The sequence below is a fragment of the Tenrec ecaudatus genome, chromosome 2 (assembly GCF_050624435.1).
Source record: "Tenrec ecaudatus isolate mTenEca1 chromosome 2, mTenEca1.hap1, whole genome shotgun sequence".
In the NCBI taxonomy this organism is placed as follows: Eukaryota; Metazoa; Chordata; class Mammalia; order Afrosoricida; family Tenrecidae; genus Tenrec; species Tenrec ecaudatus.
In genome coordinates, this window is record NC_134531.1 from 100067957 (window position 1) to 100140045 (window position 72089).

Consider the following 72089-nt stretch of genomic DNA (forward strand, 5'->3'; position numbering starts at 1 on the left):
CAGCCTCATGTTGATGTATTAAAGAAGCTTATTGAATTATTTTCAGCGAAAGTTCACTTAGATATATATTAATTACGTTATTCTATAATTTCCACATTTTGTTGGGTCACCTTTGAAATGGGCACACATACAAATCTTTTCTAATTGGCTGACCAGTTAACCATTTCTCAGTTTCTTGAAAAGTCTGAGAGAAGTTTCTTCCAGTGTTTCATCAGGTTATTGAAACACTTCAGTTGGTTTTGTATCAATTTTTGAATCTTTGTTCTTCATGAAGAACTTCAGCGTGGATGTTTTTCGTTTGTTGTCATTGGTTCTTTTATTACATGTGACCTCTTGAATTGGTTAAACAGGCTTGATCTCGTTGATACAATGATTCTATACTACTTCCATAGTCTTTTGATGCTTCTGAAAAATGTAGATATATTTTTCCTATGGAATCCTTCAATATATCAACTTGAAGTTTGACGTTTTCTTAGTTCTTCCAGCTTGAGATATGTTTATCTTGTTCTTCCATTTTGCTTTTTTTTAGTCCGGGCCTTTTCATATTTTTTTGTAATGCTTTATATTTTATGTTTGTTCTTATACTTCATTTCTTCCATTTACTCTAGCCACTTTATGTTCAAGAAAAAATTCCACATTCTTTTCTGACATTCTCTTTGGTCCTTTACTTGTATCTTGTTTCTTAATAACTTTTTACTCTCTTTAGAAATAATGTTCTTTACGGTATCTAATAAATCATCAAGTCTTCTGTAACTGGTGTCCATTGAGTCAAATATATTCTTTAAATTCAAATAGGATATATTCAAAGTCTTATTTTGAGTATTGTAGAATTATTTTAATTTTCTTCAACTTGACCCTGGATTCGTCCTCATTTTAGTTCTGCACTGTCTCTTCCTGCTGATGCTGTAAAGGTGATTGCTATGTATTCGATATGGTGCGGTAAAGGTGTAGAGTTGACATTTATGTTGCCGATGAAAGATATTTGCAAGCAATGAAGAATTTTAATTGGAACGTTCTGTCAAGCGGTTTCCACTTTCTTTCTCTCATCCAGGCCTATTTTCACACCACTGTCCCTTCTTCTCTTTCATGGCGAACAATTATCAATACATATTGACTGAAAGTTTGAACATTTTCAGACTAACAAAGTTGGTAGAAATCTTCAATTTCTTTATCACTAACCTCATTTTTTGTAGTATAAGTTCAAATCCAAGTGGTGTTTATTGGACTTTCTTGCAGGTGTATAGATATTATCCTATCACACATAGCATTGTACAGTAAGATAGATCTTGAAATGTTCTTTTGACAATGAATGTAGTACCATTCCTCATGGATTTGTCATTCCTGGCAGAGCAATCACGTGATTATCTGATTCAAAATGGCCACCAAAGGTAACATCAGCTCACTAGTGCCCAGGATTTCAATCTTTATGTGTTTCATTTCATTTTTAATAACTTCAAATTTTCCTAGATTCGTACTTGATACCTTCCGAATAATAATTAAGAGTGGCTGTTCGCAGCTCTCCTTATTTTTGTCTTGCTTGTTATCAAATGAAAATCTTGGAAGCATATTCCATCCACATAACAGTTTTGTTTAACTGTATTTTATTAAGATGATCTTCCTCCGTCATTCTTTTAGGGACTCATTTTTCATTTTTCATCTCTTTATCTGACAGTGTTCCACTCTTATTCATAAAGCTTTCCAAGGCTCATTCTTTAGAAGTGGATTTATTCCTCCTAGTCTGTCCTTAGTTTGGGGGTCTGCTGAAACCTACTATCCTGGGGTGACCCCGCTGGTATTTAAAATACTGGTGACTTAGCTTCCAGCATTACCGCAACATACAAGTCACCAAGTGGTAGGAATGGTAGCTATCCATATGATGTATAAATCAATATAAAATTTTAATACATAGGCCCCAAATGTCTGAATATACTAACGTTATTATTAATATAATTACTTTATATATTCTCCTGATATAAATTCTGGTATCACACAGATAATGGACCCTGTAGCTAAGAAACAAAAGCAAAGTGTACTCTCCAATAACTAGCTATTTAATTTTACTTTTGTGCCTCTATGCTTGAGATACCTTATATATAAAGAAGGATCATTATGAAATTAGTCACCATCCATAAAACTTATATAAAATAATAGTGGATGGGAGAGATAAAATATCAGTTAGTTGTTTTTAGGTGCCATTGTGCTGGTTCTGACCCATGATGACCCGAAAACCAGAAGAAAACATCTGGTCCTGCAGTATCCTCTCCGCTGTTCTTAGGTTGGAGCCAATTGTGGCAGCCACAGCGCCAGTGGGTCTCTGTGAGGGTTTGTGTCTTTCCCTGCTGCTCTAGTTCACCACGCATGACCTCCTTCTCCAGGAAGTAGGCTCTCTACATAGCTTGACCGAAGTCTGTGAGACAAAGTCTGGCCATCCTTGCTTCCAAGAAGCATTGGGGTGACTTCTACCTAGGGAGGTTTTTTGTTTTTTGGTTATTGTTAATTTGTTTACTTTTTGGTAGCCCATGATAATTTCAATAGTCTTCACTAGGACCCCAGTGCAAATGCACAGATTCTGCTTCAGCTTTCATGATTGAAAATCCAACTTGGCATACACGTGAGGTGATTGGAAATGTCATGTTTTGAAGTAACATTCTTATTTTTCACCACTTGCACGTGGCACTGCACAGCATATGTACCAAGTGGCGGGATTCAGTCAGTTCGCACTGGTTCAACAGACCTGATGACTAATCTTTTGTTGCGTTCCGCCATCTGGTTGTGAAAACAGCTCTAGTAATCAGGTATTTCCCTAAAGTGGGCAGATGGGCAGCTGCCAGTGTGGAAATCACATATTTACACTCCTTACTCTTTTTTAATGTTCATCTGCACAATAGTACCCATAACGACGTTCAATCCGTCCAAGCTCTTGTTGTTGAGTGCCATCAAGCCAGTTCCTACACAGAGCCACTGTATGCACAACAGGACCAAACTCTGCACATTTACATGTCAATCCATCTCCTTGAGCACCTTGTTATCTGAATCCTACCACTTGATCTTTCCAATATAATGTGTCATGTCTTGAGGATTGACTGTGAATACAAGCAAGACAAAATCCTTGACAACTTCAACCTTTTCCCTGTTTATCATGATACAATTTATTGGTTCAGCTGTATTTTGCTCTTGACATTGATTGCAATCCATAGCCAAGTTGCAATTCTTGATCTTTATCAGCAAGTGCTTCAAGTTGTGCTTGTTTTAGCAAGTAAGCTTATGTCACCTGTATGCTGCAAGCTATTGATAAATTTCCTTCAATATCAGGCCTAATGAACCCTTCTTCATATAATCCAGCTTCCCTGATTCTTTTCTGAACGCACAGGCTGAACAAGTATGGTCAAACTATGCAAAACTGACACACGGTCTGATTGATTTCCAAAGATGCAGGCTGTATTCTATCATTTTATACACCCAACTGTCTCTTGATCCCTATAGAATTTCCATATGAGGACAATTAAGTGTTTTGGAATACCTGTTCCTATCAAGGATATCCATAGTTTGTTATGAACAATTCATATACATGTGCATACTTTAACAATAGATCATAATAAGTAATTTGAATTTCTTCAATTTTTAATTTGTCTTCTGATAACACATTTCTGAGGAAGCTAGATTTCTATCTTCTTCAACCACTTTGTATTATGAAAACTTTTAGTTTTGACTCAATACAATGTAATTACAAGCAAAGAAAAAAAGACAAGAAACTCTTTTGGAAGGGACTTCAAAAATGTTCCTAGGAACATGGAATGAAAATGTTCATGGGAATATGGAATAAAAGTTAATAAAGTTTTCCTGCAAACTTTTTGAAGCTACTGTGGATGGGTCATTAGATTGCATATTTGAGAAATACTAACATCCTCTCATGAATATTGTTTGGGTCAATCCATACACTCATTGTAGGAGAAAGAATACCACGCATGCTCACCTTTCAAAGCATATATACCGTATTAAGGAGTGCACCCGACTTTGTAAGTTGCTGTACCAATCATGCAATAGGTCATTGCATGATTTTGTTAGACTAACTCTTTATAGGATTGTCAGTATCTATTAGTCTAATGCCTATGAATCATTTTTGGTACTTATTTTACAAGTTTGTAAAGAAACAGGCCCAATCCAATGAACCAGATACAAAGAATTGTGTCTGTCTACATTAGATATAGCCAGATAATGGGGCTACTTAGTATCACTTTCTGCTATTATTAAATTGAGTAATAATAGCTTGGCAAGTGTAAAAAATTCCGGAATTTTGATCCCCGACATAAGCTACATCTCAGTAACAACAGCCATTTTAATCCTCTACTCAATGGTCAGAAAACTGCCAACTGGGCTGCTAGTCCAGGTGCCGATTCAGAGCCCTTTGGCAATGGGTTCCCATGAAAAAGACCTCTTTCACGGCTCACTCAGTTATACAATCAAAAGTGCTGTTAGTGTCTAAATTTTTCCATATTAAAAATGTTGCATATTTATATGAACTCCAGAGAAAATACTGCTTCCATTTAATTAATCCAGTGTCAAAAATATAGACGTGCCCATTCATTTACATATTATCAAAAATTCCTTCTGGATAGAAGAGTCAAATTATATTGAGGTATTCCCTTTTTCAAAAGCTCATTTTTGTCACATTGGTTTTACAGAATCACCTGTTTTCACTAACTCAAAGAAATTAAGTATACTTCGTACAAAACAGGGTAAAATTTGAAGCTATCATTCATTATTTGTTTGGTTGTTGTTGTTCTGTTCCTGTTTTTGCTGCATAATCGTCTCTCGCACTATAGGTTATCTGTTTATTCATTGATGGGCATTTAGGTTATTTTCATCTATTTTTTTCAAAACCATCTTATTAGGAATTAATATAGATATCATATCATTCCATAGTTCACTCACCTCAAGCAGGATTGTACAATTGCTACCATAATCAGATTCAAAATATCCTCAATCTCTGTAGGAAGGTTTCTTGTATTTTCAGTCAAGGAGTTGATTATTTGCACAGGCAGCTGAGTAAGTTCCAAAGCCAAACATGACTGAGACTCAGGGGAAAATGGAGAAGTATCTGACGCTTCCCTTTAGTTATTCTGTTAGATCAGAATTAAGTTCTAAATATTATGTGTAATCATACATACATTTCTGTCTTAAATGGCAGCCTGAGAAGCAGCATTGCTTCATTAGTGAGCCTCCTTTCATTACAGTTTGAGAGTATATACCCATTTCCTCAATTTCCAGCAATATTTGTAGCTGTGCCAGTCACAATGATGGTGTTGGTAGTGGGGTGTGCATTGGGGGACATCCTTCGTGTCTGCCTCAGGGGCAGCTGGCTTCCAAAAGCAAACATTTTTGTTGGTGGTGGTTTGGCTTTTGTAACGGGACAGGTATCAAATACCTATAGATTTACAGGTGGCTCAAGCTGTTGCAGTGAAAGGTTTTCTTTCTTTCAGAAAGTATAATGTTCCATTTGTAGACTAACATGGAATTTAAAAGCAATTACCATTCATTTTTATGAAAAAAATTAAGCATCCCTAGATCCAATCTCCTGAGGAAGTTTTCTTCTTGTTTTTTTTAACTAAGGAGTTTTTTATGTATTTCATATATTATATATATATATATATATATATATATATATATATATATATATACTCTCAAACTCCTGAGGAAGTTTTCTTTTTGTTCTATAAAAGAATGTATTATATCTACAATAACTGTATGTATATATAATAAACTATATGTTTATGTATATATCTGTACATAAATATATGTGTATGTGTGTGTGTGTGTGTGTATATATATATATAGACATACAGTAAAGGAACACTCAAATACATGAAAGACAATAACAGGCTAGGTAGACCTCAGACATCAATGGAAGCCAGACATTTTATCAAGATGTCTGCTCAGTGATGCTTCAATTTAATGTTATATAGCTATAATCCTGTCATAGCAGTGTACTGCAAGACATTGTTATTGTTGTCTTTGTTGTTAGGTGCCTTTGAGTTGTTTCCAACTTATAGCAAGCATATGCACAATACAGTGAAAGCCTTCTGGCCCTGTGCCAACCTCACAATGGTCCCCCCGCTGAGCACATTGCCACAGCCACTGCTTCAATACATTTTCCTGAAGGCCTTCTTTTTCACTCCCCCTCTACTTTATCAGTCACTCTCCCCTTCTCCAGTGACTAGTCTCCCCTGACATATCCAAAGCATTTGAGTCAAAGTCTGGTCACACTTGCCTCTAACGAACATCTTGGTTGGACTTTTTCCAACACAGATGCATTTTTTCTTGTGGCTGTCCATTGTACTTTCAATATGCCTCAACAGTTCCATATTTCAGACACTTTAATTCTTCTTCAGTCTTCCTTAATCAATGTGCCATGTTCACATGCACATGGGTTATTGACAGTGCCATGGCTTAAGGCAGGTACAGCTTAGTCCTCAAAGTAACCTTCCTGATTTTCATCCCTCAAAAGAGATCTTTCGCAGCCACAGTTTGCCAGTCACTTTGTTGTACCGTGTCGGTTTGTGTGCTACTGGGATGCTGGCAATTCTGATGTTGGTATTTCTAGTGCCAATAGGCCACCCAAAGTGAGCATGTTTCTACAAGGTGTTCCGACGGAGAGCAGATTATGAAAAAGTAGTTAGCTGTCCACTTCAAAGACAGTAACTACTGAAAACCTTATGCAACTCAAAAGAACACTTTTTGATAATGATAAAATGCCATCCCTCTTGATTGTATCATTACCAACAAAATAAAATATATGATTTTGTGATCCAAAAGGGAAAATTCCAGGCCATTTCAACTCATTAATACCTAAGATATCAATCATTTTTGTTCCATTTCATTTTTGACAACTTTCAATTTCCCTAGACTCACATGTTATACATTCCAAACCCTATTAGTGGGTTTTTGCAGCTATTTCTTTGTATTGTTATTTTTGCCCCATCAGCAAATGGAGATGTTGAAAGCTTCACCCTCAGGGGCTTGCTTTCATGCATGTCTCAATGGATAACTGTACTCTGAGAAAGAAGTTCTTGCTCAAACACATATGGGGTGCCTTCTGACCTCCGGGTCCCATCTTCTGGAATATGTCTGACAGTGCCCTCGTTCTGTGCGTTAGGCCTTCAGTATCCAATAATGCTTCCATTCCACACAGTGGGTTCTTCTTCCCCATTGGGAAGCTGATTCTTTCTTCATGGTCTGTCCTCTACGGCAATTTTTGATATAATTATCTGTAGCAAATGTCATAATAAATAAAATTATTCAATATGAAAATTTCATTGATGGTTGGAATTTCTGATAACTTTCTGACATTCATAATATTTATATTATAGATGACTTCATGTTGCTTGTGCTATCACTTGTCAATCAATATGTCGTCATGTAGTGGCTTTTATGTTACTGTGATGCTGGAAGCTGTGCTGCTGATATTTCAAATAACATCACAGTAACACACGGTATACAGGTTTAAGGGGGAAGCTTCCAGATTAAGACTCGGAATAGGAGGTCAATTTATTAAAAATTCATCCTGACGACCTTATGGAAACCGCAGAACATGATTTGATATACTACCAGAACAGCTCAATTTGAAAGGCAATAAAAGTATTATTGGGGAAGGTAAATCCTCAAAGTAGAGTCACTCTCAATAACATGGATGGAGGAAGTGTTTGAGGCCTTAACGTGCTGAGGTGATACAATTCAAAATGAGAACAAGCCGTTACAAACATTCTTTAACAAGTGGAATTTAAAGTGTGACCCTAGGAAAACTGGAAATCATAAACATGAAATGGAACACATATAGACCAATATCTTAGGCATTCATGATCTGAAATGGACTAATATTGGTCTATTTAAATCAAATAATCATATTGCTGTTTTAATCACACAATCATATGAGGGGGTACCGCCCCCCCCAAAAAAAAACCCGGAAATAAAAGCTCTTCTGGACAGAGCTTTAGTAGTACACATATTCTCACTAGGGGAGCATCAAGCAACTTGCTCTGTGTTAGTGCACCCAGTGGCGTTGCATGGGAAAGTTCTCTCTGGTGACAGTGAATGTTTTAATACAGGTAATTTCACTCGATCCTAATTTTTTGTGATGCCTGATTTAAGAGAATAGCATGCAGCTGTGAAATTTTGTTTACTGCTAGGGGAAAATGCTGCAAAGACTGTTGTGATGTTGAACTTGCTTACCAGGACAATGTTACAAGAAAAACTCAAGTTCACAAGTGTTTTTCAAAAAAGGTGAAAGGTCCACTGATGACAAACCTTGTTCTGAATGTCTGTCAACTTCCCTAATGGTTGAAAATGTTGAATCATATTACATTTGCAGTTTGTTCCACAAGGTCAGGCTATTAATCTAGCTTTCTATTTAGAGGTTCTGAAAATATTGCATTACAGTGTGTGACAAAAAAGGCCTGATTTGTGGCAGACAGGGCACTTGTTTTGCCACCATGCTGATGCATCTGCTCACGCAGCCATCTCAGCGTGCCAATTTAAGCAAAAACAGCATGCCTCTCTTGCTCTACCCATCTTACTCACCTGACTCCACTTCATGTGGCTTCTTTTTAATTCCATGAATGAAGAAAGACATGAAAGCAGAGTATTTGATGACAAAGAAGAGGTTAAGAAAAAAATGAGGGAGGTGATGTCAGCCATTCAAACAAATGAATTTGAAAAATATTTTCAAGCATGGAATCACAGATTTGACAAATGTGTTAAGTATAATGGAGAGTACTTTGTAGGCTATAGGGTTGTTTTATAAAATAGAAAAAAAATACATAGCTTTGAAAATTTCCCCCTTCTTTTGGGTAGGGTACCCCTTGTATGCCAGGTATTACCAATTAAAGAGTCACATTCTTAATTCCAAAATAACAGTTCACGATCTACCCTGAATGCATTTCTGTCAATGACAGGATGTTATTCATATGCCTATCCAAATCCTGATGCTTTCATGGATTTCATTTTACTTAGATTCACAATCAGTGCCCTGGAAGCAGTAGTCAAGAAGTTAAACCACATATTGTATTGCATTGGGAAAATATGTTACAAATAACTCTTTTAGGCTTAAAAAAAAGAGCCATGGCATTTTCAACCATCTTCAATGAATGTGAAGTCTGAATAATGATTAAGGAAGACTGGAGACAAATGGAAATATTTTAATTATGATTTGGGAAGGATATTGAATAGACCAAGTATTTCCAGAAGAAAGAAAAACATATTTTGTAAGTACACCTCAAATACTCCTCAGTAGCAAGGGTGATGAGACTTTGGTTCATTTACTTTGGACCTGTTATCATGAGAGACCAACTTCTGGTTAAGGATAACATGTTTTTGGAATAGAGCACAAAAAAATCAAATCATTGTGAATGAGGGGGAGTGCAGATTGTGGACCCAAGACCCATCTGTAGGCAACTGGACATCCCCTTACAGAAGGGTCATGGGGAGGAGACTAGGCAGTCAGGGTGCAGTGTAGCAACAATGAAACATACAACTTTTCTCTAATTCCTAATTGCTTCCTCCCCACGCTCACGCCCCACTATCATGATCCCAATTCTACCGCACAAATCTGGCTAGACTAGAGGATGTACATTGGGACAGATATGAACTGGAAACACAGGGAATCCAGGACAGATGATCCCTTCAGGAGCAGGGCTGAGAGTAGCGATACCTGGAGGGTGGAGGGACAGTGGAATGGAAAGGGGGAACCAATTACAAGGATCTACATATAACCTCCTCCTTGGGGGATGGACAACAGAAAAGTGGGTGAAGGGAGATGTTGGACAGTTTAAGATATGAAAAAATAATAATAATTTATAAATTATTAAGGGCTCATGAGGGAGGGGTAAGTGGGGATGGAACAAAAAATTTAGGAGCTGATACCAAAGACTTAAGCAGAAAGCATATGTTTTCAGAATGATGATGGTAACAAATGTACAAATGTGCTTGACAGAATGGATGTATGTATGGATTGTGATAAAAGTTATACAAGCCCCAATAAAATGATTTTTAAAAGGAGGTTAAAAACAAAAAAAAGAAGAGACTCTCAGTAAGATGGATTGACACAGTTGCTGTAACAATGAACTCTAACATAACAATTGTCAGGATGAGGCAAGACGGTTTTCTTCTCTTATATAGGGTCTTTGAGTCAGAACTGGTGAGATGTTACACTTATAGCAATGTTTTTTTCAATTGGCATTAAATGAATATTCATTTTCTTGTAAAATGAGTGTTGAATAATAGAAATATTACAGTGCTGAATATGTAGTAGATCTTGCCTTAACAAAATCTAATACAGACTTATCTTTCCCAGCTGCTCTTTTGTGATAGGTAGGTTTATTGTACCAACCTAACCAATAGGAACATGTGGGATTAATAAGGTCACAGTTTGATTGGAGGGCAAAGAGATAAATGGCTTGGCAAGCCCTGCCCCTCTCTCTCTTGCTGTCTGGTGATTGGACCAGTGTGCAGTAGCTTTTGCTAGTTCTCTGCCTTAACTTGTAAGCAACAATACCTGTGGGACATGGATCTTATCACCAGAGCTTGAAGTTCCTACAAGATCTGCTTCACCACACTGCTGGTGTACACATTGCTTAAGCTTGGGGCTGTCGGAACCTGTCATGCATTGCTTCAGTTTGATATGCCAACTGGGCTGCTTCGCTAAGTTCTCAAGCTGATGACTGTTGGTGATCCATCCTGCTCTTTGCTGCCTGTGGCCATATTGCTGCATTGCCCTGGGGAAGAGTCAGATGTCTGCCCCTTTGACCTTGGACCCAGCATCCCTCATGAGTTGAAGGACTTTTAGTATATTAACTGTTTGAAAGAAGTGAGTTGAACTGAGCCCTCTGTACTGCTATGTGGATTAATTAGCTGTTATATTCCTTCGTGTTATATATGTCTTCTAAATATATACAAAATCATAAGTGTCTTGGTTTTGTTTCTCTAGAGAACCATGTCTAACACATCTTTCAACCACACTAGTCCATGTATTTATTGCTGAATATGAATGTTGGCCTTCATTTGATTTTGCTTCAATTTTTACCTGATTTCTTAACTATCCCATCATAAAATGTTGATATATTGCAAGTAATGAATCTTTTTATTTCTCCGCTTACTATGATTTCCAGTGAATGATAAGATGTAGCATAAGACAAAACAAATAAAAAATGTACGCTTCAACCAAAAAATAGTATACATCTACACATTCAAAATAAGGTGCCATCTAAGATCTTAAAAAGTGTATGTAAAAACTATTTTTCAAAAACATTTCAATGTAAAATTCTGAAGATTTAAAAAGTTGGCATTGAAGATTTTGGATGGATTATTTGAAGATACTTGTGGAAGTGTTTCATATTCTCCCTCTTCTCTAAGGCAGAAGAAGAAATGATATGTCTATTTTACCTATGTCAAGTGGAACATTTGGTGTCATTGAGACTTTGAATGGTGATTCTCAAAGTTAGTGAAGACTCAAAGTATAAAGCCAGACAAATACTTGGACATGTCTAAGAGATAAAGAGCAGTGGTTGGCTAGCTCATTCTAGACCATTGTGGAGAAGCTTTATTGAAAAGTATTTGTATATTTACTACTGTTCAACATTGCATTTTCCTATGGACCACGTAGTACATAAATAGAGCTGCTAGGGCTTGGATGATTTTATCTGAAAAGATATGGGAGTTTTTCATCATGCTTGAAGTGTATAACTACATAAGCCGTTAGCTAAATGCATTTAAAAATTGTAGTCTGTCTTTCAAAGGTTTTCTTTGAATGTGCCCTAAAGAGTTACTTTTCCATCTGTCAAACCCAAAGTAAATGACTATATCAAAACAACCATGGGATGCCATCTAACACACATAACAAGAGCCCAATTACCAAAAAAAGATTGAAAGCAGCAAAAGCTGGAGTGGGGATAGTGAGACTGGAACTCTTTCTTATTCACTGCTGCTAGGCTTGTACATACAACAGCCACTGTGGAAAACAATAAGGCAATTCTTAAAACAGACGACAACGGAAATACCTAGCAATACCATTACTGGGCATACCCCCAAAAACAAGAAACAGATCATGGACAGAGGTATGCTCCACATGGCCAAGCAAAATGTTGGAAATAGCCTACATTACCAGCAGGAGAAGATTGGATTAAAAAAAAAAAAACAACCTCTGGTATATGCACACAAAGGAATACTACACACCCCTAAAACGGAGCAATAAAACTATGAAACACCTCAAGATATGGAGGGATCTGGAAGACATTCTGCTGAGTGAAGTTAGTCAATCACAAAAGGGCAAGGACTGTATTATTCCACCGCTGCAGAACAAGGAGCAGGATGGGCACAAGCTCAGGCTTGTAGGGCATCCAGTCTGCTGGTCAGCTGGGCAGACAGCCTGGTAGAGAGCCTGACTGATGCCAATGAATCATAAGCTTTAGGTGAGTATTTTGAATCTTGGTGAGAAAAACAAGTCAGGGAAGGGGAAAAGAGAAAATATGTCCAAGGGAACACAAATGCATGAGTGTTGGAAGGAAAAGTGGGGGAGGACTGGCCTACAGTTGTAGAGCAGAACGACTGAAATGCTTTGGGGACTATAGGGAGTGAGTGTACCTGGTGGTATGCACCGAATGGCCGCATTGACCTGCTTTCTGTCTGTGTCCTGGGGTCCGAGGCCGGGAGCAAGGAACAATGGGACATTGAATCTTGAGTCTGCAGCAAGCATGGCATTTCCTTGAGGCTGCGTCAGTGAGAGCTGATGCAGAAACTCCACTGGGTGAACGGGACTCTACCTCAGACACCCTTGTAACCTGAGGACTTAAGTCAGAAAATGCAAGTGTCTGAGAAAGCAAAAGGTCTTGCTACATAAATGCCCTATATGCTGTATTCAGATATGTGTCATTCTGACAAGCCTGTGATGGACATGCTTCAACTAGAATCCTCCAAGATTCAGAGAAGAGCTGACACCAATTCTGTACAGACTCCTCCAGCACATAGACAAGTATGATAAACTCCCAAACACATTAGATGAAGCTAGTATAACATGATACCAAAACTGGGCAAGGATCCAACAAAAGGAGAGAGCTACAGACCCATATTTCTAATGAACATAGATGCAAAAATCCTAAACAAACCCTTTGGCAATAGAATACAACAGTATATAAAAAGAATAATTCATCATGAGCAAATGGGATTCATACCAGAGATACAGAGAGGGCTTAACATCTCAAAATCCATTAACATCATCTAACACATTGAAAGGAAAAAGGACAAGAACCACACAATAATATCAATGGATCTAGAAAAAGCGTTTCACAACATTCAAAATCCATTCCTGATTAAGACAGTCAAGAAAACAGCATTAGAAGGCAATTAACTTAATATAATTCAAGCTATATATTAAAAACCAATGGACAGCATTACAATCAAAGGAGGAAAGGCGGAAATATTCCCATTGAAAAAGGGACCAGAAAATGATGCCCCTTGTCCCCACTTTTATTCAACATCGTCCTGGAGGTCCTAGCTAATAATTAAAGGCACTGAAATGATCTCAAAGATGGGGGTGGGTGGGTGATGTGAAATTATCATTATTTTCCCCAAAGGCTCCACGATAGGAGTACTGGAAGTCATAAAGGAATATGGCAGAGAGCAGGATATAAGATCAACAAGCAGAAGTCATTTGGATTGCCATGTAGAACTCATGAGATAAAAAGAGATCCAGAGTGTAGAACCCTTCACAATAGTTAACTATAAAGTGAAATATAGAGGCATAAACCTAACCCCAAACCAAAAGACCTGTACAAGGAAAACTACAGATCATGGTTATAAGAAACCAAGAGGGACCTTCATAAGTGGAAAACTATCCCATGCTTGTGGATCAGAAGGCTGTAAAGATGTCAATCCTACCTAAGGCACTATCCAAGTTCAATGCAATCCCAACACCAATACTAGCATCTTTTTTCAAAGAAATGGAAAAACTGATTATCAACGTCATATGGAAAGGGAAGAAGCCCAGTTTTGGCAGAGAACTCCTCAAGAATAAAACACAAAGTGTGTGTGTTGGGGGCTGGGAGGCTTGTATTACCAGATTTAAAATTTATAATATAGCCACAGGTATCAAACCATCATTGCATTGGTATCATGAGAGATATGTAGACTAATGGTTAAGAACAGAGAATCTTGAAATAAAATCAGCAGCACGCAGGTAGCTGTTCTTTAATAAGGGCCCCCAAAATATCAAATGGGAGGTGAATTCACTGTTTAAAAAATGGTGCTGGAAAAACTGGATATCAAGCTGAAGAATAAAGAAGGAAGGTCCTTACCTCACTCTATACACAAGAGCAAATTCAAGGTGGTTCACTGACCTCAAGGTCCACCCCCAAACTATCAGGATTATCAATGAAATAATTGGGACAAAGCTAATAATATGGAATACATGGGCTATCAGAATTAATTAAAGATACATTCTCAGGGGAAGATATAATAGATGTGTAAGACATACTAAAGATAAAATGCATGTACATCAAAAGACTTCAGCAAGAGAGTAATAAGAGAGTCCACAGACTCAGAAAATATATTTAGTAATCACATATCAGATAAAGGGCTTATTACTAAATTCTACAGAATTCCCTAAACCTACAACAAAAAAATGAATGGCCCACTGAGAGGGTGGGCAAAAGACTTGAACAGAACATGCACAAAGGAGGAAACACAAATGGCCAATAAACATATGAGAAAATGTTCCTGGTCATTAGCCATCTGGGAAATGCAAATGAAACAACTATAAGATATCACCTAAAACCCATGAAGATAGCCCAATTTAAAAAAAAAAGAAAGAAAGAAAGCAACAAATGTTGGAGGGATGTGATGAGATAGGGACTCTCATTCGCTATTGGTAGTCTTGTAGATGTGATGAGATAGGGACTCTCATTCGCTGTTGGTAGTCTTGTAGATGTGATGAGATAGGGACTCTCATTCGCTGTTGGTAGTCTTGTAGATGTGATGAGATAGGGACTCTCATTCACTGTTGGTAGTCTTGTAGATGTGATGAGATAGGAACTCTCATTCGCTGTTGGTAGTCTTGTAGATGTGATGAGATAGGGACTCTCATTCGCTGTTGGTAGTCTTGTAGATGTGATGAGATAGGGACTCTCATTCGCTGTTGGTAGTCTTGTAGATGTGATGAGATAGGGACTCTCATTCGCTGTTGGTAGTCTTGTAGATGTGATGAGATAGGGACTCTCATTCGCTGTTGGTAGTCTTGTGGATATGTACAGCCACTGTGGAAAGCGATCTGGTGATACCTAAAAGAGTTGTAAGTTGAGCTACCTTATCTCAGCAATTCCACTACTGAGCATATAGCCAGAAGAATTAAGACATAGACCATGACCAGTCATGTATTCTCCAATGTTCAGCACTGTTCAGTTCACTATCACACAATAACTGGAAACAGCCTAAATTTCCATCAATAGAAAAATGGATTTAAACACTGGTTTGAAAATCCACACAATGGAATACGACACATCCCTAAAAACATGATAAAATAATGAAATACCTCATCTCATGGAAATAGTTGGGGCATATTATATTGCGTGAATTTAGCCATGCACAAATGACCAAGTACAACAGGAACCCACTGAGGTAAGTCTAAACAGCAGAACGGGCCTAAGGGAAATTTCCTATAACAAGCAAACCCTGGGCTGAGGACCATATACTCTGGTATGAGCCAGACCAATCCTAATGAGCCATACAACATTAAACAAACCAAAAATAATGAATAAAATAAATATATGTATATATAAAAATGCACATAGCACCTATGCTGAAAGGCGCCTTTCTACCCCTCTCCTATGCCTTTAAGGCACACAGAGGGTGGGGGAAGAAAATATATGGCAATAGGGAACCAGGGCACTAATCCACCCAAGGGGAGGATTGTTTATGTCTCCACTCCACAGGAAAGGGAGACCAAGAGTAAACCTCATTCAGGAGTGCCAATCCTATGGGTAGTGTTCCTGCCTGGAGCAGCTCATTACTAGAAATGACTGCAGGGTGACCTCAACTTGAGAAGGGACCTGCTCTCCCTAGAAGACAGTGCTATAGAGGCCCCCCCTGAAGACCCAGTTCTGGGAGAGCAGCCCGTCTGCTGTGAACACATGTGGGCAACGAATGAAGAGAGTGCAACAGATCAGAGATGGGAGCACAGCCTTGAAATCTCCAACAAGCCCTGATGTTAGAATTCTGACTCTGGAGTAGCACTTGGCACTTCTCCTGAACTAGTTGGGGGTGACTCACCAGGGGGCTACATTGAAAATCTAAAGGCGTAATGGGTTAGTGGGGAGCAGCACTAGACTGCACCATCCCTGAGTGCAGAAAGAACAACGGGGACCTGTAGGGTATGGGTTTATCAAACATGAAAGCTGAGGACTAGAGGGGTATAAATGAGGTAGGTAAATGGGTTACGGGCTATGGATCCCTGAAAGAAAATGGGAATGGGCTGAGGAACAATAACAGGTCCTGGCTGCTATTTAGCAGAGATATTCATCGACTAGGTCAGGATGTCAGTTAGATTTGAAACTGTTTATGTTCTCTCTCTCTCTCTCTCTCTCTCTCTCTCTCTCTCTCTCTCTCTCTCTCTCTCTCTCTCTCTCTCTCTCTCTCTCTGTAGGTGCATGGTGAGCAGGGACAGGGGAATAATAAAGGTGAAAAAGTTGACAGTGAGGAGGGTGTAGTGTTCCTGGTTGGGCTAGACAGTCAAAAAATGTCTGAAAGGAATTACTGATTGGTGAATGAGGGGTAAGAATAATAGTGGGGCCAAATGAAAGAAAAAAGAAGAAAGGAAAAATTATACATATAAATATAAATATACATAGGTAAATATATAACTATAGGTGTGTTTTTCTATACATGTACATACATGTAAATTCAACAAGGAAGCAGGTGGACTTTGGGCCTCCACTAAATCCCACCTCAGTGCAAGAATGGTTTGTTCTAATAAAATGGCACTGTATGATATTCACCTTCCCAACATGAGCATTGAAGACAAAATGTTTGCATAAGAAAATGTGGTGAAGAAATCTGATGGTGCCCAGCTATTAAAAAATACAGCGTCTTGGGTCTTAAGGGGTTGTTAGTCAAACAAGCAGCCATTGAGCAGGGAAGCAACAAAACGTCCATGGATAAAGCACACCAGCCTGTGTGATCATGAGGTGTCCATGAGAATAGGTCTCAGAAGTACAAGCATGAGCAATCAAATGGATGTAAAGGAGCATGGACAAAATGAGACCAAACCCCACCTGTGAGACAATTGGACAGGCCCTCACAGAGGAGTCACGTGGCAGGGATGAGGAATTCAGGCTGTGGTAGAGCACTGATGAACCTCATGACGACCCTCTGGTCCTTCACCCTTTCCTTCCCTTCTTATTAAGGTTTTTGTTTCACCTCATTAGTACTGTTAGACCTATTGCAGTTACAGGCATATAAGTGGAGCAAATGACAGAATTGTAGGTGGAATATATATATATATATATATATATATATATATATATATATATATATATATATATATATATAAATAATAGAATAATATTAATAATATATAACAATAGCATCAAGGGTTTCTTGGGGGAAGGGGAAAGAGTGGAGCTCACATCACAGAGTTCAAGAAGAAATAAATGTTTTGAAACTGATTGTAGTAGCAATTGTACAATTATACTTCAACTATTTGAATTATGGAATGTTATTGCATCTGTAAGAGCTCCCAATAAAATGATGAATTATAATAATAAAATAATCATAAGGACTATACTAAAAAAAGAGAGCAATATAAGGTCATTCCATTAAATACAAATAAAATTTTAAAATAACTATTTTCCTTATCTCCCAGTCACCTTTCTCTGCTATAATATACATTAGCAGACATATTGGAGCAAAATATCAACCTAGAGTAGAACTATCTGGGAGAGATATAAGACCTATCATTAAATGAAGTTTGGAGTGATCTAAGAGAGACTAAAATAACAGACTATATATACACACACACACATATATATACATACATATATATGTACATACATATAATATGAAAGGGATAGAGGAAAGTCATTTAATAATTTTATCTGATATAATTAAATCTCATTTTCCATGTTACATCTTGTGGTGGTTTACATTTAGGGAAAATTTCTCACCCTTCAAATATTTAGCAATTGTTGGAGACACTAATGATTGTTACAACTGATGTGTCTCTACTTGTGTGTTTTTGTATTTATATTTGTGTTGGGGTGGGGCAGGAAAGCTTAGTTTTACTCAAAACTAAAGGTTTTATAACCAAAGATTCTGCCTGTGTTCATCTGGGTGCATTAGAGAAACAAATCCACAGGAAACCATATGTATAAGAGAGAGTTTTATATAAAGGGTAAGTGCACATCAAGGAAACATCCCAACCCAATGCTGTCCAAGACCACAAGTCCAACATTAGCTCATATGTCCAACACCAGTCCACAAAGTCCACCTCTGTCTCACAAAACACACACTATGAGGCCAACTGCAGGAGGAAAGCCAAGTCAGTGAACATGTAAGCATCTCAGCGCTGGCAGGGGTCTCCACACTTCTGTCTACTCCAGCATCCAGGGCTGCATCAGGGTAGGTCCATGTGGCTTCTCCTCAGGGATGTCTTGCAGGAAGTGAGCCTTACCAGCTGAAACAGGGAACTGGTTAATGCAGCTGCACCCTCATCTGACCATCACAAAGCAAGAGACCTGAGAGAGAACTCAAAAGGCAAAGCTCACCAAGCCATTTATCTCTCTGCCCTTCAATTAACCCCATATGTGTTTATTGGCCAGGTTGGCACAGTAAACTTACTAACTCACTGCCTAACAGTTTATTATGGACTGGATAGTTTCTCACTGCAGTCATCTGACTCAAAACATAAATACTAAAAACACGTATCTAAATGAAACACTATTCAGACACTGACTAGGGTTTTTCTTATTATATCATTTTTCCATCATGAATCGTCTTATGTTTGGACATCAATGATGCCTATACATTTTTACTCTCCATTTAACTATGACATAGTCTTTAAGAAAAAAATGTTTTTAGTATTTAATATTGTCACTTTCATATGCATATATTGTTTGTTATTTAAAACACATAGTTATAACCTGCATATTTTGAATATTCCTTTTTTTTAAATCACTATCAAAAAGTACCAAGTAGACAGGTGTAGCAGATGCTGCTGTTCCCTACCATTGCTCCCTGAGCATTCATCTCTCTATATTGATGATTGCCTACTTCACCTGCTTTCCTGACCCTGCCCTCACTGCTGATTAGAGAAGCATACTTAAATTTTAGTCAAAATAAGCAAAAAAATTCAAGAGGTATTGTTCTTAGAACCAGCACTCGTCTAATGACTACTGTGGGTTTGTGGATGAATGTCCCAGGCTCCTTTACCTTGACTGAAATAACTCCAAGCCATATTCATTGTCTCCAGTCCACATCCAGTGGATCACTCTCTAATTGTGATCCTACATGGACGTCTTCCTCTTCCATGTTATTCTTATTCTTCACTAAGCTAATCTGTTTATTGGAGTCATGTCACTCTCATCTACAAAATAATGACAACTAAGAAAGCTAATTAAACTAATCTGTATTTATTAAAAGATTGTATCAAACATTTAAAGCTGAGTGAATAAATAATTAAATGAAAATGATTTACTGTAGAGGCTTTTGAGTACTGGGCATGTGGTAGTCCTGGGGAGTCCCATTGTATTTAGGATGAAACTAACTAGAAAATGTAATATAAAAGTGCTATGGCACCCATCAATAATGGATATTAAATTTCATTTTTTCTCAAGCAATTTAGAAAATATTAGTTTTGAAGGGGTATAGATTAATGTAGAAAGTCAGATTATATTACTTGTGAAAAAGATATCACTATAGATTTACAAACGATGGCAAATAAATGTATAAATTATCAAATTATTATCTTGTGATAAAAAAATTATGTATAATTTCAGATTCACTATTAAGTAATCTTACCATTCATTGGAGCACTATTGGCTATATGGAGAAGGAAAGCTATCTCTAATCTCTAGTAATTATGCCCTGTTTTGTTGCTTGTCAAGTGTCTCAGTGTTAACAAACATACTTGGCAGTTTCTGGGGCAAGAGAGCATGGGATGTGTGTCTCCATTGTCTTCCCTTATAGGAAAAGTAGTAGGATTAGCTACATCTCCTCTATGGTTCCTTAAAATGTTTAAGATTTTAGGAATTGTTGTGCTGTTGATGACTTAAAATAGGACTATAACTCAAGCTGTTACTATTAAGGAATGAAATCATCCTACAAAGCATGAGATAAAGAAATTATTTTGTTCAGAGCAGTAAGTACAAGAAAAAAGGCCTTTATACTTAGCAGAGAATATCCCACAAAGTATTAAGATAATGCAGTCACTTAACTTAATGTTTAAGAATTTATTATTTTAATTCAGTATTTATTTTTGGTGTGCAATATTTAAGAAAAAATATATACAAATAAAAAAGTAATTGTTACCTTAAAATTTTAATTACATTTTTAAAAACATGCTATTATGACCTCTAAATTCATTGCTCGGCATTTCGAGGTAAATTCAAGATTCCTTGTGAGGAAAATTATCCTGAAAGCAGAATTTACAATTTAAGTGATGAGTACAGACATACTAGGTCAATTATCAAGTATATATAAGGCAACACAATAAAAAATCACGAGTAAACTAACTGTAACATAGGGTTGGTGGGAAAATGAGTTGGAATTTTTGCACAAAATTTGGAAAGTATAAAAAAGTATTAATTTTAACTGAAAATTATTCCATTTAAATTATAGGCCATAATACATGAATATTCATAATTCAATTAAACTTGAAGTAAATGTTATTGTCTCAATTTGATTCTAAAGAAACTGAAGGTGCTTTACCAAGATCTTTTCTTTTTCAAAGTTAAGTCTACAAGCTTTAAAATCAGAATTTTAAATCAGAATTACATTTTTTTGCTGCCCAAGAACTTCCATTAATTTATAGAGTCATACTAAAAAAATAGTCTTTAGGAATTGATCCCTATAACTATTCTATCATATGACATAGGAAAGCCATAGTACATGCCATCAAAGATCTTATGCTTAACTTGACAAATAATCAAGACTTGCAAAATGCTTAATATTTTTATTTTATTCATAACAGGAATTTTCTCTCGCCGAGGAATTAGCAATCCAGAAACTGCCATCTTTGCTCTGTGCTGAAATAGTTTATTTATATGGCACTCTAGCATTCTTTTTCTACAGTTTGATTTGTTAGCTTCTAAAATCTGCATGAGAAAAGCAGTTTAAGGAAATAAAAAAATTACAGAAAAAAAACTCACAAGAATACATTATGAAAACAATTCTCATAACACATAAAAAAATTAAAGTGGAAATCTGTTGAAATTTGGTACTTGCCATTTAAAACTGGATTATATTGCTCAATAAATAATTGTAACAGGTGTTGGTAATACTCTGTAATAGACCTGCAGGCCTGTTCATTTGCTTCATCTTATTCTGTTTAACTACTCTCGATTTCCGTGAAATTGACTCCAACTGCAGCACAGAAACACTATGAACTTAATTACTAAAGAAAAAGGAAGGTTATAGTGAATAAGTAAAACTATATGCTCTTATGAAATTAGAAAATGTTGTTGAGTTGGTTCTCACCCACAGTTACAGGACAAAACATGGCATCGTCCTGCACCATCCTCACAATTGTTCCTATGACTGAGCCCATTGTTGTTGTTGCCAATGCATCTCGTTGAGGGACTTCCTCATTTTTATTGCCCGTCCCCTTTACCAAGCGCAATCTTCTTCTCCATGGACTGGACCCTCTTGACCACATGTTCAAAGAATGTAAGACAAAGGATTGCCATCCTTGCCTCTAAGGAACTCTGTCCTAACTTTTACCAAGAGAGATTGGGCTTTCCTTTGAGCTGTCCATGCTACTTTCAATATTCTCCAAAACCCTATTTCAAGTGCATCGATTCTTTTTGGTCTTCTTTATTAATTGTCCAATAATAATAATTCTGGAGATTTTAAAATATAATAGAGTACAAGAACAAATAATAACCATTATTACTCTATTCAAGGTTTTATTTTGACTCTCATGGATTTAATTCTCTTTAGTTTAGACCTAAATTTGCATATGAGCAACTTATTCTTCTGAAATCAACACTTGCCTTGTTTTGACTGATGACACTGAACTTTTCCATAATCTCATTCCACTTAGGTAGCCAAATTTATTCATGTGCATTCCATATAGCAAAGTCCAAGTATATAGTTTCTGTTAAAATATTTGCAATAAATCATTGGCCTTGGAGAAGTCTATCATTCAATATCCAGCTTAATTTCTATCACTAAGGCCATATATTTCCATTAATGTTCCTTCTTTGTTTCCAACATTTACATTCCAATCACTAATAGTTATCCATTCAAATTGATTGTATGTTTGATCAGTCTCAGGTTGAAGATGTTTGTGGACTTCTGTAATTTCTTCATCACTTACTCTCTTTATAACTAGAAAGCCTGTAAGTATATTGATATCACAGACAGTGTTGTACAGTTGAATCCTGGACCTTTCTGCTAATCTATTCTATAAGGAGCATTGAAATGCTATGAAGTCCCATAAGAAATAACTGAAAACAGATTAATTCATTCACAACCACCACGTTTTTACTTTAACCTTGCCTTGTTATTCAAAACATTACAAAGAAATATCAAAGTGAATAAGTTCAGAGTTAAATAATATGATTAAAAAAGAAACACAGCATTAAAAAAGTTTTTAACAAGCTACATTATGGCCCATCACTTGAGATGGATGGGGATCTGTATCTGTGGACACAGACATGGAGAGCAGGGATGGAGAGAGAGTCGTTGTTTGCAAGGGGAAACCCCTTCCATCAAATCAACTGGTAGCTGCTTTTTAGTAGTTTTTTTTTCCTCCTTCTTTGCCTTTTTTCACTAGGACCTGACTGCTCTTCTCTTAATAAAAAGTCCAATGTGGCCTGCTGTAGGCGCTTCTACACTGGTTTTAAGTTATCAGCCGCAATGTTGACAACACGGTTAACCAGTTCCTTTTCATGATGCATCTTTCCAAAAGCTCTGTCTTAGGACCCGTCTGGTGTTTTCAATCTAAAAACAAGCCAAAAAGCCACAAACGCTAAGAAAATTATAGCAAAATGCTTGGAATACAGCCACAAAAGTTTTAAACAGCATATACTAACACCAACTAACTCCAAGTGACTGGGACAGGAACTACTTTTGTTTACAAAAAAAACACATGTGTAGGGTTGAACTGTGATGTTTATTTCCATTTCCAATGCAAAATTTCCTCAACATTTCACATCGACATTCCATTATGTTGAGTATGTAGGCGGGTGAGTATGGATAAATCTTGAAATACTCTTTCTGACAATGAAGACAAAAACATTTCTACTGAATTTTTCATTACTGACATAGTAAACTATAAGCTTATCGAATTGAAAATGACCCACATCAGTCCATTGCAGCTCACTAATACCTATCATATTAATCTATATGTATTCCATTTTATTTTTAATGACTTCTTAATTTCTTAGACTCATACATTTTATATTCCATGCTCCAATAAATGATGAATATTTGTGGCTGATCCTTCTTATTTTGAGTCATGCCACATTATCAAATGAAGATTCATCTGGAACAATAAACAAAAAACAACAACAGCATGATAAGCAAAGAAAAAATTGAAGGATTACTTCTTGATCAATCCACCATTATATTCATGATAGCAGCAGTGGTCATCTCCAGGGAAGTAAACCATTGGGAAATTCTGTACAAGATCTCTTGAAAGTTTTGAAGAGCAAGGATGCCATTTTGAAAACAAAAGTGTGCCTGACCCATATTTCCCATGTGGTAGTTACAAAATTGAGAGGTCAGAGAAGGAAGCGCAGAAGGACATAAGGCTTAGTCAGGAATGAGAAAGATAGTGAGGCTTTGTTAAGGCAAGGACAAACTCCCGGACGAGTTCCACGAGGCAGTGAGAATATATATATATATATATATATATATATATATATATATATATATATACACACACACACACACACATACATACATACACACATACACACATACATACATACACATACATGCATACATATACATATGCACGCACACACATGCATATACATATACACACATATATATACATACATATACATACATATATATATCTTGAACTAAGGAAGTATGCGTTGGCAGAAGGAAGGGGGAATTTGTACTGCTTGCAGCTGCAGGGCCTTGAGTCAGGATGGGACCCATGGGAAGTCATCTTGTTGCTTGCAAACCTGCTCTCTGCAGTGCTGGAAAAGGGGTTATACAAACTGTCCTGGGAAGATAAATGGCTTCTTGTGTGCTGGGGAAGCGACTACACAAACCTGGCCTGAAGAAATAAGCTCTTTGGGGTGTTGGGGCAGGAGTGGCATAGTTGAATAGGTCATCCATTTTCCTGAGAAGCTGGGTGGGGGCTGTGAAGTTTCATTTTCCTGAAGAACCGGAGAGGGGGGGTGCTGCCCAGTCCTGATGTGGCCCAAACAATAATCTGTTGTCAATTTAAGAAGATGAAGAGTGAAGGTGTGGTGTCTGGTCATAGCTTGATGATCTCCTTTGGAGGCGCTAGAAAGATAAATAGTTCTCTTGAGACGGGACACATGCTGACTCCCTGGGACACTGTGGCTGACAAGACACATAGAGCTATGCTAGTGTCCTGGGAGCTGGAGGAGCTACATGGAGATCCCAGCCAGTTCTGAGAGGCTTACACCACCCCTGGATCCACAAGACTTCCCGTCCTTTGGCCTGTGATCTTCCTGCATTCACTGTCATCACATGTGTTTCATGAGTCTGAAGGGACTTTATAAATTGGTATTGGACCTATGGGATAATGTCAGACTTACGGACTTGATCTGGACCAGTTGGGAGATTTTCTCAATATTTAATTGCTCTTGTATATAAAGTTCTCTTTTATACACATATGAGTGTTTATATGATTTTGTTTGTCTATTCTACCCAGACTAACACACCTCATATTCATGTGAGAGTTGGACAGTAAGTAAGGAAGCCTGAAGAATTAATCATTTTAATTGTGGTGTTAGTGAAGCATATTAAACTGGGGCTGCCAAAGCAAACACATTTGTCTTGTAAGAAAGACAGCCACAATGATCCTTAGAAGTGAGGCTGGCAAGACTTCATCATATGTACTTTGGACATGTATTAGGAGAGACTATTCTCTGGAGAAGATCGTCATGTTGGATATAGTTGATGATCAATGTAAAGCAGAACAGTTCACGAGAGGGACTGACACAGTGGCTGCAACAAGGGACTCAAACATAACAACACACGTGAGGAGGGCCCCATGAGTGGTCAGTGTTTTTGTTTGATTGTAAATAGGATAATTTTGAATCAGAACTAAAAACAATAGATAACTTACTTATCTCTAAAGAAGAACACTGACTCTTTCCTTCGGAAGCAGCGATTGTGCTTTCTCTTTCATTTAATGATAGTTTTGCAGTTCCTTTTTAAGAGAGCAAAAACAGAAACCTCTGGTTTCGGTTGATAGATAGAGAAAGATGTAAAAATGCAAATGATCGACTTCGTGTTAACCCATTCGATTCCTGGGCTACAGGGGAGAAAGGAACCTGCAGAGAGAAACCAAAGAGAAGATTCAGGTTCGCTGGTCCAGATGCTTCTAGAAGCCATGCAGACTGATTAAGTAATACAGATAGGATACGTTTTGCCTCTCGAAATAACCAAAAATCCGGCAAAACACATGAAGAAACAGAAAATATACTGCACATATGGGGAACACACACACACACACACACACACACACAAAGACAATCATCTCTGAAGGAGAGGTTCAAGTAAAATAAGCAGTAAACTGATCCAGTTCACTGACTTTCTAGGATGTAGCAGAGTGAGAAGGAGCCAGTTGACGTCCAGAGGTTTCTTGAGTTGGGACTACAGCACTGAGCCTCTTCAGATCACGGTTTGTGATCTAGGTCAGAATGTCAGAGAGGATAAACATGCAGAGAGGTAAATCTAGAAATCTGCAAACTATCCCGATTTTCATTACTATTGGTTAATTAATCAGTGAGTTAATTAGCATATCATTATTGTTAATTGTATATCATTAGCATGGTATACAATTCAACAATAGTCATATCAAAACAATTGAAAAAATACTGAGGGGTAGGGAAAATAAATCTACAAAAGAATTGGAGGTGATAGTTCGAGTGTTTGAAAAGGATTTTTCATAGACTTCCATAAATCAGATGAGAACATCTCAAAACTTATGAATCATTGACTAAAGTCCCCCAAATGGTTTGCATAGTAAAATATTGGGATAATTGTTATTTACAGAATGGTCCCAGGTTGACAATTTTGCAAACAGGACTCGAAATGTTTCATAATTTAAAGTAAATTGCATTTTAGGGACAAAACCAATCCTGTTATATATGTAAAGGGATGCAACCATTTCCAGTGACAAACAAGGCAAGGTTAAGAAGAACCAAAACCCTAAACTGCTGAGTGCATTGTGACATATGACCACATCATAAGACAGAACAGAATTTCTGAACGTTTCCAAGGTGGTACAGCTTTGTGGGAACAGATAGATCCATCTTTCTCCCATGCAAGGCTGGTTGGCTTGAACTGTGGTTAGTAGCACATTCTTAATACATTGTTCCACAAGGCAAGGTGATATGACCTTTGTGGAAACATCTTCTGTGTTATTTTACCTTACAAATAACATGCTGAGGTTACTGGTCTCTGGTTATATTATATCTTAGAAAAACTTGGAGAACCAATGGTATTTTCCTCACATACCTTCTTTTCTTAGTTACCACTGCTCTCTGCTTTCTAGATCATAAGCTCTTAAAAAGGGGTTATTTTGTATATATTATCCAGTTTTATAATAATTAACCTAATACGGTTAAATCTGGGCCTTGTTACTTCACTATGTCCAGAGTAGAAACTATTTTGTATATTTTAATATATGTAAAATCAATATGATGCAAAAATAGTTAAAAATTATATAATTGAATAGAAGCAGAGAAAGTCGAGGTTTATTTCAAATAATTTACATAACCATATTGAAAAGAGGAAAGAAACTAGTCCAATAACCATTGAATAGAAAATATTTTTAAATATGCTTAGTAAGAAGACAAGAAAAATGAAGTTGAAAATAAACATTAAATTACATTAGTAAGGACTTTGTTGTGGTAACTTTGCATGGGAAAACAGGATATTAATAAATTGACTTTAAGAGGATCCAGGTTTTCACTCTCAGAGAAGGAAGTTACAGTCACATTTGCAAACGAGCTATAATAAAATTAAATGTGTAGTGTCAAATTGTATTTGAAAGTATTATTTTGAATTTATAGTTTATTAGGTAGATAGAAGGACATATGTAAAAAATTACAGTTCTGTGTGTATGTGTGTGAGTGTACTCCAGTTCTGTCTGATGAGAAAGTTTACAAACCAGGAAAACTTAGCAGCCATAAATACAACTCTCGCCAATATCTTCCTTTCTTAGTAGCATTCTTGGTTAAAAAGAAACCATATTCCTAAAGGAAACAGCTGATTCCCAGTATTGGGTTAAGGAACATAAAAATAATAAAATATGGTTAAGATATTAATAGAAATTAATATCATATTCTAAAATTTAAGAAATGCTCAATTATGAATGTGATGGGTCTGTATCTTCCCAATCTACTTGATGATTACACTCTCCAGTTCTGTGGTCCTTTTAGCATTAAAAGGTCATTCGATGCATGCAATCCAAGATAGATAACATTTCAGAGACAGTAATGGGGGTAATGACTCCCTGAGAAGATAGGAAGCATGTGTATGTGCGGTGGGGTGGGGAAAAGGAAGGGGGGGACAGAGAGGAGGAGTTGATAGCAAGGTTGATTGTGCAACCCAGCTCGAGGGGAGCGAATAACAGAATTGTAAGTGAATGGATTTATTGGATGGTGTAAGACAGGCTAAATAAATAAATAATATGTAAATATAACAATAAGGACTCATGGGTGGTAGGGTTGGGGAGGGAGGGCATAAAGGGGAGCTAATATCAAGGAGTTCAAGAAGAAAGACAGTATTTAGAAACTTATAGTTGTATAAAATGTACAATTATGCTTGACCTAATTGAATTATGGATTGTTATGATATCTGTACAAGTTCTCTATTAAAAAAATAAAATTTAAATTCAAGAAATTACTGAGTAAAACAAGAATCCTTGATTATATAATAACATGAATTAATTAACAAGAGGATAAAAATCTCTTCCTTACAGCAGAAGCTCAATTAATTAACATCTAATATGTTGTCAAAGTTTCTAATTGTGTGAGACATCTTGAAAAAATTGCCATTCTACACTCTTAATTGTAATAGTTGACTCAAGGCAGTATCATCAGTGGATGACAAATTGAAGAGGTTAAAATTTTATAATGAACAATGTATTTGTCTAGTCTCAGAAATAGGAAGCTATCACATAACAACCGGCCGATTCTACATTCAGCAAGTGATCAAAATCAACATTACCAATGATAGAACTGTGGCCAAACTGTGTGCTTCCTGTTCTGGCACACACTGAGAAAAACTTCCGGGATTTACTGCCCCACCCACCCTCAAACATATTATGAGAAACAACTCATAATGAAACATCAGAGAAACCCTCATTGACAGACATCATAAAGTAGTTTGGGGACCCTAGTGGCACAGTGGTCATGTGTTGGGCTGCTAACTGTAGGTCAGTAGTTCAAAACCACCATTGCGCCGAAGAGAAAGGTGGGGCTTCCTCCTCTTATAAAGATGCACAGCCTCCGAAGCCCCCCGGGGGCAGCTCGACCCTGGTTTATGGCGTCAACATGAGTTGGCATTCACTCGATGTCAGTGAGTTTGCTTTTAGGGTAAAATAATTGCCCTGTTTTATAAATCCACAGGAAAAAAAGTTTATGAAAGATAACAACTGAAGGACTACTGTATCATAATAAAATTAAACTTGATAGAGATAACTATCTCTAGCACAGGCCTATATGAGCCTACACCAGAGGTATTAATCTTATGATGAATTTGGAACAATAGGTGCGATTTTACTAAAGCTAGATAATAGTACTTATTAGTTTGAAAATCTTGTGATTTTGATCATTGTATTGCATTTGTACACAGATTATCCGTTTATTGAAACAGACGCTAAACTATTCAAGAGTAAAGGTGCTTCTATCTGCCGTTCACTCTCAAGGGACTCTCTGACTCCTCTGCTGCCCAGTGACAGCAAGTCAGTTCTGACTAAAAGCGGTACCGTGTACACTGTTCTTACATGTGAGCCCAGTGCTACAGGCAACGTGGAACTCGGTGCTGTGGAGTGCTTCCCTCTCTTTTCCTGCCCCTCTATTTTACCAAAAAATATTGTCCTTTCCCAAGGATCGGCCTCGATAACCTGTCTAAAATCCTCGAGATGAAATCTTTGCATCCTGCGTCTAGGAGTGTTCCGGCTGCACTCCATTCAAGACAGAGGTTGGTTCTTTGAGACGCCGGTGGTACTTTCAATGTTCCTTGTCAGCATGAGCATTCACATGAGTCTAATTCAATTTCCCTTACTCGGTATTCAATTTACACATGTAAGGTGGATGAAGATACTTTGGTCTTAGTTCTCCAAATAGCATGTTTGTTCTCAGCACTTCAAAGAGGATTGTCCAACAGATTGACTCAGTGAAAGCTATTGTTCGAGGAAGTTTCAAAAAGCTGGTGTACAAATGCCATCATTGTTCAATTTTGTTTTCCATGAATTTTTCAAGTTCCTTTACAATTAAAAATGAAAATAAATAGTCAAAATTTAATTAGAATTATTCTAATAATATTTTCCCTTCAACAATGCTACCAATGGCACAGATTTTATCAGTATCACATGAAATCTTACAGATATATTTTATACTCTAAGAATTTATGAAATGTATATTAAACTCAAATCTTGTGAACAATAATTCATTAAAGAATGGCCCAAAGATTTTGATATGTAATTTACCTCAGAAATTACATTAAGATACAAGAAGAATAAAAGGACAGTTTTAGGGAGATAAACTATGTGAAATGAAGACGAAAAATCACCTCTACATCTCTAAAATGTCAGTTGTGTATATTGAATTCAGGAGATAAATGTGACTATTAATATAAGAAACTATATGCTGGCATTTGGAGTTACATTTTCCACTTCTATTTTTCTTTTTGTTTTCACTAGATTTCAATACATTCAGAACTCTTTAATTACATTAAAGCTACTAGGAATCCATAATTATAAGAACAGACATTATTTATTATATACAATTGTGCAACCTAACTTCATTCAAATCTTGAACTACTATTCCACTCATGTGCCCCTCTCCAACTATATTCTTTGCTTGTCTTATATTCATTACAAGTCAATGTCCTTGAACTTGTTTTCTTTTTACTAGAATTGTTTTCCCCAGCCATTGACCAGGCTTTCTCTTTGATTCATGTGTATTTAGTTCTTTGCCCAAAGGCCACATTCTTTAGGAGACATCCCTTAACCAGTCTCTAAACTCTTCTCTTTTTGTTATCTATCCGAATTAGTCAGCATTGCTTTCCTTTGTCCAATATAAACACTTTATGTGTTAACATACAACATAGCAAAGACACCTAGTAAGCTAGAACTATGAACAAAGTAATGTTCAAATTGATTGAAAATGCTAATGACTTTACTAATGAATTCATCAAGATACTATCCTTTTTCATTTCCTTGAACGTTGTCTCAGCAATTATTCAAGCTCTGATTTGATGTGTCATTATTTCCATGAGTGACAATACTGAGAGATACTCATGCCACTGGTGGGATGTTTGTCCTGTTTTTATGAAGGTGCTCTGAATCCTGTGGCAAACGTCTAAAGAGTTTGGCTACGTACCATGACTAATGGAGGGAAATCGAACAGATTTCTAAGCCACTAACAAGGACTGGCGCTAAGGATTCTAGACAGGACAGAGTTAGGTTGCCAGTGCCTGATGTGAAGAGGATGCGGAGCATTTCAGAAACGGCTTGAGCCCTGCGTGGGTCTAGTTCTCTCAAGCAATTGCTGTCAAAATAGAAGGAAGGTTACTTTTAAATCTTCTTATATTGCAGTGAAATGAAGTTTGTAATTAGGTTACATTTAGGGCATCTTTGAAGGCAGAGGTGAGCTAACGTTGTACGGACTCTAGTGTAATGGGTTACATACTGGCCTGCTAACCCAATAAATGCTCCCTAACAACTTACAGCCTCTGAGCCCAAAGGGGCATTTGAACTCTTTCCTACAGTGTTTCCAGGGGTCAAATGAACTCAATGACAGTGAGTTTACTTTTTCGAAATTTTAATGTTAAATTTGGAAACAAATATTGAAAAGCTTATGGGTGCTGAAAGTCAGAAACTCCTAGAACAGTTACAAAATACACAGAGATTTGGAAGTATATTTTCCCATGGAAAGTTTTAGTTAAATATAAGGTGTTTTCAAAAATATTTTTTGACACACAGCTTAGGATGCTATACAATGTATTAGAAATTGAAATTTAGACAACCTAATTATTTTCCATGGCTGGATTAAGTTTGGGATTCTTTCTTGCATGTTTCTGCCAAATTTTAAATTGATCTTAGAATGTCTAATTTGTTTCTCATGGATACTTGGAATTATATTTTCATCTAATGAGAAATTAAAATGAAACGAAATGTAAAATGCTTTGGCTCTCTTACTTTTTATTTCTCTCTTTCTCAAACATGTCGCTTGCTTGTTCTGTTGTATTTTACCTGCATAAAATCCATTTCATTCAGCTCTACCTAATTTGCTGACAGAATTAGAATCTGCTTTGTTCTGCTTCTATCAAATGAAAATGGAAAATAATGGACTTTCCTCACAAGTTCTGGGTTTTTCTTAAAATAGGACCACCTCAGTGGGAGCTCTGTCATACCTGGGCTGCTTTGTCTCAGTTCTGCTTGACTGTGAATTGGCTCTGCAATGTACTTATGTGTATCCTGCTTGTTTTGCTTGGCTGTTTTATGAATAAGCACCTGATTCCCTCTGCATTTGCTTTGTTGAAAATTCCAGCAACAGTTTCGCCAGGTAAAAGGAAGGACATATTCAGAGCCAAGTCTGGGAGGCTATTTGAATGGTTTAGTGAATAAAAAATGAGGTTTTGTTTTAAATAACTCATGCATGCTTTGGAAGAAAACACTAAGCATCTAATTAAGAATAAAATTACCATTGCATGTTTAGCCTTTCAATATGCTTTCTGGTTTTTTAATATATAGAAATATGGAGGGAATGGGAAAATTGTTTAATCCTATTACTAGTAGTCTGATAATATTACAGTATTTTATACTGTATAGCCACTAACTAGGGTAACAATAGTCTAGGGTAACAGCTTACCATCTGAGGGACATGGTGTCACTTGGTGATATGACTGCTGGGGAATTTTGTTTACAAAACTTTGTGGTGCTTTTGCCCACGACCTTCCTTTATTGACAGCTGTAAGAACATGTAGAGTATTTTCTTAATTTCTTCATGTGAGAGAAGGTCAACCAAAACTTGAGGACTGAATGTACAAAAAATACAAAATTTCCTTAACATTTCTGTTGTTTTCTTTGATTATGCTCTTTTGGATTCTCTTTCTATATGTTCTGAATTCCTTTGCTTTTATCCCTGTTTTTTTTTTTAAGTCTATTACAAATAAGCCCAGGTGTGGGGGACCAGCCTCCCCACAACTGAATGGGTCCAAGGAACATTTGTGTAATTTAAGGGTAAATTAAAGGAACGGCAGACAAGGTATGCACGGCCTGCCTTCTTCCTTGGTGACCTGAAGGGAAGGAGGGAATAATGTATTCTAGGGCATGGACATGTAGGTAAGCACATACGTAACAGGAAGGGGTTGTATTACAGGCACATATGTAACATTAGGAGGACAAGATAGCGTCTACAAAAAATAGGAAGGGGAGCTACTGGAGGCATACATGTGACAGGAAGGTATGTGTATAACAAGATGGGCAGGTTCTAGACTTAAGTTAGCAGTCGAACCTTGGTCATTTCTGAGCTGGCTTGGCCTTTGGTGTCACCAAGCTCTTCTCTAGGGGAACAACCTATGATCTTTATCAGAGGGAAAGGGCCCTACTCAGGGTGGGACAAACAATTGGGTCTGGTTGCTCTTCCTGGCAGACAACCTTCAGGCAAATTGCTTTTGAGAGGTTAACCTTCCTGCGCTTAGTAGCGACCTTGAGCTGGCAAGCAGCACTTTAAAATTGGCATTAGTGTGAGGGGCATTGTGGGAAATAACTTTTACTTAGGAGAATATGATTGGGATGCAGCTCAACCCCTCGGACGGGAGGCCTCCCTCCATGGGAATCCTGGCCTCTCAGGCTTCTTAAATACGAGCTCCGAGAGCTTGTGCTCATCTGTTACTCTCTTCCCGGTTCCCATTTCTCCACAAAGCATTTTCCAAGGCCCTCGTGTCTTAAAGCAATAAAAACATATATTTTAATAACTAATAAGCCATTACACTATTTTATTTCATAAGGTTACAGCTACTTATTTTTCAACAACATATTTTCACGGATATGTGTGAACTTCTGACATCCTCTGGTATCGATTTATTGAGCCTGGGGCTGCTGTGCATCAGAAACGACTTGAGGGATGGGAACAAGAGAATCTACCAGAAAGAAAAATACAAGCCAACTTTGTAGCCACTTGAGAAGTTTTACACATTTTGTGCACTTGTTTTATCAAAAGGCGATAGAAAATACACCACCACAAGCTTTTTTCAAAGATATAAATGGTTTATTCTTGGCTTATTTGTCTTTTGGGATTACCTTAACTTTACACAGTTCTTAAAATTTTGGTTTAGTTTTGACCTCATCCTAGAGGAAGTCAATCACGAACGATTTAACAAGGAGTTTGAAAACAAACATTGTCCTGGGATGTCCTTTTGTAATCTTTCTTTAGACGAGCCTTCCGTAAACACCCAGGAGTTTGTGTGACCCTGATGTCGACATGATCACACTAAGCACTTAAAGTCTACAATAAACCCAGAGGGAAGTGTGAGAAGCATGATAGCTTACGAGGAACAGAAAGATCATCACATGGTCATCCTGTTTAAATTGATAAGAAATTTAAAAGCTATGATTATACTTAATGACAAAACATTAAAGAAGCTGGGATGAACAGAATGTTTAATGATAAAAAATACCCTCACTCTTATTTACGTGTAGTGTTTTACCTAAGTGTAGTGTAGGTGTGATATGGCCTTCTAGTTATATGAGTCTCTTACTGCCCAAAAGTAATTGGGAAGGACTATGCAAATGCGAGATATTTGTGGATCACCAAAGGAGTGGTTAGCTTGCCCAAAAGGTAACCAATAGAAAGCCCCTCATCCCCCACCCCCACACTCCATCTCTTAAGGACTCGACATAATCAGATTTTGATGTGAAATGTAGAGAAAATTTTGCATCAGAGCTTGAACAGAACATCAGATTATGACCCAACACACGTGATTATTATAAACAAGAGCAGTTCATGTCTGGTTACTCAGCGTTAGTTGGTCTTATTAGTACGTGTTGTTTACACCTTTAGTGGCTCCAAACATCTTGCTATAATTTTTTTAGTTTTTGTTTTTTAGTTTTTGTATTGCTTTCAGATAAAAAACATGGATCCTAAGAAAGATTTTTTAATAGATGCATCATGATTAGGAACTCATTATCCGTGCTATCGATATTTTTGTGATAATTTAGTACTCTCTTTTAGACAATGTTTAAGGAAATGCCAACAGCAGACCACATTACACAATTTTTAAATTAAAAAAAATTTAATGAAAGCTTGTCAGGTCTTACTGAAAAAAGGGCAAAGAAGGGGAGAAAACCCCTGAAAAATAGCTACAAGTTGATTTTATGGAAGGGGATTTCTCTTACAATAAATGGCTCCCTCTCCATCCCTCCTCTCCACATCCATGTCCACAGATCCAGATCCTCAACAATCTCTAGGTATTGGTCACAGTGTAGTTGTTAAAAACTTTTTAAATGTTGTGTTTCTTATTTGAATTATATTATTTAACTCTGAATTTATTTACTTTGAAATTTCTGTGTTATGTTTTGTATAAAAAGGCAAGGTAAAAACTTGGTGGTTGAGAACTGATGAATCCTTTTCAATTATTTTTATTTCTTTTTTGAATCATTTTATTGGGGACTCATACAACTCTTATCACACATACATCCATTGTGTCAAGCACATTTGTTCATTTGTTGCCATCATCATTGATTCAGAACTTGACTGTATCATATCACATCTTGACAGCTCCTTCTAGAACAGATCAGCGTCAAGGTCTGGGATTCTACGCTCTATGAAATGAACCTTGGAGGTTGTGGTCCCTATTGTCAGTTCAGACTCATAATGACCCAATGTACCACAGAAGGAAATATTTCCTAGCCATGCACCATCATCAGAATTGTTCTTATACTTGAGCCCATTGTTGAAGCTACTGAGACAAGATATCTCAGTGAAGACCTCCTTCTGTTTCCCTGCCCCGCCGCTTCACCAAGCATGTTGTGCTTTTCCAGGAACCGGTGTTTCCTGTCAACATGCCCAAAGCACACGAGATGAATGATCACCAATTTGGCCTTTAAGAAACATCTGGACTTCTTCCAAGACAACGCTGCTGTTCTTATAGTCCTTAGTACTTTTAATATTTTTCACCACCACCATCTTTAAATGCATGGGTTTTTCTTTGGTCTTCCTTATTCAATGAGGCTTTTTACTCCCATAAAAAGTTAAAGTTTCTAAAACTCAAGCGGGCAGATTTTATCATGTCCTGTAGAGTCACTATAGGAAAAAATAACTTGATGGCTGTGTAGGAGATGCGTGGTTGGTGAAGCGTGGTTGGTGAAGCATACAAATTAGATGTATGAAATTCTGATGTGGAGATTTTTTAAATTTTACTATGTCTGAAGGCTTATATGTAGAACAGGGACCTGACTGTTCCTCTACATTTTATTTACATAACCCCAACCAATAACTGGTAGGAGTTACAAAGACTATGTGTTAAAGAGCTTTAAGTTAATCATTTTAGTCCTTCATGAAGGTGATATCAAAACTAAAGGGATTTAAGGCAGAGAAAATTATAATTATTATCAACTTTGGAAGTCCCTTCTCTATTCCCTCTTCTTCTGCCTCCTTCAGAACAGCGCAGGGAGTTGTTAAACTGCAAATACTACTCTGAATGCCGTGCTTCCTATCACAGCATGGATTTAAATGGGTATTCACTGATTTAAAATGACTCACATTCTACTTAGCTTTCTCCCCATCTTTGAGATTATCCTAAATGGGGAGCCATAAATAAAATAAGCAGTAGACCTGTTAGGTAGCCAGAATAGGGACTAAGGGGGTGGAGGGTTGTCTCCACAGATGCCTGCAGAGGGTCGCAACAAAGGGGTTGGAAAGAAATTAGGCACCCATTAGACACTTTTGGAAACATCCAAACTGAGCATGCTCAGACACAAGCCTCCTGGGTGCGGGTGGGAGGTCCACCTGGGTATACAGACTAGGTTCAGTCACATGATATCACCCAGGTATGCTTAAACTCAGCTAATGAGGTTGGTCAATGCCTTCAACCATGCCTCCCTAGCCGGAGAAGATGAGAGCCACAGGAAGACCAAATCTCTGACTCCCCTTAAACTCCTCTTGTTTGGGTGCACTCTTGCTGGTTGGAGAACAGGGGTGCACACTTGCCTCAGCTGGGTCCTGAGATTCCTCTCAGGCCTCTCTCTCGGGGTGCTCCTTTGGGATCTCCTGAGTTCCTGTGAATACCTGAAACTTCGCTTTTCCTCATAAAAGTCACTTGGATTAAAAATGTGCTTCTGCTGCATGAATTCTTTCGGCGTTGTGAAGCCAGAACCTAGGTATACCACTCCAGGGGCCTAACAGACTTATTACATATCTTTTAACATGTTATATGTAACCTCATTCATTGAAGTCTTTATTTAAAAACCTGAACAGAAACCTTAAAATTTTATGAATGTGTTATATAAGTGGTTAGGCGGCTTACAAACTGTAGATGGTAGTTTGGATAGTTTTATCTATCAATAATATATGGAAAACATCTATTTCTGTGGATTTCAGTAAATCTAACTGCAAGAGGGCAGTGCATATTCTTTTATCAGGGAGGAACAAGATGGTGAATGTGATTGCTAAAATTAAAAAAAAAATGAACCTGGCCTTCTCACAAAATATTGAAACATAGACTCCAATGTTATTGTTGTTGTTTGTCTTTCTTTCTGTAGTTTAGCTGTTTGGGGTCACCTTTCCTTATTGTGAGTTAAAGAAAAGTATAGTGAAAATGAGAATTTATTTTTTAACTATGTCCTAACCTTAATAGCATTTGCAAATATTTTTAGAATTTCCCCAAAACTTTATGATACTGCATATACACAAGTAGAAATGGATAGTTAGAATTCTGATTTTAATAAGCATACTGCATATACATTTATCACAAGTTTATGACTTCCTTTTAAAGTTTTTATTTCATAATTTTAGTAGGATGATTGTTTGAAAGCAGATTGCACAAAATCTGGAACTTATGTATTCTGATTACATTGTCTATAAAGAAAGTTTATGTCTAGCCTACAGCTCAAGGATCATATGTAGCAGAATAAAATGTTAAAATGAGGACAATTTAAAACATAATTTTAAAATAGCTAAAGTAATCCAACTTCAAATAAAGATGAAATTCTTTGTAGACCATCCAGAAACATAATGTAGTAAAAGATAGTGATGCATATTTTGGTATTTCATAATTTTTTGCTATATAAATGTTTGAGCATGGTATCAAATGGCTTAGACAGAATTTTTTCTAGAAGAGTAAAACCTGTGAAACTTATATGTATACATTCAGATAAATTTCTATCAAAGAAATGGCTCACTTAGAGAGGGAGGCTAATTCCAAGTTCATGGGTCAGATGTAAGATGGGAGATTTCTCCTGATTGACATAACCATAAAAGCTGGAGAATTCAAGATTTTCAGGGAAGATGCCAGGCTTCTGGTTGCAAAAGTTAACCAAGATAAACATATAAGGAGGAAGGCTGCTGATGACGCTCAACAGCAGTAAAGCAATAGACCATATCACAGGCTCAAGTTCAAACAACAAAAGACTAGATTGATGCGCTCGATCCAGACAAAGAAAAATGTAAGCAAGCTGTTTGCTCACTGCTCCTTTCCCCTGCCTGCTCCTCCCCCCAAGTCCCTCTGGAATAGTCGTTGCCCCCCATGCCGTTCCTATATAGCTAGGCAAACCAACAATTACTTTCTTATATAGGAGACAACACCAAAAACAGAAAACAAAAGATTGAATTAAAAGAAAAAAATAACTAGCAAATAAACCAAAAAAGCATACATAATTCTCCACATGTCCTGGGGATTCTGGGAATTGCCCCTCCTAGTGAGAAGTCTACTTTAGGGGCTACTTCATGGTTTTCCTTTGATCCTGTTGCTGATCTGTTATGTTCCCTTCTTGGTTCACCCCTCTGTGGGGTGATTCTGTCCAGACGAACTCTCCACCATTGTCCCCTATATTGTCCTCTGCCATGGTATGCTCCAGCAAGGGGACGTCATGCCTCAAGCTGTTCTTGGCCCTACAGTCCTCTTTGTGCCATATAAATATAAGTGTGTACGTAAATTCATAAAATTCACTAATTCATAAAAATAGAGGTATTGGCATATGCACATATATTTATATATGTTGAGGAAATGGATGGACTTTGGGCCTCTGCTCATGCCCTCCCTCAATGCAAGAACACTTTGTTCTAACAACCTATCTTTCTGTGATGCTCACTTTCCTGGCATAATCGCTGAAGACAAAATGGGTGTACAGCAAATGTGGTGAAGAAAGCTGATGGTGTCCGCCTATCAAAAGATATAGCATATAGGGTCTTAAATGCTTGAAGTTAAACAAATAACCATCTATCAGAATAGCAACAAGCCCACCTGGAAGAAGCACACCAGCCTATGAGATTATGAGGTGCCAACAGGAAGAGGTAACAGGCATCAAAAGACCCAAAACAAACAAACAAACAAGCAAGCAAACAAACATATTGGTTAGAACCAAGGGGGTTGGAGCAGAGACCCCAGACTTATCTGTAGACAGTGACACACCCCCTTACAGAAGGTTCAAATTGAAATGATGAGTCTATCAGGGTGCAATATAGCACCAATGAAACATACTATATTCCAATGCTCTGCTGGTTCTTTGAGGCTTGCTCACACCCACCCCCCACTACCATAACCTCGGTTGTGCCTTTCACTGTGGGCTAGACCAGAGCACATACACAAGTAGAGAGAAGCAGAGAGAATCCAGGTCAGATAAACCTCTCCTCAGGAACAGAAATGGGAGTAATGATCCCTGGATGGTAGAGGGAAGGTGGGGACAGAAGGGGAGGTAGAGGGGACCAATAGCAATGATTGACACATAACATCTCCAAGGGGAGGGACATGAAAACAGAAACTGTGGGGAAAGGGAGACAGTGGTTGGTCTAAGATATGAAAATAATAATATTTTGTCATTTACTAAGGGGTCACAAGGGTAAGAAGGGAAGAAGGAGGGGAAAAGAGGAACTGATAGCAAGGGCTTAAATAGAAAGTAAATGTGTAGAAAATAATGATGGCAATGTATGCATAAATATGCTTGATACAATTGACGTATGGATTATTACAAGAGATGTGAGAGCCCTAAATAAAATGATCTTTAAATTAATTAATTAATTGGTTAATTGATTAATTAATTAATGGAAAAATAATGCAAGCAAGCTTTCAACACAGTGGTCACACGTAGATTGATGCAGGAAGCAATGAGAGAAGATGGAGAGAATGCAAAAAGTCACCATGCCAAAATGAATAGTTGGTATTTTACCATTTCAGGAGGTAGCATATGATCAAGAACCAGTGTTTCTGAAGGAAGAAGTTCAAACTGCACTGAACGCATCAGCCGAAAATGAGGTTCCAGGAATTGATGGAATGCCCATTGAAATGCTTTGGCAACCTCAATAAGTACTTGAAGCACTCACTCCTGTACACCAGGAAGTTTGGAAGACAGATACTTGATAAAATGAATGGAAGATATTCGTATTTGTGACAACTCCAAAGGAAAATGACCTAACGGAAGGTTCAAACTATAGAATGATATCATTGATGTCACCTGAAAGTAAAATGTTTATGGAGATCACCCAACAATGGTCGCAGCAGTACTTTGACAGGGAACTGCCAGAAGTTCAGGCCACAGTCAGACAGGGAACAAGGCATATCACTGCTGATATCAGATGGCTCTTGACTCAAAGTGGAGAATATCAGAAAGATGTTTACTTGCATGGCATTGGCTATGCAAAGGCAATTGAGTGTGTGGCCATTAATAAACTATGGATAACCCTGAGAACAAGAATTCCAGAGCAATTCATGGTGCTCATTAGGAGCTTGTGCATGAATCAAGAGGTGGTTGTGCGAGCGGAACAATATAATATTGCATCGTTTAAAATTGGAAGAGGTTTGTGTCAGGGTTGCATCCTCTAACCATACTTGTTTAATCGATATGCCGAGCTAATCGTCAGAGAAGCTGGATTATATGAAGAAGTGTATGAATCAAGATTGGAAGAAGGTGTACTGACACACTTGGATATTCAGACAACCTTGCCTACTGAACATGAGGAGATCTTGAAGTACTTGCTGATGAAGATCAAGAAATGCAGCCTTCGGTATGGTTCATAGCTCAGTGTAAAAAAAATTAAACTGACAACTGGACCAATAAGTTACATGATGGTAAATGGAGGAAAGGTTGTAGTTGTCAATGTTTTTTTCTTACTTGGATCCACCAACAATGCTCATGGAAGCAGTTCATGGAAGAAATACAAGGACGTATTGCATTAGGCAAATCTACCGGACAAGAACTCTTCAAAATATTGAAGGGCAAGGATGCTGCTTTGACCCCAGCCATAGGTCATACTCATCATTTGAATAGGAAATTTGGACATTGAATAAAGAAGACCAAAGACAAATCGATGCATGTAGTATTTTATTCTGTTGTGCACATGGTCACTATGGCTCTGACCCAACTTGATGGCACCTAACAACAACAATAACAACAGAGGAAAACAAAACACAATTTTACTTCTAACAGAGAGAAACATAAACATCCACTTGAGAAAAGGGACCAGACACCACTCCTATTCAATATTAGGCTGGAATCCAGATATATCAGGCAACAAAGATAAATTAAAGCCATTCAAACTGGTCAAGAAAAATAAAAACTATATGCAGATTATATGATGATAAACAAAAAATTTCAAAGACTTGGCAAGAACACTATGAGAAATAATATCAACATACAAAATCCAATTTGATTCTTTCACACTAACTAAAACGTCTCTGAAAACATGCCCAGGACTAGAATACCACTGACTATGGCCTCCCAAAAACCAATACTTGGGAATAAATCTACCCATAAAAACAAAAGACTTGTACAGATACACACACATGAAATAACCCCACCTACAAACTACTACTACAAGAAACAAAAAGTGGGATGGGAAACACAGACATCTTAGGGAACAGAGTTAATTATTTCTGTTAATAGGGAACCAGGGGGAAGAAACCTCCCATTAGTGGGGTGGTGGTGGGGAGAGAGAGGAACAAAAAGCTTAACAATACTTATATCAAACCAGAGGGGAAAAATGGAAATTTTTTACTTAGTTTCTGTCTAGACCTTAATGAACTAAGCCATGTGTTATAGACTACTGGGACTTTCAACTTGATTTTTGAGGCACAAAATACTTTATAGGTCACACCAGAAAAACTCAATTTGAAAACCCCACTAAGTGAACGGGACTTTATCTCAAAATCACCTGTTGCCCCTGGACATAAATCTGAAACTCTCTAGTGTGAGGAAAAGTAGATTACCACTATCCCAAGTATATAGAATTGGCTTTTTTTTTTTTTTTTTTTTGCTGTAGTTTGTATTTCTTGCCTTACGGGTGCCCAGTGAACGATAGCCTGGGACTACCACTTACTTACAAGTTTAATTTGTGCCCTGCTTTATCATGACACTGTTAATCTGGTAGATGTAATTCTGCCAAGTTCAATGAAGGTTATTGAAGGTTTTGCTGTATTACCAATGCCATTGTTTGTGTAATTAGTGTCCAGTCACTTAAGAATTTAATCTGTATAAGTAAGTAACTCATGCATCTCTGTTCCTAACTCACCTATACTTGTATAATTTCCTTTTCTGAACTGTGTTTTAAATTTTATACCATTGGCTAAATTAATGATACTATCAATGGAATTACTTTATGCCTCAGTGGGATGATTGATACAATTTTCTTACATAAAATGGCAATGATCTCTCTAATGTGAACTCAAAAAATATATAAACCCTAGATAAATTAATGGATTTTTTGCTTGCACTTAATTCTAGCTACAACCTAAGAACATTTCGTTCTTAGGGCATAGTAGGCATGATGCTTAATCCCATAAAGAAATCACTGAACACATGGGTGCTATAGTAAAGTATGGCAATGAAACTAGTTGGTGTTGAGCTATCAGAAGTAATAGCACCTGGGTTCTTAAAATGTGTGTTCAAACAAGTAGTTGTCTAAGTGATGAATCCTCTAAATCCACATGGAAGAAGCATATCAGCCTCTGTGATCCAGGATTATACAGTCTATAATTCAAATCTGAAGGAGCAATGATTGCAGAGCTTAGATATGACAATCTGTTTTGCAGGTTATGAATGGCAGTGGACATTTAAAATCCATTCGCAAGGTTCACAATTAGATTAACTTTCAATGAATCCCCCTTGACCGTAGGGTAGGGAGGTGAAGAGTCTTGTTATCAGACAGAGTATTGTAAAGTTGATTGCGGCAGATATAGTTAGGTTAAAGCATATCATTTGACCTCCTTTTCGAACCAGTTTAAAGTTATTTCAGTTCTTTTTTGGGTGCTTTTTTTTTTTTTTTAATGAAGAGACTGTGGAGAGAATGGAACCCTCATGCACTGCTCATGGCACGGTAAAATGCAGACAGTAAGGAAAGGCATGATGCTGTCTCAAAAAATTCAAAATCGAAAACACTATGGCTTGAGTCATGCACACCTTAGTCCTCAAATTGACACATTTTCTGCATGCAGTCAAGCAGTAGATTTGCCTAAGAAATATGTAATTTGATTTCTTGACTTCTCTTTCCATAAGCATAGATTGCGGGCCTATGGTAGCTACATAATCTGGTGTCAATTTGAGGATTAAGAGTGTTGGGTTGGAGTCTAGCCTGTTAATCTTGATATAGCCAATGGGTCCTCTCTGTGGGCGTGGCCTTCTGATGATTCTGGGAACTCCAGTACTTCCTCCTTGGAGGTGGGAGTCTCTCTCTCTCTCTCTCTCTCTCTCTCTCTCCCTCTCTCCCTCGCTCTTGCTCTCGTTCTCTCTCTTGTCACTCCCTTGGAGACTCTCCACTGACAAGGCTGACTCCTTGTGAGACATTAAGGACAATGAGCCTGATGGAGGCTGAGGAACCATGTGGAAACCCTTGCCAACACTGAGATGCTTACACTGCCACTAGATTCACAAGACCTTCCACCCACTGACCTGTGATCTTCCTGCATTAGGTGTCATTTCATGGATTTAATGAATCTGAAGAGGAATTAGTAGATTGATAACAGACATATGGGGTAATATCAGACTTAGGGAACTGATCTGGTCGGGGCTAGGAAGTTTTCTCAATATTCAATTGTTCTTGTATATAAAGCTCTTTCTTATGCACATATACGTGTTTATGAATTTGTTTCTCTAGTCTTTCTGGACTAACACAGATTCCAAATAAAATTAAATAATTCACAGCTTCACACTTTTCTCCATTTATTATGTTAGTCTCTATTGGTCCAGTAGTAAGGATTTTGATTTTCTTTACACTGAGTTGGAATCCCTGTAGAAGAATCAGTCTTTGATCAACAGCAGAAAGTGCTTCAAATCCTCATGACTTTCTATAAACAAGATTGTCTCATTTGCATTCAACAAAGTTTTAATAAGCCTTTTTCCAAACCTAAAGCAGTGGACTTTTTTTATGCAGTGGAGTTTTTCATATAACCTAGATTATTTGCTGAGCTTACAGATTGGAGAAGTATGGTGAAATTAAACAATTCTGATGCATTCCTTTCCTGATTTTAAACCTTGCATTATGAGGGGTTACTTCCCCTCCCCTTCCCCCCTTTCTCTATATTTTTTAAAGCACCCCGCTCAATAAGTTAGTGTCCCCAGTGGTGTCTCCTGGGAAGGTTCTTTCTGGTCACAGTGAACTTTTTCATAAAAACAATTTTGCTGGAACCTCATTTTTTGTGATGGCAAATTTAAGAGAACAGCATGAAGCTGTGTCATGTGGTTTCCTGTTTGGGAATACGGCCACAGAAACTGTTGTGATGTTAAACACAGCCCACATGGAAAGCACAATGAGAAAAACTCAAGTGTACGAGTGGTTTTCTCATTTCAAAAAAGGTGAAATGTCAGTTGATGACAAATCTCATTGTGGATATCTGTCAACTGCCCAAACGGATGAAAATGTCAACAAAATGTGTGCACTTTGCTCAAAGGGCTGTGTCAGACCATTGAAGAGATTGTGGGGGGGGGATCCTATGGACGATCTTGGAGCTGGGTTCAGTGGAAGATTTGGGAATGAGAGCGGTTGCTGTGAAATGTGTGTCTCGGGTTCTGAAGGAACAGGGAAAAGAGCTTCACGTAGAAACATGCCATGCTTTGAAAGAACAGCCCCGACGTAAGCCACACTTTATGTTCCAAGGTCATTACTGGTAAGAAGACATGCTGATCTTCTTACGATCCTGAAAGCAAACACCAATCAAGCCAGTGGAAGGTGCCATCATCATCTCACCCCAAAAGAGCTTGTCAAGGGAAATCAAAGTTCAAGATGATGATCATTTGTTTTGGGGGTTGTTGTTCTTGTTTTGTTATTTTGCTGTGATGGGGTTAGTGTATTTTGAGTTCATTTCACCAGGTCTAACTGTTAATCAACATTTCCATTTAGCGGTCCTGAAAAGATTGTGTACCAGTGTGTGACAAAAAAAGGACTGATTTTTAACAGGGAACCGGTTTTGCCACCACAGCAATGGACCTGCTCATGCAACTATCTTAGTGTGCCAAAACTTGGGGCAAAACTCAGCATGCCTCTCTGGGCACACACACCTCACTCACATGAAAGGACTGTGATTTGGCGACATAGAAAAGGTGAAGAAAAATGAGGGAGGTGTGTTAGTCAAGGTAGACTAGAAAAATCAAACCAGGGAGCCTCATATGTTTATAAGAAAGGGCTCTTTATATAAAAGAGCAATGGTATATTGAGATAATATCGCACCCCAGTTCAGATCAAATGCATAAATTTGATATTAACCCTTATGTCTGATAAGCATCTATAAATACCTCTTCAGACTCACACAACACAGGCAATGACACTGAATGCAGGAAGATCACAGACCAGTGGGTGGAAAGTCTTGTGGATCCAGTGGCAGTGGTAGCATCTAGGCACTCGTGTGGGTCTCCATGTGGCTCCTCCAGCATCAGACCTCTGACTCCACCAGTTTAGCTCCATGTGGCTTGTCAACAGGAAAGTGTCACAGAGTTCATCTGGCCTCCAGTGAGCTATTTGTCTCTTCCACGCCTCCAAGGGAGCTCCTCAAGCTGTGACTCTACCCTTTGCAAGTTGACAGGAGATTATGCAACTGCCACAGGAGGTGTGCTGTCAGCAATCCAAACAGATGAGTTTGAAAAATGTTTCCAATAATGGAATCACAGATTTGACAACTGTATCAATTGTAATGGAGAGTCCTTTGCAGTTGATAAGGCTATTTTATTAAAAATATTTACATAGCTTTGTATTTAATACACATCTGTACGGGGGCGTGTCTTGGAGTTTTGTTTTGAGGTAGTACCCCCCTCGTATTCCCTTGTCCTTTTGGTCTCTGTGTAAGTTCTACATGAGCAAAATTAAGTATTCTGGAAGCATCATTTATCCTATAACCTATGGTTTGAATATTTTAAATAGTTATTTCCCAATTAAACCTCAATGAGCTCTTAAAGTTTTGATGTATGATTTTTGCTGTGAGTGTCCTACCCCAAACAAATGCACAGAGTAGATGTAAAATCTAAAAGTACAGATTAAACCCTTTACATTCTCTAAGGAAATTTTGTTTCTTTTTCCAAAATAGCACACTTCAATAAATTTACTCTCTCTGTTTAAACCTTTAAAAAAAAGTACAGCTGAGTCTTAGCAATGTCATTTTACACAAAGGTTATTTGAATACAAAACGAATTAGCTGCATGCAAGATTGCCAGTGAATGTCTATTTGAGTAGAAGATAGGATGCTATGACTGAGGAGAAAAGAGCAAACGGGTTTGATGGTGTTGTTGTCTTAGGTTTCAGTTCCAACCTATAGCAACACAATGCGTAAATGAGACACTGCCCGGCCCATGCCATCCTTCCAGTTATTCCTCTGCCGCACCCATGTGGAGTCACCATCTCTCCGAAAACCTTCTTCCTTTTCTCCAATCACGACATCTTTCTCCAGACACTTGCCTCCCCTGACAATACGTCCAGAGTATTTAGCCGAGGTCTTGCCATCCTTATTTCTAAGGAGCATTCTGACAGTATTTCTTCTAAGACAAACCTGCTTGTCCTTTAAACAGTCTATGGTACTTGGAATATTTTTCTCCAGCACCACAACGCAACCGCACTCTTTCCTCATTCTTCCTTATTCAATGTCGATTTTGATGCGCATATAAGGAAATTGAAAACCCCATATCTTAGGTAAAGGGCACCTTACTTTTTAAAGTAACATCCTTGATTTACAATACTCTGAATAAATCTTATGCAGCAGAGTTGCCTGATGCAACACACATTTCGATCTCTTGACTGCTGTTTCCATGAGCACTGGTTGTGGATCCAAGCAAGACAATTTCAATCTTTTTTCGATTTATCACGCTGTTACTTATGGTCCAGTTGTGAGGTTTGTATCATTTTTACATTTAATTAATAATCCAAACTGAGGGGAAAAAATCTTTGATCTTCATCAGTAAGTGCTTCAATTCTTTCTCACTTTCAGCAAGCAAGAGTCTGCCAGCCGTGTATTTCAGGTTGTTAATAAGCCTTTCTCCAATCCTCATGTCACATTCTTCACATAATCCAGTTTCTCTGGCAGCATACAGACTGAACGAGTATGGGGAGAAGATGCATTCCTGATGCACAACTTTTCTGATTTTAAACCGTGCATTATTCCCCTATACTGTTCCTATAAAGAATTCTTATTCAATAGACAACCCTTATTTTAGCTGTTGTATTTATAGGTTCACCTATCTAGGTTTTTATATACAAATAAACAGAGAGAAACATATAACAAAGATCTAGGAAGGCTATCCACAATGACAAAATATGTAACAGAGATAAACCACAATTGGGAAGGGGGCACAGAAAATATTAAAAACCAGATTGTATAAGAAAAAGCTTTATATACAAGAGCAGTTGAATTTTGAGAAAACACCCCAGCCCAGTCCAGATCAAGTCCAGAATTCCGATATTGGCCCGTATGTCCGATGCCAATCTATGAAGTCCTCCTCAGACAGGTGTTTGAAGTGGCCAGACTCAACCTGTTTCTCTATTGCTGCTTTTCTCCCACTTGCACTCAACAAGTGGGTCCCAGCGGTCACCTAGCAAGCTGCTACAGGTTTCCTTTAGCGTTCAGTCCTACAGAGAAGTTTTCTTCAAGGTTCCACATTTTTTCCATTTTTAACAAAACCAATAGTGCAAGCTTTAAAGGTTCCTTTTTTCTTCAGTCTGTCAACAATGCTCTTTTAGACAAGACTCTTCATAGGCAAACATCCTGAGTACTCCAAATCTCTGAGTGGGTTTTCAGAGCCTTCTTTGCAGGTGTGTCCTAACCTATTTAAAGATCCATATATTTTTAAAACATTTTATTAGGGGTTCATACAACTCTTATCACAATCCATGCATATACATGCATCAATTGTGTAAAGCACATCTGTACATTCTTTGCCCTGATCATTTTCTTTTCTTTTTTTTTTTTTAACATTTTATTAGGGGCTCATACAACTCTTATCACAATCCACACATATACATACATCAATTGTATAAAGCACATCCGTACATTCTTTGCCCTAATCACTCTCAAAGATTTGCTCTCCACTTAAGCCCTCTGCATCAGGTCCTCTTTTTATGCCCCCTCACTCCCTGGAGCGGGGAAAGATCCATATTTTAATGACTCAAGGCAAGCGAGTTTACAAGCCCTCTGTTTTCATACTTCACAATAATCTTTTCTCTCAATCATTATATCAACACTAATAGGCAGAAGAAATCCATAAAAAGTAGAAACAGATACTAAACTCAATTCTTAAAACAGTCAAGTTCAATCCTTAGTCAGCTTATTGAAATCCTTATCTAAGCTATTCTATTGATACAAAAATATGGGATTAGGCCTCTGTCAGCATCCCTTTAAGCCAGGGCCAGGCCTTCTGTCTGTAATGTTGACTTCACTCAGCCATTTTCTCTAACCAGCATAGTCTCTGAGAAATTCAAAGTCGCTGTCTTTCAAATTTCCTAGCATGGACTAATAAGTAATTCCAAGGCTTAGGCAGCATGTTGAACTCATTCTAGTGGTAATTGCTTCAATTCCTGGAGCCTTGATTTTGGCTAAGGTTGTCAGTGAAGCTTGAGCTTCGCCCTACAGCACCTTTGGTTTTTGCTCATCTGCTAACTTCTGAAATGATGGAATGTCCACTAGTTCTGATTGAGATAGTGATTCTGTACGCTTCCCACTTTCTTCAGATGCTTCCTGAGTCTTTTAGTATTTTGCCCATAGAATCTTTCAACGTTGCAAATTGAGGCTCAGTTGTGTGTGTGTGTGTGTGTGTTCTTTCAGTTGAAGATATGATTAGCTTGTTCTTTCTTTTCAGTTTTCTAATTCTGTCTCTGCATGTTTGTCTTCGTCTTCTTGAACTGCCTGTTGACATTTTCTATTCAAATAAATTCTAATATATGATTAAAAGCAAGTTTCAGAGATTCTTCTGTTGTCCACACTAATCTTACAGTCTTTTGTCCCCTATCTTCTTAGTGATCTTTTTACTTTCTTCATAAATTATGGTCTCAATGCCTTTCCACAGATCTTCCGGTCTTCTGCCATTAGGTGAATTCATCAATTCTGTTCATGAGATAGTCTCAAATTCAGGTGGGATAGACGCAAGGTAATATTTTGGCTCCCATGAAGTTGTTTTAATTTTCTTACGCTGTAAATAGAACTTATATATGAGCAAGTAATATTGTTGGTATTGTTAGGGCCCATCAGTCGGTTCTAATCCATAGCAACCCTGTGCCCAATAAAATGAAACACTGCATGATCCTTTGCCACCATTAAAAATGTTCTTCTGTTTAAGACAATTATTGCAGCCACAGTATCAATCCAACTAATTGAGGATCATTTTCTTTTTCATTACCCCTCCACTAAGCTGAACCTCATAACATGATATTGCTGACTGAACTGGTAATAGTAGTTTGAAGTTCAGTTAAATATGAAATTTAATCATTAGTACATATTTTAATATATAAAATATTATTTGTCCCTTTTTATTCTCTAATGTAATTGCCTTTTCCTCTATGATATATAGTAGTATTCAGTCTGTTTTTAAATTTTAATTAAAATGGACTATACTTTTTATAGAGTATTTCCTAACAGCATTCAAATCAATTTGTTTTCTCTCTCTCTAGCAAATTTTGTATTATGTAAGAAGAAAATTGTGATTTAGTTTGTTTTTTTTTCCACATGAAACATTATAGTGTCTATTTAGCAAATACTTATTTTATTAATAAATCTTTTTATTGGGGCTCATACAACTCTTATCACAATCCATATATACATCAATTGAGCAAAGCACCCTTATACATTCGTTGCATTCATCATTCTCAAAATTCGCCTTCCACTTGGGTTCCTGGAGTCAGCTCGGTTTCCTTTCAGGGTTCAGTGTAGCAACAATGAAACTCAAAACCTTCCTCTAGTTCCTGAACGCTTCCTCCCCTCCCAATTATCATGACCCCAATTCTACCTTGCGCACCTGGTTATACCAGAGGATGCACAGCGGTGCAGTAGGGATCTGGAAACACAGGGAAATTAGGACAGACGAACCCCTCAGGACCAGCGGTGGGAGTGGCGACACAGGGAGGGAAGGGGGTGTAGAAAGGGAGAACCGATCTTGGGGATCTATGTGTAACCTCCTCTCTGGGAGATGGGCAATGGGAAGGTTGGTGAGGGGAGACGCGGGGCAGTGTAAGATAAGATAAAGTAATTATTTATAAACTATTAAGGGACCAGAGGGAAGGGGGGAGTGGGGAGGGAGGAGGAGGGGGGAAAAAAGGAAACCGAGTGAGTTAGTTTTTAAATAATTGATTTTCAGATGCCAGCTTCTCTCAGATCACCACTCCATTATGCAATTTTAAAATAAGTCAACTTTATAGGTACTCCAAGTTAAGAAAATGTTTCCCCTTTAGTATAAAATTATTCAAATTCTGGTTGCAATTTTATTAATAAACAGTTTAGTATATCTTATTTTTTAATCACTGCATTCCAAACTATTTTGGAAAATACTGAAACACTTTATATCTGTTGAATTGACTTTATGTATTGATAATATTTAAATTCATTTAACTGCAAAAAAATGTACCAGAAAAGAATGTTACATTTGGATTATCTAAAACTCTATTTATGTCACTGTGGTTTTAATTTGTAGTTTAAGCAATAATATATGATAGAAATCTACAGCGAACATAGATAGGACATTTACTGAATTAGATTATTTATCAAAAACAAATTGCATTTCCTTATCTGTTCACAGAACTTAAATGTTAATGAAATCCTCTCTTTCAAATTATATCCACAAGGCAACTATTAGATAAGAGTGGGTGATCAGGATAAAAAAATTATTAAATTGCTGGTTTTATAGTTAATAATCTGGAACAGAGATGGAGGTCAATAGAGAAAAAAGGGTATTTAAGACGTTGCTGTTGCTTGCATAAAATGATAGTTCATTCAAAGGCATAATCAACCTTGTGTGCATTTGTAAGAAGTGGTTTCTTTTCATCCCAAATGTCAACATAACTGTAAAGGCTGACATTTTGAATAATGGAAAGTTAGAATGAAAATGGATAAGAAGGTGAAAAAAAGAAAATTTATCAAGTTGCACTGTTTCAGGGCTTAGAATAAGGTCTTGGGAATCTGACCTTTGCATTATATTCTCAAGTATTCAAATTTAGTTTCAATAAAATTGTCTAAGTTGTTTTCAGTAAAATGAAATAATATTACATGGAGGTTCTTTGCGAAGGTTTGGCAAAATGGAAGGCTCTGCAAACCACGACTGTCATCCCCTGTGATCCCAACCCGCGTGACAAATGTCTGAGAGCAGTGAGAGAGACAGCTGTACACACTCGAGTGCAAGCCGACTCGAAGAGCAGCCGAGGCACCTGCTTTTCCCTCAAACACTGCATAAAAAACTCCGCTGAAAAACTCAGCTTCTACTTGAGTATGCACAGCAGTCTAAAATTTTTGTTTCCTGGGCATAGGGAAAGCATAAACAGCGGTGTTGAATAATGATATAATTGAGCATTTCAGATATGTTTTACCTTGTATGATTCATATAAGTGGAGGTGAATAAATGACTGATATTGAGATCATCACAAATATATGTAAATAACAACATACAATCACTAGAAAACATCTTTCTGGTGTTCATTTTTCAGTCAAGATATACCTGATATCAGCAGTGATATATCTGGTTAACAGGATTGCTTTAAATCTGGTTTGAATTTCGGGCAGCTCCTTGTCATTATACTTCTGCAGGCTTTTTTAATCATCTTCAGCAAACTTCATTTTCAGGTGATATTAATGACATTGTTCAGTAATTTCCATGTTCTGTTAAATCACCTTTTTATTGGAATGGGTACAAATATGGATCCCTTTCAGGGAGTTAGCTAGGTACTATCTTCCAAATTAAAAAAAAAATAGACTAAGTACTTTCTGAGCTGCATCAATTTATTGAATATTTCAATTGGTGTTCTATCAGTTCCTGAAGACTGGTTTGCCACTGCTACCTTCAGGGAAGTTTAGAATTCTGCCTTCAATAATATTGCCTCTTGATCGTATGCTAACTCTTGGAATAATTTAACACTGATTGAGATACACTGATCAGGGTCAAGTGCACCTTTGCCCTCCTATGATGCTTCTGATAGCTGTCGACACTTTTCTCACAGAATCCTACAATATTAGAACTGGCTCCTTGATTTTTTTCTATACTGCTTTCAGCTTCAGATATGTTTAATATATTTTCCCTTTTCTAACCAAACCTTTGCACATTTTATAAGCAATTCTGTACTTATATTCAGAATTTATATTCCGCTCTTTAAAGTGATAAATTCTTCAACTGCTTTTTCTCTATTTTAAAGTTAAGAGCAACTTCAGAGTTCCTTCTAACATCCATTTAGATCTTCTGATTATTTCTTGTTTTCCCAATTACTGTTTGCTACCCTCATATATGACATTCTCAATCTCCTCTGACAGTTCATATATTTGATAAATATTTATATGAGTAATCTTTCCCTGAGCTAGTGCCTAAATTCAGGTGGAATGTACTAAATGTCATATTTTGGCTATCATGGATTGTTTTAATTTTCTCCAGCCTCAAGTTGAATCTATATATGAATAACTCATAATTCTATTTCATAGGTCATCCTATGGCTTTGTTTTGGTTGATGACTGTGTTAGTCTGGGTAAAGTAGAGTAACAAATTCACAGAAATTCATGTATAACAGAGAGTTTTAAATAAAGGGTAAGTGCACATCAAGAAAACATCCCAACCCAGTGCTGCCCAAGCCCACAAATCCAACACTAACTCATATGTCCAAAACCAAACCACAAAGTCCTCCTCCATCTCACAAAACAGACACAATGATACAGACTGCAGGAGGAAAGCTGAGTCAGTGAATGTGTAAACATCTCAGTGCTGGCAGTGATCTCCATAAAGCTGCTCCAGCACCCAGGACCACATCAGAGTAGGTCCATGTGGCTTCTCCTCAGGGACGTCTTGCAGGAAGTGAGTCTTGCCAGCTGAAGCAGGGAACTGGCTAAGGCAGCTGCACCCTGGTCCGACCATCAGAAAGCAAGACACACGAGAACTAGAAAGGCAAGGTTAACTGAGCCATGTACCTCTCCACCCTCCAAGTAACCTCATATGTATTTATTGGCCAGGTTGGCACAATAAACTTTATCTCAATCCACCCCTGTCAACTTGCCATGTGGACATAATTCTTTAGCCTCATAATTGCAATTAAGTAACACTGACACCTTAATCCTATAATCCTGTGAATATGTTCCCCAACCTATGAAAGTTTGTAAGCCAACCACTTCCTGCCTCTATCCCCCAATTTTGGTTATCCAATTTCTATACTGCCCACTTAAATCAACCCAGTGCTGAGGAGACAATAATATTTTTTAACATGAATAGTCTTCATTCCAGTTAGAACCTTGTGAAGTTGCATCCATAAGCAAAGTCAAATTTGGACAGGCCATCCATAAAGGCAGCAACAATATGCACCAGTTCACAGACTCAAAAATCTCCATTTGGTTGGGTTCTGGTCAACTCAGTGTAGGCTGCTTCACTCGGCCTCCACAGGGTGCCAATTGATCACCTTGACTTTAGACCAAGGGCTCTTACCAATACTCAACAAGTCTTGCCCCCTCATGCTAGGTCATGAACTTTAAACCAGTCAATCTACTCTCATATTCTCCTCCTTTTTCTGACACCAAGTTCACAGGTGTCATTGGCCAAACTCAACCCATCTCTTTATTGCTGCATTTCTCCTACTTCCACTCAACAAGCAGATCCCGGTGGTCACCTAGCAAGCAATTTAGCCTGCTCTCAGGCTCCCTTTAACATTCAGTTCCAGAGAGAGTTTTTTTCATGTTTCCAGATATTTTCCAGCTTTTGCTAAAGACCATTGGTTCTTGAATATTCCAAAGCACTGTGTGAGGCATACATATTCAATGTTTTCTTTACAGGCATGGCCTAAACCCATCTGAAAACCAAACTTAAATGGCTGAAATCAAGTGGACTTACAAGCTATCTATTTTCATATTTCCCTTTTTTTCCTCCAGAAAACAGCTAGACAACGAAGGAAAACTACCTTGAGGGAGAGGTCAAACAAGCATCTACTTTGCATCTTATGATTTGCTCTCCAGTACCCCACTCCTGAGGTACTATAATGTGTTAGTCTGGGTACAATAGAAAAACAAATCCAGAGGCACTCATGTGTAAGGGAGAGTTTTATATAAACGTTAAGTGCAGTTCAAGGAAACATCCCAAACCAGTGCTGCCCAAGCCCACAAGTCCAACATTAACCCATATGTCCAACAACAATCCACAAAGTCCTCTTCCATCTCACCAAAAAACAAAACAAAACAAAATTGAGATAGTTAAAGTTTATTGTACCAACCTGGCCAATAAACACATGTGGGGTTAATTTGGTGAAGTAAATGGCTTGGTAAACCTCGCCTTTCTATGTCTCTGGTGTCTTGTTTTCTGATGGTTGGATCAGGGTGCAGCTGCCCTAGCCAGTTCCTTGCTTCAGCTGGCAAGGCTCACTTCCTGCAAGATATCTCTGAGAAGACGTCACATGGACCTACTCTGATGCAGCCCTGGGTGCTAGAGCAACTGTATGGAGACCCCTGTCAGAGCTGAGATGCTTATACGCTCACTGATTCAGCTTTCCTCCTGCAGTTGGAGTCATAGTGTGTTTTGTGAGATGGACAAGGACTTTGTGGTTTGGTGTTGGACATGTGGGTTGATGTTGGACTTGTAGGCTTCGACAGCATTGGGTTGGGATGTTTTCTTGATGTGCACTTACCCTTTATATTACACCCTCTCTTATACATTAGTTTCTGTGGATTTGTTCCTCTAATGTAATGACCAAGCTTCTCCATTGAGTTTTCCCACATATGTAGTCAATTTGAGTCCCATGCATTCCACCTGCTCAGGTTCATGTGTATGTTCTTGTTAGGTGCCATCTGGTTGGTTATAACCCATAGCGACCATACACACAACAGAACAAAACACTGCCTGGTCTGTGCCATCCTCACAATTATCCCTATACTTGTTTCATTGTTGGATGCACTGTGTCAATATATCTCATGAAGGACTTTTCTCTTCTCTGACCCTCGCTTTACCAAGAATGACGGTGTTTTCTGGGGACTGGAACCTTGTAACAATGTGTCCAAAGTACATGAAAGTAAATCTAGAAATTCTTGTCTCTAAGGGATGCTTTGGCCTAACTTTTTCCAAGATAGATTTGTTTGATTGGCAGTCCATGATACTTTCAATAGTCTTTTCCTGCAACATAATTCTAATATACCTAATCTTCTTTGGACTTCATTATTCAATATGTAACATTCAGATGCATATGAGGCAATTGAAAACACTGAGGCATACCTCAGTGGTCAGAGTAGCATCCTTGCTTTTCAGGACTCAAATGAGGTCTTTCTCAAAAGAATTGTCCAATGGAATGTGTCCTGTGATGTCTTACTTGTTGCTTCCATGGACATTGACTATGGAGCCAAGAAAACAAAATCTTGGGCAACTTCAAACTTTTGTCGATCTTTCAGAATGTTTGTTATTGGCAAAGTTTTGAGGAGTTTGGATATTAAGTTATAATCCATACTGAAGACTGCATTTTCTGGATCTTCATCTGCAAGTACTTCAAGTTCTCCTAATTTTTAACAAGCAAGATTGTACCATTTACATATCCCAGGTTAATAATCTGTTCTCCAATCTTGATGCCTTATTCTTTTTCATATACTCCAGCTCTTCTGAACATTTGCTCCACATTCAAATGGATTGTTTGGTGAGAAAACATAACCTTGGAGCACAATTTATCTGATTTTGAATTATATAGGATTCAATTCTTCTGTTTCCCAAAGTTCTTCTTCTTCCATGTGCAAGTTCTACATTAGCACATTCAAGTGCACTGGAATTCCCATTTTTTCTCAAATTCATACATAGTTTTTATGAACCCCACAGCTTTGGCAAAGTCAATAAAATACAAGTAAATATCTTTCTGATATTCTCTGTTTTCAGCCAAGATCCATCTGACATCAGCAATGATATCCTTGTTCCAAATCGTCTTCTGAATTCAGCCTGAACATCCAGTAGGTCTCTGTCAATGTGCTGCTAAAACTGTTGTTGGATGATCTTCAGCATCATTTTGCTTGGATTTGATATTGATGCTATTATGCTATAACATAAGCATGTTGTCAGGTCACTTTTCTTTGAATGGGTTAAAATATGGAAATGTCCTTATCAGTTGACCAAGTAGCTGTCTTTCAGATTTCCTGGCATAGATAAGTGAGTACTTTCAGTGTGTCATCAGCCTGGTGGGTCATTTCCTTTAGTATTCCACCAATTCCTGTAACCTTGGTTTGGGGAATGCTTTCAGTGCACCTTGAACCTCTTCCTTTGACACCATTGGCTTTGGGTCATATGCTAACCCCTGAAATGTTTGATTGACAACTAAGTTCTTTTGGTACAGTGACTCTCTGTATTCCTTCCATCTTTTTTGATGCTCCCTGCATCATTCACTATTTTTTCTGTAGAATCTTTCAATATTTCAAATTGAGGCTTGAATTTTTCTTCTGTTCTTTCAGTTTAAGACATGCAGAGTGTGTTCGTCTTATTTGATTTTCTAACTCTAGGTCTTTCCACTTTTCATTATAACATTTGACTTTGTCTTCTTGAGCTGACCTTAGAATTTTTCTGTTCAGTGTTTTGACTTCATCCTTTCTTCCATTTGCTTTACTGCTTTCTAATCAAGTTTCAGAGTTCCTTCTGACAGCTGTCCCGATCTTTTCTCTCTTTCCTGTATTTTATAACCCTTCGTTTTCTTCACAAAGGATGGTTTTGATGTTTTCCCACAGCTCATCAGATCATCTGTCATTAGTGTTCAATGCATCACATCTGTTCATGAAATGTTCTTGAAATTCAGGTGAAATAGATTTATATAAGATAATATTGATATCAGGACCAGCCCTTATCTGACATCCCAAATGGGTTTTAAAGGGGCACAATCTGCAATTGAGAAAACTTAAATACAAAATATAGCAGGATAGGTGCAGTAGGAGCACAGGGGTTCCTGAAGCACTGCAGACTCCAGGGTCCCAAACGTTATTAGGGTCAGGTTTAAATACTTTTCATCACAGGTATCCTGTATCTCACACCAGGATTACACAGAAGGACAATGTATAATTCTTTGAACATATACAAAGGATCGTGAAGAAACTGATAAGTTTGCAGGTGGTTGCTTTCTGTAGATTTTGCCAGAGGGCAGGAGGCAAAGTGTCTGCTTTATCTCAAGCAGAGAGACAGGCCAGTAGCTGCTTCAATCAGCTCCTGCTATAGAGTTCTCAGTTTGCTCCCAAGGCCTTGAGCCAAAAAGTCCTGTCCTGTTTGCCTAAGGAACAAGCCGCTACAGACTTACGGTCATATTTTAACTCTCATGAACTTACATATGACATTTGATGGTCTGTTCTACAGTCAGCTCCTGCCCTGGGTTTAGTTCCTAGTATTAAGATTCTCCATCATCTCTTCCCACATATGTCATCAATTTGATTTCTGTGTACTCCACTTACAAATTCCATGTATTCAGTTGCCTTTTGTGTTGTTGAAAAAGATATTTGCTATTAACAAGTCATTGATTTTCCAAAAGTCTATCAAGAGATCTCCAGCATTGTTTCTATCAACAAGTTCATATTTTCAAACTACTATTCCTTTCTCTTTGTTTCCAATTTTTGCATTCCAATGGCCAATAATTATCAATGCATCTTGATTGCATGTTTGATCAATTTTAGACTGAAGACATTGGAAGAATTATTCAATTTCTTTATCACCAGCTTTCCTGTTTGGTGCACAAATTCAAATTATAGATGATTTATATTGGTTAAATTTCCCTGAATGAGCATAGATAAAATTCTATCCCAGACAGCATTGCACTTCAGAATAGATATTTAAATGTCCCCTCGGCCAATGAGTGTAATGTCATTTGTCTTGATTGCATCATTCCTAGTGATTTTCTGATTCAAGATGGCCAATACCAGTCTATTTCAGCTCACTAATACCCAGAATGTCAATCTTTGTGCATTATATTTCATTTTTGACAACGTCCAGTGTATCCAGCTATACTTTGACTTTAGGTGTCAGAACATAATTTCCAACTCATGGTGATCCTACTTACAACAGAAGGAAACATTCCCAACTCTGTGTCATTCTTCTACTGTTGTTGTTGAAATTATTTCTGCAGTGTCAACCCATCTCCTAGATCTTCCTCTTTGAACTGATCTACTTTATCAAGCATGGTGTCCTTTTCCATAGACAATCTCTTATAACATATTCAATATATGTGAGACAAAATTATCCTCACTTTTCGTGTGTATTCAGTCTGTACATATGCTAAGACAATTTTGTTCATCTCTTTGGCAGACTCTGGTACTTTGAATGTCTTTGACCACACCATAATTCAAATCCATTAATTCATAGTCAGCCTTTTTTTTCATTGTCCAACTTTCACATGCATATGAGGCAATGAAAAATTTATTTTTGATCTTCAACTGGTATCCTCAGTTTTCAACACTTTAAAGAGTTTTTCTGCAGCAAATTTACCCAGTGTAATACATCATTTGATTTCTTTATTGCTGCTTCCATTCACATTGATTGTACACCCAAGCAAAATGGATTAGTTCTCAAACTCAATCTTTCCTTAATTTGTTTTGATGTTGTCTATCGGTCTAATTTGAGTCTCTTTACTTTGTGTTTTGTTTTTATATTGATCTGTAATTGAGCTGTAGTACATACTGAAGTATACAGTCTTTCATATTCCTCAACAAGAGCATTCTGTCCATCTCAAGCTGAGCAAGCTGGGTTATTTCATTGCCATATCTCAAAGTGTTAATAAGCCACGCTCCAACACTCATGCTTTCTTCCCCATAGTCCAGCACACATACTGACTAACTTTAGTGAAAGAATACAATCCTGACACATCTTTCTGATTTTAAAACACGTAATATTTCCTTTGGTACAGCAACTATCTTTTGTTCCATGTAAATGTGCCTCAGGGGCACAATAAAACGGTGTTCCCAACCTTCTCAATGTTCTTCATAATTTGTTTTAATACACACAATCAAATTTCTTTGCATAATCAATAACACTCAAGTATAAATATTTCTAGTATCCTCTGATTTGAATCAAAATCCCCCTCAGATCCTCAATGCTATCTCTCTTTCAAAATCCTTTTGAATCTTGTTTAAATCTCTGGTAGTTCTCTGATGATATACTGCTGCAACTGGTTTTGAAATACCTTAACAAAAATTTTCTATGCATTTTATGTTAATGATATTGTTATATAATTTGAGCATTCTTCTGGGTCAGATTTTGTTGGAATGGGTTAAAATATAAATATCTTTCAGTTGATTGGCCAGGGAGGTGTTCTTCATGTGCAAAGTCAACATTTATGTTGTGGAAAATAAGACTTTTGCAGTGTAAAAATCACTGGTCTTGAAATTACTGTCTCACACCAATCATCAGCAATTATAAATTCATTTTCATTGCATTTTAAAATTAAATTTTAACTTACAGAATTTAGTAAAACCTTCCCTATTTGGTATTAGTGGTTGATGCATACTCTTATATAGTAGTGATATTAAATGATCTACCCTGTAATTTGGAGCTACACTTTTCTATGTATTATTCAAGAATTGAGCAGGCAAACAAAGATGACTTGCTTGCTGAAATCGAGCAGAATTTGAAGCACTTGTCAATGAATTCCTGGTGAAGGTGAAAGACTTCAGCCTTCGGTATGGATTGCAATTCAATATAAAGAAAATAAAAATCCTCACAACTGAATCAATTATCAACATTATTATAAACAGACAGACACAGATTTAAGTTGTCCACGATTTTATTTTGCTTGGATACATAGTCAGTACTCATGTAACAGTTTTTAAAAAAGAAAAGAAAAAGATATGCTGTTTTGTGAAAATCTGCTGCAGAAGACTTCTTTAACATGAAGAGCAACAATGTCACTTTGAAGTCTTAGGTGTGTCCGACTCAAGATGTGGTATTTTCAGTTGCTTCGTGTGGAAGTGAAAGTTGGACAATTAATAGGATAAATTACAGAACATGTAATCCATTTGAATTATCTTATAGGCAATGAATATTGGAGTGTAATAGACTGACAAGAAAAAATGTATCTATATTGGAAACAATATAGTTAGAATGTTCCTTAAATGAGATGATTACAGAACTTCACCTTCCATATTGTGGGCATGTTATAGGAGAGATCAATGCCTGAAAAAAGAAATCATTCTTGATAAAGTGGAGGGCCAGAGGAAGTTCATGAAGAAAATGGATTGACATCATGATTGCAACATAACCATTGTGAAGACATGACATCACGGAGCAGTATTTTATTCTGTTGTTTATAGGGTGCTATGAGTCAGAATTGACTCAGGCATGCAACAACACAAATATTTTAATTATATACACAGCTATAACAAAAGCACCCCAAATAGATGACTAACAAGGGAGATGGATTCAATCAGAATTTGTTGTTCTTGGTAGGCCAGGTTGATTTTAACACAGCATCATTATGCACAGCAGATGGAAACACTGCCTGCTCCCGCACCATCCTCATAACTATCCTGACCTTGGAGGCATTGTTGGTAACCCTGTGTCAGTCCATCTAGCGTAGGCCCTTCCTCTTTTTTGCTGACCCTCATTTCTACCAAACATGATGCTTACATGATGTTTTTGTCCTGGGACTGGTCTCTCTGGATAACATGCCCAAAGTGTGTGAGACAAAGTCTCACCATCCTTTCCTTTAAGGAGAATTCTGGCTGTAGTTCTGCCAAGACAGATCCGTTTATTCTTTTGGCTGTCCATGGTATTTTAAGTATTTGTGAGAGGTAGGTTTATTGTGCCAACCTGGCCAGTAGGAACCTGTGGGATTAATAAGGTCGCAGTTTAATTGGAGGGCAAAGAGGTAAATGCTACGCAAGCCCCGCCTGTCTTTCTCTTGCTCTCTGGTGATCAGACCAGCATGCAGTTGCCTTAGCTAGTTATCTGCCTTAATTTGTGAGCTACACTACCCGTGGGACACCCAACCTGCAGATTGTGTCGCTAGAGCTTGAGTTTACTCGAGACCTGCTTTGCCACGCTGCTAGTGTATACATCCCTTGAACTCGGGCCTGTCAGATTCTATCATCTGGCTGACTGTTGGTGACCTGTCCATCTGTTTGCTGACTGTGGCTGGAGTGCCTACATTGTCCAATGGAAGACTCAGCTGTCTGCTCCCTTGACCTTGGACCCAGCAACCCTCATCAGTTGAAGGACTTCCAGTTTGTTAACTGTTCCATGGAAGTGAGTTGAACTGAACCCTCTGTACTCTTGTTTGCACTAATTATCAATTATATTCCTTGTGCTATTTATATCTATCAATATACATATGCACACACATATATAAATATAATCATAAGTATCCTGGTTTTGTTTCTCCAGAAAACCCTATCTAACATAATATTCTCTAACCAACACTATAATTCAAATACATTTATAGAGAGTCGTGTTGTGATTTGGAATTCTGTGGGTTTGGAACTTAAAAACCAAGAAGGGAATGTTAGTTATCCTGTAAGACCTTAAGGCAAGCATCTATCACACAATACATATTAAATAAGACCTTTTATCCCCACTTCTTGTCCTCACAATTATTGTCGTCATCATCATCATTCTGATTTTCAAAACAGTTTAATTTTATGTCATTCAAAATTACATATTGAAAAATAATATTTTTTTACTAAAACATAGTAGTTAATACCTTACCTAAGCAACGTGGTGAGAAGCAAGTCTCCGCACTTCTGTGACAGGAAATGCTGTTCTAGCATGTATCCATCTTTCCTGTAAGAGCGTTTGTGGGTGCATGGCTCTGCCTTCCTTCTTTCCCCTGCTGTATGTCTCCATTCTATGCTGTGTGATGATTCATTATGCTTCTCATCACCTGAATCTGTCAACTTATCTCTATTAAGGTTACGATGCTCAGTGTGTTAATTTCTTTTCTGTTTCTAAAAAAAAACTTTTAAATTTCTCTTACAGTCATTCTGGTCCCACTCATGCAAGTAAAGAATGGAAGAGGGAAGTGGGTTCAAGTATTTTTCCCCACATTTATGTTTTGTAACACAAATGGAAAAGAAAAGCAACAAAAATAAATATTAAGATTTTTTTCATAGAATTTTGCTTTAAGAGAGAGACACAGAAGCAGTTGTATTTGGCCAGTCATTAAAGAAATTATTTATAACTTAGTATAAATAATTTTAACTATAAATTCCTGTAAGGTAGAGGAATAGGGGAGAGAAATGGTGCTTTCTGTAGATCACAATTCCTTAAAAATATTTGGACTTCAATTGCAGCAATAGAAATACAACAACCAAGATGAAGTATTTTTTCATTGTTTTGGAATGTTTTAAAACTATAAGGATAATGTTATCTGAAGGTCAAGTGTAATTGGGATGATTAATTAAAATGAAATTATGTGAAGTCTTTTGAAGTTAGAATATTTAAACAAAATAGTATTGCCTTTTAAGTACAAATATTAAGAAAAGAAACACAATAATACAATAGAAACTTCATAGAATTTTAGAACTTAATGCTGATACATATGCTGTAACAAGAGGAATATTATCTGTTCAAATTTAAAATTCAATTCATTCTGAGAAACATGTTCATAGAAACCCACTGACATAATCTGACTTCTGAAAACAGTAATTAATCATTCTTGCACATTAGACAAAATATAGTTATAACATGTAGATGAAAGTCAAAATAGATCATTTTAGCAGCCTTTATGTAGGGAAATAAGGTAAACTATATATAAGGAATGTGAACATGCATGAAGATTCATAAAAACTTTCTATTATTTTGACAATATATCTTTCTGATTATTCAATATAATATTAGGAGAAATTATCAAGATTTAAACATGTTTCAGTGAATCCCTTTTTGCTTTGTTGTTTTTCTACTTGAACAACTTGGACTACTCAGGTACGTAATAAAAGAATGCAAAGACATAAATTTTACCAGTATATGTTATCTGTGCCCCAGAAAATATATGTCCTTTTTAAGATGTCATAAAGAAATTCGAGAGATCGCTTCTCAGACTTTTGGCTAAGATCAAGTGTAAGAAATTTGAGAAAGAAAAAATAATGTCTAAGTTTCCATTCTCACTAGTCCATATTTCAATCAAGTATGCCAAATAGAGAAGTCTCTATTATATTGAGAAGAAATATGCTACTCAATTTGTTAATTACATTTCAAAATGACAGACTAAATGAGCCAATTTGACTGTCTGGTTTAATTGCCTCACTTTGAAGCATACGTGTCAGTCCACTATTTAATAGATTGATAACATTATTTGAATAGAATGAACATTATTCAAGATTGGTCACTCATTTTATTTGTTGAGGCTGCCAAAACAATGGGTTGGCCATAGCAGAATGTGTACTTTTTAATTTACAGCTGTTGGATTTTAAAATCCAAGCCAATGAAACTAGAGTTTTTTCAAGGACAATTAATTTGACAAAAAGAACCCACTGCATGGAATTACTCTTTCCCTTCCAATATTTAAACTCCATGTAGATGATCTATTTAAGTAAACAGATAATTGTTTTAAATATCTATAATGTTGATTTTGCTAAACTTTTTAGAGGCAAGTCATCCCTTTAAGAGTAAGGGAAGTAGAGGTTCCTTCAAAAAATTTAACAAGATAATTATATATAAAGTGTCTTAAAACTCCACAAAATTAGTCTGTTCAATTTATTAACCTTTGACTCTAGGACTGGATTATTATATATGGAATTATATTTTTCTATGTTTTCCTGTTCCTCTATTATTTTTTGTTTTCCAAGTTTCACATAATTAACTACATTAATCATTTCTTATTTATCTATAGCTATATGTGAGGACTTCTAAAGGTTTATTAAAAAAATGAAAATATAATGAAGTTTTGCTATAAACTTTTTGAAGACTCCAATATTTTCTGTATGCATTTTAGTGTACAGTTTTTAACTCTATTCTCTCTGCCTCCCTCTACACAAACACACAGATTAATATATACAATTACAGATATATGTACAAATTTGCATGATAGCAATAAAAACAGTGAACTGTAAATCTAAGGAAATCCTGACTAACATAATTCATTAAACTCTAATCCTTTGTATACTGACTTTTACAATTTCTCTTTACCTACTTGTTCAAAGTTGTGATCTCTGACTTTTGAGAGAATTGACTTATAATCTGTGAATTTAACTGCTAAGAAAAGAAAGCAAATGACCTAGAAAATGCCCTGGAAGGAAGTGCTTAATTTACATCAACTCCTATCTAGCTATAGGTATTAGTATTATACCAAAACCACACCACTGACCACAGACAGGTCGGAAGCAAGGACATTTATTTAGAGCACAGAGTGGAACTGCTTCTGGGGTGTCCAGGCTGTCTGTCTTTAAGGAGCAGATTGCCATGTTTTCAAACACATCCCTCTCATAGCTGAGGGCTTCAGTATTGGGCCACTCAGCTCCTACTTGTACTGTAGGAACTTTAATACCCCCAATGTGATATTAATTTGGCTATGATATGAGCAGATATTTCCATTTAATCATGAAAGAAACCAAAATGTCTATTAATAAAACCAATTATTTAAAAATATTTTTACATAAAATACATCTTTGGGTTTTCATCTACAAATTATGCATACAAGGTTCACACAAGTATCAATCAAATTGATCTTGACACTTAATTATTTTATTTCCAATTTTTAAAACTTATAAGAATTTTCTTTCATATTTGTGTATTGCAAACTCACATGGAATCTTCTCTTGGCTTGTTCAGTTTTATTTGGTTTTGGCTTTTATATCATGATTCCTATTTAAATAGACTGTCTGTGACAGTGCTGAACTTTCAGATATAATAATTAAGAATAAATATGTGACCAAGATTAATTATCACATAAATAAATCCTTTCTTAAAGAATCTGTGTTGTTCTTGGGTTCCATCAAGTCAAATTGGACTCATACCAGTAGAAAATATAGAGGATAGAGGATACATGTCCCATTTCATTCACTGTGGCGTACATCCAGGTTTCCACAACAGAGATGCTTTTGGGTTTAATCACTGATCTGTGGGTTACAAGTAAAGCTATTCAACCTGGCTCTGCCAGTATCCCTTTCCCAGTATCAGCCCCCATCGAATGCAAACCCATCTAATGCCACTGAATCTTTGAAGAAAGTCCTGACACTCTAGCTTTCATGAACAATTCTGTTCTTAGCAACAGTATAAATATGTTAAACAGACATTTGGATTTTTAAATCATATTAATATGTACGCAAATTCATATATTGGTTATGTAGGTATACATATGACAGGGAATATCTTCAGTAAAAGAAATAGGAATAATAAGAAGAGGAAATTAAAATATTATATATTCATAGAATTATCTATTTGATGTTTATGGAAATCAAGATCACAGTGAGAAAACAATATAAAAATTCATAATATTAAATTATTTGTGTGTACCAGAATTTCTTTATTCATATTTTCATTCCTCGGCATGTAGATTGTTTCCATCTTCTTGTTATTGTGAACAGTGTGTGATGCACACAGGTGTGTATATATCTGTTCCTTTTTATGACTTTTGTTTCCTTAGCATATCACCCAATAAAGGGATTATTAAATTGCATTGAAGTTCTATTTACAATAGTGTGAGGTAATGCCACATTGATTTTCCCTTTGGTTATACATATTTATAATATCATCAACAGTGTATGAGGGTTGCAATCTCTCCTAGTCTCACAAGAATTTATTTTCTGTTATTGCTTTTTGTTGTTATTATCAAGCCAGTGTAAGGTAAGATCTCAACTTAGTTTTTATTTGCATCTCCAAGATGGCGAGTGATCTTGAGTGGGCAAATGGCATAAGCAAACTATTCACCATTTCATCCAAATGGCCCAAATCTCAAAGACTCACTGCCATCCAGTCGATTCTGGGTCTATCTGTCCATGTCTTTCGCCAACATTTTAATTGGGGCACTCATATTTTCTTATTGAAATAATAGTTTTCTATAGATTTTAAAGATAAATCCATTGACCATCTGTCACTGCCATTCTCTACATTCTTGTCTTATTCTTTTGATGAAGACCTTTGATGCATGCCTATGTCTCATTTTCATTAGGTTCTATTCATCTGTTTTGTCATATGTGTTGAATGTTTCCTTTATTGTATTTGATAGTGTGTCTATTCCTTGAAATAGGACAGTTAAGTTTGTCACTATTTGTCATTGATAATGTTTAGGTCTTGAATTTATGTTTAGGTCTTTGATACATCTTGAATTCCCTTTTGTGCATAGGGTGAGTTATATGTCCTGGTTCATTTTTATGCAGATGGAGATCCATATTTTTCCAATACTATTTGTTGAAGAGACTATCAGTTTCCCATTTAAACAAACAAAATGTATATTAGTGGAAAGAATTAGTGAACATTTGTTTGGACTTATTTTATACTTATTTGTACATAATATACGTACATTTTAGTACATAATAATTTGTCACAAATGGGAATCTATCAGAATTAATAGAATTTAAATTATATAAAAGGGTTGAATCAAATAAATGTCAATGATTATCATGATAGATATGTGTGGCTAAGTTATTTGAAGACAAAAAGAAGAGTAAAATTTAGTTATATTTATTAAATATTCTATAAATGAATCTGTAAAGAAAATGGTTCACTCAGTGTTTCAATATGAGTATTATTATCTACAATTGATAATGCTAGTTGTTTTCCCCATAAAATAAATGGTATGTATTTGCTGCTTTTTTGTAACATATCTGTAAGAAGGACAGTTAAAAATATATAATATGAATATTACTGATGGACAGACACAAATCATATATATCTAAAGACATTGCAGAAAGAAGAGAAAATTGGAATTGTTAGGTTGTAACAAACAGGTAGAAATACTCAGAAGTCACACAGAAAGACTGTATTCTGAAAAAGTATCATAGCAAAATTTTATTTTTTTAAGTTTAGAAGTTGAGAACACTGAAAGTTCTTAAACAGAGGACTCTTCAAAAATTGAAAATGTCTAAACAAAGCCATTTCCTGAATCAGATACTGCACACAGTGTTTCCATCAGCTACTTTAATCCCTGAAGATAAATATCCAATCAGAACCAGGGAGAAAGAGCACAATCAAACAGTGTTCAAACAGAGACTCTGACACCACACTGGAATTTTGAGATAATATCAAAGGAAACGTGGCCTAAATACATTTATCTTGACAGAACAAAAATCTATTAGAAATAAACCTCTGTCTGTTGTCCCAGTATACTAATTTAAGAAATAATTAATGTTTACTCTGTTGCATGTTTTTCTATAAGCTTATGATATATAAATAACCTATAGAAGATAAATGTTACTGTGATAATGAAAATTTGATTCTAAAGCTTGGAGAAAAATTCGTAGATGCTCCCCAAACTGCCTATTATCTTAGTCTCTGTGTGTGAATGAGTGTGTAAAGGAGCAGGAAGAAATGAGCAATACAGAATTTTAACCTGCCTCCAGAGTGTTGCCTTCATGCTGCAACAAGGGAAAAAGAAAAAAAGCACCTTAGGTAAGACTAGGTAAGTTACTTGTTCGAAGCATGTGAGTAAGTATTAGGCTTATCATTAGTTAACTGCTAACATAACCAAGATGAGAACTTGAGTAGCTACACACACACACATGCATTCACACACACAGCACAGTCCTTACAAAATTAATCTAGGAAGGTCACTAAAAAAACAAATACACTTACAGTTAACAAAAGCAAATTTTAAAAACATCAGGAGAAAAACAAACTTATTATTAGAATTGTTATATTAAAATATATAAAATATCTACTTTTAAACCAAAAAATTTGAAAATATTCAAATAAAATAGAACATTCAATTCATATGCAAGGAAGAGATGTAGGCAATTAAAATTGCTTCTGAGAAAGAATAGATATTGGATTTACCAAATATTACTAATCAACGAGTGTACATATATTATAAAAATTAAATAGAATCTCTCATACTTAAGTGTTAAAGCATTCAAAAATATATTAAAATTAAATAATAACAATTTTAAAGAAATTATATAAAAGAACCAAGAAATTATTCTTCCCATCACTTGTCTGTATTTTTTTCATGCACTCGTGGTTTACATGTTACTATAATACAAGAAACTATATCATTGTTATTTAAAACAACAGGAGCGTGACCTAAGATAAACAAGTACTAGCAGATTTTCCAGACTAAGAAGATCCTCTGAAGAAGGAATTGGATTCTTAAAGATTGATATTTGTATTAGGTGTCATTCAGACAGTTCCAACTGCACTTATATGTAAGATTGTGATAAGTAGAAAAGATGGATTGTTTGGATCTATAAATATTAATTTACAAGCAGCAGCCAAGAAATCAAAAGACATAGTGCATTTAGCAAATATGCTGCGCAAGACCTCCTCTTAAAAGCTTTGAAGAGCAGAGGAATCATTTTGAGGACTAAGGTGAATCTTACCCAAACCTTGCTATTTTCAGTCTGCTCATATTCATGAAAAAAAATGGATATTGCATTAGAAAGTCCGAAGCAGATTCAATGCATTTAAAGTAAGGTACTTCAAAGGATATTGAAAGTACTATGGCTTAGCAGAAGAACATGCAAGTGTGTCTTGCATGAAATTACCCAGAATGCTCTCGAGAACCTACTTTGATTTGTTACCAGAGGGGGTCTATCCCTGGAAAGAACATTGCCCTCAGTATAGACGTGGGCTATCTCAAAAGAGGAAGACCTTCAGTGAGACGGCTGGAAGTAGTGCCGGGGATAATTGACAAGGTACAACGGCAACTGCTAGCCTGATTCAGGACGGGAGGCATTTTGTTCTGAAATACATACATGGTTGTACTGACAATGGCAGGCCAATTTAAAAAGATGAAAGGAAACAGCAAAGGCTTGAGAGCTCGTTGAGATTGGAAACCTCACACACTGCTGGCGGGTTTGTAAATATATACAGCCAAGCTAAAGTGATGTGGCGCTACCTCAAACTACTAGAATAAAAATTTCATATGATGCAGCAATACCTCTGCTGATTATATACCCTAAAAGGTTAAGACCCGTGACACAAGCACATCTATGCACTCCCATGTTCATGGCAGCACTGGCCACGGGGGCAAAAAGTTCAAAATAGTCGAAATGTCATGGTACATACACGGAATGGAAAAGTAAACATCACTGGAAAAGTATGACAAAACAATCACATTCCTCGTGACGTGGATGATCTTGCAGAATATTGTGCAGAATGAAGTTAGTCAGTCACAAAGAGCAAATATGGTATGAGTATGATACCACTACTTAAAGACAAGTCAAACCAAAGGCATAAACTTCAGAAGGTTCCCAGGGAGGTAGGGCGAACATGGGAAGATGAAGTGATGAGCTAGAAGGCTGACTAGAAGGTTTACACGCGGGGGAAAGAGAGGTTGTAAGTCTTTTAGAGGGAAAAATAAATTAGGGGCATAGAATATGGTGTTGAAGAGATGAATGAATTATTTGAATTGTTGAATGCAGAGTGTATGAACTGAAATATAAACCCCACCTAATTCACAATACAAATTTAATCTAAAAATAAAAAATAAAATAGGATCACTGAAAGTCTAATAATAAACGAAAGATATAAGACATAAATAAAATAAATTATCAATATGTCAGATATATCTCGTACCTTTCAAAAATTGAATTATATGTGAATTAAATAAGCACAATAATCAATTAATAGATTTACACATTGAAAGTGTTCACATATGATTCAAATTCAGTACAAGCATTTATAAAATCTACTATTCACTCCTGCTACAAGCTGACTGCAGCAGTAGCTACTCACTCAGCCTTACAAAGGATGTCTGCGGCCTTTGTGTTGCTCGTTCGCTTTTGGAAACTAGTGAACATGATGTCAAAAAAGGCACAAATTAAACACCCTGGCAGCCACGTTCTGCCTTTGAGTTCGGTTTCTTTGGCATCAGAGCTGCATAAGGAACAGTTAAAAAAAAAACAACAACAACAAAAAAAACAAAGGATGGCTGGTCTCTTCCCCACGGTACCTGGACATTTGAAATATTGACAACACTCACCATTTCTCTTCTTTCATGTGATAGAACTTCTAGACTTTGTGATAAGACAATTAAAACTGGAAATCAATCAGGACAAAAAAGATTTGGAAAAGTGCACGAAATATCTCTTAGGTTTGATGGAAATTTTGCTTTCTTCAAGAGGCTAATTGTTTCCTGGGTGCGTATATGCAGCAAATATGGAAAGATATTATGCTAGGCTACATTTTCAAGGGAAGCTTATATATGTATTACATAGACAGAGATTTGCATCATGACATGTCTCACGTGATTGTAGAAGCAAGCAGTGCAGGACTGTGTGTCAGCTGGAACACTGGAGGCTTCTCCTGACTCTAACTGTAGGAACTGATGAGCCAGGAAGAAGACGATTCAGGGAATAGGCTGCTGGACGCAGAGTTGAATTACTCTAATGTTGGAAGTCACTGGTGGCTCCTGGCCTCCACAGGCTGCATGGCAGGAGGCAGAAGAACAAACTGCAGGATCTGGATCCAGCAGAAGTGACACGTTTTGAAATGGCCTGCTTCAAAAAGAGCAGGTCACAACCCTGAGGAGTTTGCCTTCCAATTGCATCAAGGCTGGGTTCTAGTCAAGAGCAAGCACTGGCTGCTCACAGGGTGGTTTATGTTGTGCTAGATCCCATCATGCAGTTGATTACATTGTGTTAGAACACACCAGGGGACTTACTGAGAAACTACTGAGAAACTAGGGCCAGCCAATTTGACACAAAACATAACCATGTTTTAGGTGTGTACATCACAGACATACAGTTTTACTAAGGGACTTCAAAATATGTAATAGATTTCCCTGTCCCATTCCTAATAAAACTAAATAATAGGAAATGTGGTAAGTATTTGGGGACCTAATCATCCACGAACGCTGCTCCATTCTGGAGAAGACTGGTAGGCTTCACTTAAATAAAATGCAAATAGATTGCTCAATGAAATCTTCATATAAGTTGTAGGAAGATATGAACAAAGATACTTGTTACAGTTTTAGTTGCTCTGAAAGACAGTTGATTGCAACCCAGATGACCTCACTGAAGGGATTATTAAGAAAAGAGCTTCATGCACAGAGTTGAGTACCACTCAACATCTGAAAATAGAAGAATGAATGGGTCTATCATTGTAGAATGGATTGAAATAAATAAAGGAACAGAATGAATGGGACTAGTGTGGTACGAAACAAACAACCTCTAATGTTTTGTTACAGAACCATATATTTGAATATAAAAATTTATGAAACTAAAATAAGGACATATATTTTAGCATGAGATATAATATATTAGTTATAATACAACAATGTTTATCAAACATTAATATGGTTGCCTTGGCGAGTTGTTATAAAACTAGTAGTAATAATTTTAGAAGAATTTATACCAGACTAGTCCCAAAGAGATAGAAATTATTTATATATATCCCAAATATTCCACTCTTCCAAGATGCTATTCTCCTTCATGCCCCTCCCCCCATGCTTCCCTTAAGTATATTTCCTCACATTTTTGTGTTCTAAAATTCCCTGCAGCATTTTACTAAACCTAGTAAAATTTTTGAGGACATTTCTCTCATGTTGGTGGATACTGTTCATTCCCAGATCCGAAGG

General features: G+C 36.9%; 1 non-coding gene across 1 annotated transcript; it reads left to right on the top strand.

Moving 5' to 3' along the window:
- Window positions 1-70269: 70269 nt before the first annotated feature.
- LOC142442150 (small nucleolar RNA SNORA13) lies at window positions 70270-70404 on the top strand. The gene has a single exon (XR_012783384.1). It is a non-coding gene; the product is annotated as a small nucleolar RNA SNORA13 (small nucleolar RNA).
- Window positions 70405-72089: the final 1685 nt, after the last annotated feature.